Raw genomic sequence first — 72,089 nt, 5'->3', positions numbered from 1 at the left:
ATTGGAAGTTAATTTTGGGCACAACCACTTGAAAGGGATCTTCACAATGGTCATAGGCAATGTCTTACCATAAAATCATACTGGTGGTCCCATGTATTCATCCCTTCCCTTTCCCTCATTGATCGTAAAACTTTCACGAGACCAAATATGAGATTAAACAATAAAGGAATTGTATATCTAAGTGATCTTTTGGATAGCCCTCTACTTATGGTTGGATTGTTGGAATTAAAATTGTTGTAATGTTTGATCTAACTAGGCATGCGATAGTTCTCATGGGGGGGCATCCTTGCAAGCCTTGGGTAGTTATAGGTCACAAACTAGGCATGCGATAGTTCTCATGGGGGGCATCCTTGCAAGCCTTGGGTAATTCTAATTGAGTTCAAAAAAATATGTGAAACCTACCATGTCACATGGTGCATATTTAATTTATAAAAAAATGCATGGTTAATATACATGGTTATATATCTATAAGGGCTCTCCTATTTCTTTCTTTTTCAGAAGATTTTTAACTATTTTTAATCATTTTTTTCTTCACATAAGATGATTTTAATTGTTAACCACATATTATTCTTAAAGATATGTAAATAATTTTCTTTTATTATAAATCATATATTCTTCTAATTAATTTTCTTAAAAGAGAACTTAATTTGAACCTATATTATTATCATTTTATTAAAATTAAAAAAAGGACATCCCCTTATCCAAATATTTAAATGAGTCTATTTTTTACTTTAAGGAGTCTATTTTTAACTTGAAGGAATCTATCTTTTCTCCCAATAAAGGAGTCTATCTTTAAACTTTAAGGAGTATATCCCATCAAGGGCCTCATTTTTCATCAGGCTACGTTATTCCCTCATTTTTCATTAGGTCCTCTTATTCCCCCATTTTTCATGAGTCCCCCTTATTCCCGCATTTTTCATTAGGCCCTCTTATTCCCCCAAATTATGTAAATAAAATTCAAAAACCATGTTTCCCCCTCTTTTCCTCTCGATTTTTTTTGGGCTCAATTACACTTAGTCGGCTGGCCCTTTGCTCTTTAGCCATCCACCACCCACATGCTCTTGGCCTTCTAGTCCTTGTGCTTTCTCACCTATATGCCTTGACCTCTTCACACTTTGAGCCACCCGATCTCCACCTCAACAGCCCGCCTATCTCAAGATCTTACACCCCTTTGCCTTCATCTCTGCCACATCATCGAAAAACCCCATCCTAGCTATCTAGAACCCTCACACACCCCTTGTGTGCCTTGGCTTCTTCATCATGGGTTGTCACCTACACCACCAGACCACCCTCTCGAGCTCCTTCTTTATCTCCCGACAACCCTCAACTGCCCCTATCTTTCTAGGCATCCCCTTCTATGTAGGGCAGCCAACTTGGGCCCCCTAAGGGTCTTACCCTTTGGCTTCCAAGCCTAGTGTGCCCACACAAGTTCAGGGTTCCTAATAGCCCAACAATGTTAGAATCTATCAGCAAGACAGACCTCTAAATAAGTCACCTTAAGTTTATTTCAAATGGGTAATTAAAAACACCTTAGCGATCATTTTCAAAATTCAAACTTTAAATGTATGCTTTAAAATTTAAAAGCCTAGCCATCATTTAAAGATAGCTTAGTGTGAGTTTTAAAAGATTGCAAGTGTTTTACATAAGAATAGAGCTATCTTTATTTTTTTAATTAAATAGTTATTTAATCAAATATTGAGTACACTAGATTTTTATCAACTAATCTTATAATCAAGTATTGAGAACTCTAGATTTTCATCTCTATAATCACTTTAAATATTAATTTATTCCTAAACAAAACCCAAACACTAATCTCAAAATTATAAGTTAATGGCACAACCCCTTCAGCATTTATTTTTGTTGTCCTCTCTCTCTCTCTCTCTCTCTCTCTCTCTCTCTCTCTCTCTCTCTCTCTCTCTCTCTCTCTCTCTTTCATGGAGGCCAACCTAATTTTCCCTCAAAAAACCATTAATGTAAAGCTTCCTTTAAACAATGTGAAGGTTTCTTTGAGCAAGGATTTTCTTATTCGTAAAGCATCACTCTTAGAGTTCAAGCCTATCATTAAGGTTATCATTTTCACATAAGGCAAGGAGACATGTGTTAGCCTTGCAATTAGAGACCTTTATATACTTGATGGCTCATTCTCTCCTACATACAAGGTATCTATCTCTTCATTATGTCATACATCGATTGGTAGCTCTATTCATGTGAATCTAGAAAATCATGTATAGTGTGTCATGTATAGCGTGATGGTAGCCCACTATAGAAAACCAAAGTAGTTGATCATGCATTGCCTTTGTGTATAAAGTTCCCAAATGTAGGAATGTTTCCTCCTTTAAAAAACTAAAAGTGGATTCCTTGTTGAATATGAACTTTAACAAAGCTAGTGCAATACATTGTGCTTCAGGTGTAGTAGCTTACTAAGATGGTGGGTGATATAATATTGGAGTTTCCAACCACAATGGGTTCCGGGTTAGGAATGGATCATAAGTTTTATGATTCTATGTGGACCTACATCAAATGTGAGCTTTGTTAGAGTGTGTCGGATTAGCAATTATATTGGCCAACTTTCTTAGATTGTGCAAGATTAGTAATTGTATTGGCCAAATTTCCTAGAGCATGTAGGATTAGCTATTATATTGTCCAAATAAAGTGTATACATATAACATACCCTTTGTTATACTGGCCAAAGGGAGTGTATATAGATAAAACACCCTTGGTATGTAAAAAATGGCTCACACAATCATAATATTTTCAAGGGAAGCATGAAAAAGACTTGTGTAGTGAGTCTACCAACCCTGAATGATGGAAAGTTATTTACCACCACTATTGAAAAAATCTAGCTACTTATTACAAGGCATCTCTTTGGGTGTTATGTATATTATGGCATGCCTAGTGATGAGACACTAACATGCTTAATGATATATATTGAAAGTCATTCACATGGTGTGCAAGCTGGAACATCAAAGAAATTGTTTAGGACAGAGCAATGGTAGAAAGAGTGGTTAAAGTTGAGAGGAGTGCCAATCTAAGGAAGGTGCAAATGTGTGGAGCAAAAGAGTTGGTGTTAACCTCATTGGTGCAAGATGGAGATTATGGACATGATGTTGGAGATAAATAATTTACCTATCAAAAGAACTTGGTCTTGTCTTTAAGAACTAGTAGTGAGTGTAAATAGCATTTGCCACTATATGTGTAATTCTAACAAATGACCCTTTGTAGGTTTCATAGATCAATAGTGCAAGCACCCCAAGGTCCTCCTATTTGTCCATTTCATTTAGGTATGATGGCTTTTATGTTTTAAAGAGGGATTGTACCTACAAGTTCTTCCATGGAAGCTTATTTTTAGGTCATGGAAATGAAGCTAAACGTTTTTTTTGTTTTCAAGACACCCACTAAAAGAACCAACCTTGATGATCGCATCAAGATAAGATGAGACATTCAAGTAGTAATGGTGTTTTAAGGAGATATGTGATACAATCTAATAAGGTACATCATAAAATGGGTAACAATGGCATGAAAGATGTATGATCCAAGGTAAGATACCATATAAGAATCATTTCTACTAGGTAGCACTTGGAGTTTGGTAATGTCATTATTGGTGTGGTAGCATGCAAGAGCTTCTTAGTATTGTAAGTTGCAAGATGTAAAAAGATGACAAAACCTACTAAGACTATTTTGGGAATGCCTAAATAATTCCAAATGGTTTTTCATTGGTAAATTTATTTGATTTCATGGTAGATGAGACCCCAGCAAATTGGAATGCCATCATAGGGGCATACAATGAAGGGTGCAAGGTGAATAGATGTCAATGCTCTTGCCTATTCCATTGGGCATAAAGCTTAAATTTACACACCACAAAGTATGCTTTTTAAGGCTTTCCAAGGCACACACAAGAAAATTTAAGAGAAGTTCTGAATTAAATCAACAAAAAAGGATGCACTTACACAAGGTTAGCTTATCAATGTTGGCAAAAATGTGAGAAATTCAAACATGCCCTCTATGGATGCTTAGCTAAGCTAGTCAGAAGTACTCATGTGCATTGGGGTAATATTATGGTTTTCATATGTCTATCAACCATGGTCTTCATAGTTTTTATAAAAAAAATACTAACTACTCTTGTATTGTTACACATGTGTAGAAGAGTAGTGTACCCTGAATTGGTCTAGATTGCACATTGAACTCTAAAGTATTATAATGTTGCCCATAAATGAAGTTTAACATTATTCTTCTATGGGATGAGGTACTCTCTAATCTGGGTGTTCATCGCGGGTCGATGGAATACCTACGGGAGGTGCTCAAGAGCTTTTCTCTCAACCAAGTCCTCAAGAAAAGAATAAAGAATTACATATGTATTAATTTCGAGCAAGCCATCGTATATGACCCCAAGTCATTGATAGGTGTTTTGGCAACTTCTTTATACTTATGGTCCTTCAGGTTCACCTTAATGGTATTTCCCTTTTTGATGGAGGTAAATGACATCATAACCTAAGATTTTGGCTTGCATGCCAAGTTATAATTAATCTGTCTTTACTTTCCTTGCTTCGTTCTTCATCGAGAATGATTTAAAGTTGCGGTTTGGGGATAATTTATGTTTCTACATATCTCGGATCATCAATTGGTCTTAATCTCGGAGTTGTTCATTCCTCCCTATGAGCTTGTGAAGTTCTTTCAACTTTCTCTCAAAGTTGTGGGGTTCTCTCTGTTAGGACCGTCGCGATCATTTAATCCTTTCTCTTTATCCAAGGTTATTTGAATTATTGAATCTAGAACATCCACGATCTCAACATAACTTGGATGGTCTTTTGGGTCATTTTCCTTTGTCTCTTTACCACCACTAGGACTTTTTGAGGTCCCTAGTTGATTTATTACTTTTGTTAGCTCTGGGAGCTTTTCCCTTGCTATGATCCTTGCCTTGTAGCACTCTTGAAAGTGCCCTAGTCATAATCCTTGCTGGAACTTTATGTCCTTTCAAAGAAGACTGGCATATAACACTGACTTTGCCAAAGCTCATTGGTGGTGGCTGCAACATGAGCAATAGAGGCCTTTGGAGCTGTAGGCTTATGTGGGCACTTATTTAAGTGATCAATGCCACACATGATACACCATCTATTCAAAGGTGGTGGGTTTGCTATTTTACCGCTTCAAGGATTTGCCTTCATGGGGCATTTCTTCCACCCTATGGGGTCCTTAACATTTGAAAAAAGCAAGAGGATCTCTTCTCAAGGCATTAATTTCGCATTGCGTGTAAGATATTATCGATGCTATTTGTATTAGTGTACTCAACTGTTGTGTATCCCACATCATTGGTCTTGGTTATCCCGAATGGTATTCTCTTGTAGGTGGTTCCCCCTAGGACCGAATCTAGATAATCAATATAGAATTTTGATGTGCTAGGGGATTCCTGTGGAACGTGTTTAGTCTTAACTAGCCTCGTCACTGTTGTTCCTGGCACGTCAGCCTGTGGTGGGTGGTAACACCATGGTAGATCTGATGTTCAAGATGGGTTTCTCACCACCAGTGTTAGGTTCATTGTTACGTGTGGCCGAGGTGTAGGTGGGGCTAGTAAAGCTAATGGCTAAGAAGCTACTAGTAAATCAGGCACTCCTATCATTCTTGCCATTCATTGTGTGTCATAGTTGTTTGATGATTCGTGATTTCCATATCTCTTGCAATACCCACACCACTAGTTCCCTCTAGCTCTCAAGACTGGGCACTCATGCACCATGTGGTTACTTCTGCAAACTGTACCACCAAGTCATTTCCCATCTTGGAGATAAATGCAGATGACGTGTCTCCCTAGGAGTAGCTTTCCACACTTCTTCTAGCCCTTTGATCTCCCTGCCTTAGCAATGTCCTCTATGCTTTTAGGCTCTCACATTCTTCTAATGTCTTGGCTTTTAACACTGGATTCTATTTTGACCAATGAGTCTGGTCTTTTGTTTTCCATAGAAGGGATGCATGTAAAGTTATCATTGAAATCTATCACATCTAGGCAACACTCCACTAACATCATATGCCTTCTGGCATACAATGCATCATGCAACTATTTGCTTCTCAAACCCTTTAAGAATAATGAGATTATCTTGGGTTGGCTTGGTTTTTCCTCAGCAGGGCATCTGTTGTTAAAGTTGTTAAGGCAGTTGATACAATCTCTCATCGACTCATGTTCAAGCTACTTAAATTGATATAACTGTGTAACTAAGTTGTGCTTGACACCCATTTTCAAGAATCCCGTGTGGTAAATGCTAGCTCGAGATCCTCTATGGTCCCTTTTTGCGAATCTTTCAGCATTTGAAACCACAAGAAAGCATTTCCCTCTAAAGTCAATCCGGAGTCATCGATCTTAGTTATGGGATTGGTTACTCTCTCAACCATTTAAATTTATCTAAATGCAGCTAGGTGGTTATATGGATCCCCCAATCCATCAATCTTTGACACTAGCTTAGATATATATGATGCTCTAATCCTTGAATGGCTATGATCGTATTCATCTCTCATTCCTCTAGCGATTTGACCACCATAGGAATGACATCTAGCAATCTTCTTGTTTCATCAGGAATACGAGCTCATGCTCTAGGTTTTGTAGGCTCGACCATTGGTTCTAGGGCCGTCGGGGCTACGTATTTTAGTTTAACTCTGGGAGGTACTATGCGTAGGAAGGTCGCATGTGCCCTAGGTTGGTACTCCAACTTATGCTTCTAGTAAAGGTTCTAGAGCACATTGGCCATATGTCTCATTGGGTATTGCACTATCAATACTAGTAGGCTTGTATTCTTCCATCATAACTATATGGTCTTTCAATTTCCCATGCTTCTTGAGCTCATACTCTGTGTTCTAAGGGAGTGGCTACCCTTTCTCTCTCAAGATGGCCTCTCTTTGGATGACATTGTTTTCCCTCACCCTTTCTTCCCTGATTGGGCCCAATGGTGAAGGAATCTAAAAGTTGGCATCCTGCCTGTGGCTATAGAATGAGAATTCTTGCTCCTCCGCTACTGGACTGCCTCTTCTTGAAGTGATTTCCTCTTGAAAGGTTCTTCCTTCTCTTCCTCATGTCGTCATTTCACTCTGGTAGGCTATGGGTGGTGTGACAACCCACCCCTTGCCTAGGCCTCTTTGTATTCCTTGCCTTCTCGAGGTATATGTGTTACCTTCTTCGTTGACATATATCATTTGATCCATGGTTGGCTTGTAACACCAAGGCTGCTTCAGGGAATCAAAAATATCCTTGTATGTCCCTAGGAGTATTAGTGATCATGTAGAGGTTGCATGAGGCATACTCATATGGAGTAATTCCCTCATTATTGACTCTAAGACTCTTTACAAAGAATTTTTTAATTACATTAGGGAGCTAAGACGTCATTGGATTTGTTTAATCTCTGGTAGCTTCTTGGAATCTCTTGGGCCTTTGTGTCTCATTGGCCATGGCTAAAGGTCTAACCTTCTCGATGTCCCTTATTGGGATATACATTGTCTTGTCATAGTTCAGATAGAACTCTTGGTTCCTACTAGCTGCCCGTCGATGCCAATCTCATGGGTCGTTTGAGAGGTTTGGCTCAATTTCCAAGAGTATAATGTTTGCATCAATGAAGATGGGAACTTGGTTAGTTGTATGTAAGTTGTTAGTGTTGTAAAACATATACTTCATGTGTTACTGGCCTTGCCTCTAACTTCTTCGCTCATAGCCCTTCTCTCACCCATTGGTCTTCTGGTTGAAGGCCTTTTTAGCTCCTTTCGACTCTCCAATAAATTCTTTGCACTATCCTTCTCCCATTGGTCTTCCAACTTGGGGCCTTTTCAGCTCCTTCCCCGGCCATTTCTATGTTTGGATGATGAATTAGGCTATTGCCCCCACAATCGTGATCTAGTATACTCCATTGTAAAGGATTCTTGGTCTACTTCTGAACTGGAATAATCCGGAGTTATTAGGGTGGTTAGAAACCAACACAAGGTTTAGGGCATGCAACCAATGCACATCATAGACAACAAATTGAAGAGATTTGTAAAAAAACCTACAAAGTACTCATGAAAGGACTCGTTGTATGTGTGACGAGCCTACACTCTCCATCCAAGCCCGTGCGACTACCTTCTGCTCTACTGGGGTGACAGTACTTGTTATACTTGGCCTAGATCATCCGCCACTCCTCATCGAGCCAAGTAGGTTTAAACCCCCCCGCCCCCCCTCCCCCGGTGGGCGGTTTACAACATCCCGTACCTCGGATCCACGTGATGCCATAGTTTTAACCATGACATCATCGATCCATTGATTTGACACTACATCACCTACTACAAGAGTGTACTCGTTCTTGATTTGCTCAATGATGAAGTTTTTTTATTGTCTTTATCCAAGGCATCCCACTTCTTCATCACTTCATGTGCAAATTAAATCTTTAAAAGCTGGCGAGGAGATGCGCCCTTACGTCATCCATGACCACAGCTCCGTTGCACACATAATATACTTTTTATGCGAATGATGTGTAAGGAGTGTAAGGACTCCTAGGCGTGCGTGGTGTATTAGCTGAGGAGATAGGTGTAGCAGCTGAGGAGATGGGTGGGCATTGACGTGTAGGAGACACTGTATATGTGCCACTACTCCCAAAACAACCATACCCACCACTGCTACGTCTACGCGTAGTCGGGCGACCACTAGGGGTGTGTGTCTGTGTAAGCAAGGTAGTAGTGGATGGATTGGAGGGCCTAGCCCCCTCCCAAAGTACTGGTGTGCCGTGGCTCTCTGCTCGAGGGTAGCCTATGAGATGAACTAATAGAATTGCTTTGGGCTAAGAGCCTATGTTGTAGGCATGAGAGAAGGTTTGGTGAAGGTGTACCACGTTGTGTCTAAGGGGTTGTAACCTTTCAAGGTACTAGCCATGATTCTACATATATGCGTAAAGTTTTTCAAAATGTGTATATCATACTTGCTTTACATATGCCAAGCCTACGTCAAAGCAAAGCCACACCCTTGCTTTGCTGTGGCCTAGGCTTGGCTATGCCTTGCCATGGCCATGCATCGCCATAGCCAAGCCTAAGCTACAAAGCATTCGTGACTTAGGCTTGGCTATGGAGATGCATGGCCATGGCAAGGCATAGCCACGGCCATGCATCACCATAGCCAAAGGCCATGCCCTTGCTTTGCTGTGGCCCAGGCTTGGCTATGCCTCGTGTCACGTCCCTGTGAATTTGTGCAACATAAGTGTGAGCATGGTGGTCAGTGAGCAAGACATGTTTTTTTAATGTTCACAATAGGGGACAAAAGTTTTAAAAAACTAATAAAACCCCATGTGTGGAGGGGACAAGGTGACAAAGGTTTAAAGCCTTTAAAATTAAGAAAAACCTTTTGAAGTGAATCGTGGCCTTTTTAGGGGAGCCCACACTATTATTGGAGGTGGTTTTTTGGAGAGTCGGGCTGGATGCTACAGGGCTGGTAGGAGACAAAGGCACATGTGTTTTTATTATTTCTCTCACTCTCTAGCGACAAGCGGGCTATAGAAAAAGCAAACTGTACTGCTCACGGGCTGGATAGAGAGGCAGTCAACAATAGGTTGGCAGGCAAGAGCTGGACAGGAGACTTCTCTCTCTCTCTCTCTCTCTCTCTCTCTCTCTCTCTCTCTCTCTCTCTCTCTCTCTCTCTCTCTCTCTCTCTCTCTCCTATATTCTCTCTCTCCTATATTCTCTCTCTCTCTCTCTCTCTTCGTGAGTTGGACTACAAGGAGGCAAGGTGTGGGAACTGGCAATGTTGACCCTAGTATGGGCATGAATGCAGGGGGTAGAAATCTTCTTGTGAAGCCACTTCCTTACAATAATCTAACGCCTATGGGTAAGGCGAAGGATTATAAGGAAGGGGGAGCTACGGTGAAATTTGACACATTCAGTGGGGCCAAATACAGGCTCAAGGCTCTTACCTTTTTACAGCAGTTTGATGCTGCTATTTTTCTGGTGGAAATTGCATGGAGTCCTCGAAAGAGACAAAAGCTTCGACTTTTCTCAAGGGCAATGCATTGCAGTGGTGGTTCACTCTTCTTTTACAGGGCATAGCACCTTCTACTTGGGTACAGTTTAAATAGGTGTTCTCTTCTGTGTGGCTCACATCTACATTTGAGGTGGATGTAATGATAGCATGGCATAAGTTGGATGCATCGAAGTGTGAAAATTTGGAAGACTATAACAAGAAGTTTTGGGAAGCTCTACTCCCAGTTACTTCTTATCGTGCAGTGCCACTATCTGATCAGGTTGAGAAGTATTGTTGTGGGTTGCCCAAGGAAGTGCGTGACTATTGCATTAAGACTCGAGTAACAAATATGTCGCAGATGATGGAAAATGCCATGACGAAAAATGTGTTACTCGTCCTCGCTGGGGTTTAACCTAGATTTAAGGGCAGCAAAAGCAATAACAAGAAAACTAAGAAGTAGGGGCATGCATCTCGGGATGTAACAATGCCTGCCTGTAGAGAAGCAGCGTAAGATATTACCAATGCCCAAGGGAACTCTTGAGGAGAAGCAGGCTTTGTTGGATGCCAAGAAATGTTTTTTCTGTACCAAAGAGGGACATATGTCTTTCAATTGTCCCAAGCGTAAGTCCAACCAAGGACTCTGACACTAAAGGGCAGCCCAAGTCTAAAAAAACAAAGCCTTCTGTAGGGTTAGTTCCTGATCTTGTTGGGGAACAACCAGGTGGTGTGAGGAGATTGAGCTATGTAGAGCATGGGGCAAAATTAGAGATTAGAATGCTTTGATTTTCTTTAACACAGGTGCTAGAGCCAACTTTATCTCACCAGATTTGGCTAGCAGATTTGGGATTCGAGCAGAGTAGATGGGGCCTTTGTATGAGGCCAATATGGCTTGTCCTGGGTATGCAGAACCCGTTACCCCTATTATTGGGAAGCTGAGGCTTCATGTGCAGGGTTATGTGGACATTCAATATCATGCCACTTGATGGGTGTGATGTTTTGTTGGTTATGCCATGGTGCCATAGAGTACATGCGGTGGTGGATACATACAATAGGAAGATTAGGTTGACTCATAGAGGGAAAGAGCACATTTTGGATGGAAAACTTAAAGGGAAATTTGTTCCTATTGTATCAGCTTCGGCCATTTCATCAGTAATGAAAAGGCATCTTTCCATGTACTTGGTTTTTGTTAAGGATGCAAAAGATGATGAATCTTAATCTAATTTGTCTATGTTAGATAAAGACAGGACTGATTTCCTACATGAGTACCAAGATTGCTTTTCCAAGTCATTGCCAGGAGAACTTCCTCCGGAGAGGCCAGAAGATCATGCTATTAATCTTATTCCATGGAGTACTCTACCAAATAGACCGTCGTACCATGTTAGTGTAGCCCAACAAGAGGAAATTATGAGCCAAGTACAAGAGTTGTTGAAAAAGGGGTTGATTAAACCAAGCTCATCACCCTTTTGCTCCACGTGTGCTCTTAATGCAAAAGAAGGATGGTTCTTGGCACATGTGTATAGATTACAGGGCACTAAACAAGAACACCATCAAGAATCAATTCCATATTTTGAGGATTGATGACATATTGGACCGCTTCCAGGGCTCCATAGTCTTTAGTCGGATAGACTTGAAAAGCGGGTATCATCAGATACGCATTAGACCCGAGGATGTGCATAAGACATCATTTTAGACCACCTTTGGGCTATATGAGTTCTTGGTCATGCCCTTTAGCTTGACAAATGCTCCCGCCACCTTTAAGGACAGGATTTTATGGCCTCAGAGTGTTTGTAGGCACATTCTTTGATGACATGATTGTGCATTCATGCTCAGAGAAGGAGCATAGGGAGCATTTGGCCACAGTGTTTGAAGAACTCTGGAAGCATAGGTTGGTTATAAATAGCAAGAAGAGTGAGTTCTTCTTGGAACAAATACACTTCTTGGGGCACATCATGTCTAAAGATGGAGTCCGTATGGATCCTTTGAAAGTAGAAGCAGTTCTCAATTGGCTAGATTTGAGGACCGTGCATGATGTACGCAGATTTTTGGGATTGTGTTCCTATTACAGGCGGTACATACGGTATTTTACTGAGATTACTTCGCCCCTTCATGCTTTGACAAAGAAGGGAACTCCGTTTTGATAGGTTGATCGAGAAATTGTAGCCTTTAAGAAGCTTAAAGAAAAGCTTACTTTGGATCCTGTATTGGTACTACCGGATCTCTAGAAGGCTTTTGTTGTCCAGTGTGATGTATGTGGGAACATCATTGGGGTAGTTCTCATGTAGGAAGGACATGTGATAGCCTATGAGAGTCGTATATTATAGAATTCCAAGAAGCATTTATAAGCCTATGACAAATAGATGTTGGTTGTAATTCATGCTCTTTCTACATGGAAACACTATTTGCTTAGGGTTGATTTCACTGTGCAGATAGATCATCAGACCTTGCGTCATTTCCTAATGTAAACTAAGCTTTCTGAGAAGCATATGAGATGGGCCAACTTTTTTTCTATGTTTCTCTTCCAGATCGTACATGTGGAAGGCAAAAAGAATGTTATGGCAGATGCTTTGTCACGCAAGCCACAGGTCTCAGCAGTTTCACTTGCTTATCATCATAAGCTTGATGAGATGAAAGAGCAATATGCCCAGGATAAGGATTTTGGCAGGGTCTATGATCAGATGTCTGAGGGTCAGTGGCATGATCATTATACTCTCAGGGATGGCTTCTTGTTGATACATGGTAGACTGTGTTACTAGGCAGTTATTACGGCTCAAGGTTATGATTGAAAGTCATGCTCCACCGTATGCAGGTCATAGGGGCATTGAGGCAACGGTAAAGGCAGTTGAGGCTTTCTTTTACTGGCCGACCTTGAGAAGGAATGTTGATGCTTTTGTTAGGCAATGCATCATATGTCAGAAGGTGGTTTGACCGTCAGAAGTCACCAGGGTTACTTCAGCCTTTACCTATTCCAAATAGACCATGGGAGAGCATTGCCATGGATTTTATATTTGATCTTCCGAGGACACAAATGGGGAATGATGGCATTGAGACTATCATATGCAAGTTTAGTAAGCAAGCTCATTTCATTCCCGTGCGTAAGAAGATCACATGGTGAAGTTGTTCATGGGGCGAACATCTTCAAGTATCATGGCATTCCTTTGTCTATCATTAGTGACCATGATCAATGGATGACGAGTTTATTTTGGAGAGGGTTGTTTGACAACATGGGTACAACTCTCAAGTTTTCATCATCGTTTCATCCACAGACAGATGGGCAGTCGAAAGAGGCTAATTCCACAGGGTTAGATCTTCTCAAGTGCTATGTGTCAGAGCACAAGCAACAATGGGACAAGTATCCTCCTTTGGTGGAGTTCGCTTAGAACAACACCATCCATACCTCAACGGGCAAGGCACCTTTTAAAATTGTGGAAGGAGGGAAGAAGGTACCACCCATTTTGCACACAAAGGATAAGATCTTTCAGGCTGACCAGTATGTGGAGAACATGGATGAAGCTTATAGGAGAGTTAAGTTGGCACTCCAAAGAACTCAACAAAAGCAAAAGAAGGCAACATACCGTCACAGGTTGCATTGGGTGATTGGGCTCTTTTGCAATTTGAGAAACCTAGGCTCAAGAAGATGACGGGTAAAGAGTGCTTATTCCCTAAATTGAGCATGTGCTACTATGGACCTTTTCAGTTATTGGAAAAGATCAGTGAGGTGGCCTATCGTTTTTGAAGCTACCAGATCACTGGAGGATTCACAATGCATTTCATGTGAGTCGACTTAGACCTTTTCGAGAGGATGTGCGTGAGGATGTATCAGATGATGAGGCTCAATCGAAAGTTGAAGAACTTGATGAGGTTCTTATTCCCGAGTAGATACTGGCATATAAGGAAAGAAAGGTATGAGGTAAAGTTTCCCGTCGCTATCTTGTGAAGTTCAAGAACTATTCACTGATGGATGCGAAGTGGATGGAGGAGGTTGACTCACACTTATGCTCACACTTACGGCTCATTCAGGTTCAGCAGAGCATAGGTCTGGAGCATTGCCTGATGCTCAAGAGGGGGGTTAGCACCTCCACTCCCTTGATACAGACAGGCTCGGATGTCATCTAGAGGTCACTTGGTGCAGCTTTTGTCTCATCCAAAGGTATTGGATAGCTGATAGTACATTTGCTTATGGGACTTCTATGATATATGTGTACTAGTCACATTGGATGTTGTGGTTATGTATGGTTCACAGTGGTATACAACTTGGACTATTACTACACCATTGGCTTGCAGCAATGAATGTTGCTACATACGCATGGCTCAGAGAGATTGGGACGTTGATCTTGCCATATTGTAATTTTCACTTTTAGTTGGATCACATGGCTGATATCTTACTATATTGGGTAGCCTTCGTTTATCAGTGTGGTTCCGCTTTGGATGTCTTGCTGTATCACGAGAATGCAATCAAGGACGCTTGCCATTTTTCAAGAGCGGGGGTATGTCATGACCTTGTGAATTTGTGCAGCATAAGTGTGAGCATGGTGGTCGGTGAGCGAGACATATTTTTTTTAATGTTCACATTAGGGGACAAAAGTTTTAAAAAAACTAATAAAACCCCATGTGTGGAGGGGACAAAGGTTTAAAGCCTTTAAAATTAAGAAAAACCTTTTGAAGGGGGAGTCCACGCTATTATTGGAGGTGGTTTTTTGGAGAGTTGGGCTAGATGCTGCACGTGGAGGAGGGGCTGGCGGGAGACAAAGGCGCATGTGTTTTTATTCTCTCTCTCTCTCTCTCTCTCTCTCTCTCTCTCTCTCTCTCTCTCTCTCTCTCTCTCTCTCTCTCTCTCTCTCTCTCTCTCGCGAGACAGGCGGGCTGTAGAAAAAGCAAACTGTATTGTTCACGGGCTAGACAGAGAGGCAGTTGACAACAGGTTGGCAGTTGGACATGCAACTTCTCTCTCTCTCTCTCTCTCTCTCTCTCTCCAATTGGCTAGCTGCATAAGAGCACAAGGCGGGCATTCTGCAGGCGAAAATTCTCTCTCTCTTTGTGAGAAGGCCGGCGGCCAGGACTGTAGGATAGCATGTCTCTCTCTCTCTCCCATCTTCTCTCTCTCTTTTCGTGAGTTGTTGGATTGCAAGGGCAATGCTCGAAGCTACACTTAGGTTGCAGGTGGAGGTGTGGGCTAAAGCCTCTCTCTCTCTCTCTCTCTCTCTCTCTCTCTCTCTCTCTCTCACACACACACACACACACACACACACACAGGTCACATGCATGTCGAGCCTAAGGAGTACATCGCTTCTCTTTCTTCCAATTAGAGGGCTTTTCGGGGGTTCTTCTCTCGGTTCCTTGTGAGAGGAGGAATTTGCAGCCCAAGAGGGCAGAAACAGGAGCAACAATTGAATGTTTTAGGAAGGGTTCATGGACTGTTTCATGGCTGTGTTTTTGGCTACGTGCATGGGCAAATTGATCGTGTGTTTAGAGGGCCTCATGGATGTATTATCTTGGTTGATTAGAGGTGAATAATAGTGTGGTGTTTTGGGGCACAAGGTTGTGTGAAATCTCTATGTTAAGAGGTCCAGAGAGGACTGGTAGTTTGGACATACATATGTATAAGCCATGAATGGCCATGATGTATTCAGTTAAAACCTTCTATTAAATTTGAATAAAGAAATACCGAAAGGGGCGCCAAGCTTTGGGGCCAACAGGTGTCGCTGTTCTTTTTGTGTAGGAGCACTCTAGCTCCCTTTTATCTATCGTATTTGCTGGATTACAATTGTGTTTGGGTGTTTGCTAGTCTACCGCACTTTGGTTTCTACTAGAGGCTAGTTTCACCTCACCACGGCCATGCATTGCCTCTTATTAGGATTGGCTATGGCGACGCATGACCGTGGCAAGCCAAGCCTGGGCCGCAACAAAGCAAGGGTGCGGCCTTGGCTATGGCAATACATGGTCGTTAAGGCATAGCCAAGTCTAGCCATGCATCCAGTACCTAGATTCCTATCTACCCACCACCTCCCCATCTTGGGGTTTTCTTGTATGCAAGGACAAAAAAATAAAAAACAACATAAGTAGCAAGTGTTTACAGTCTATACCTGAAAGTGAAGGGGATTGTGTAAAGAACTTGACCTGCAAATACACACAACACAAGCAAACCAACAAGAACAAATCAGACCATAATAGAGCTGGGGAAGGCAAAGGAAACAAAGGCAATGCACGTTGACACCATTTCTTTGAGTAGTTAGAGAAGGAGAAGAAGAAATAAACATACAAAATAAAACAAACACACACACACACACACACACACAGCACGCACAAATTAGTAAATCCATGGCAACAAGGACGAAAGCATGAAAAAAAGCCAAGGGTGAGGAGTCTTCACGTGTTTCTCCAACCAAAATTCTCAACAAAAGAGCAATAATAGTCGCGCATCAATGTTCTGTAATGTTTACAGGCATCGGTATAAGGGTTGGTATATGTATTTCCGACAACTATACTGGCGCCTATACTGATGCTTATATCGGCACCCGCAATTTTTCACAAACTTTGAATTTGAATCTTTGCCTTTTGGTTTGTTGCGGCCGGAATTTCAAATTTCATTGACTTATAAATTTGGTCTTCCCCATATATAAGAGACCCCCATTAGCCCAAAATAAAAACATCCAAACAAATGTGTGCACAATGCAAAACTTTATTAACGAACCGGACATGGAGCCAGAAAATGTTAGCAATGTGGTGGAGATGGCAAACGTTGACAACGTGGCACCCCAATACACTGGCGACATGGAGACACCAAATGACGACGTGGCGCCACCATATAGTGTTGATGTGGTGATGTGGCGCTACCTAACACTAGTAATGTGGAGCCACCAAACACTAGCATGGTATACATTGAGGCGTCTGTCAATCTTGAAGAGAGATGCATGTGCCCATGCATACGTTGTAAGTATTAAGTCACTCAAAATGAAGAATTTGTAATAACCATGTAAGCACGTATGATATATATTCGGTGGAATGTCTACAAAATCTACGTTTTCACTCTCACGAGAAGATCCTAATAATATTGATGATCATGTCGAGCACATAGAAATCCAGCCTGATAGAACACTACCAAATACAATTTTCAGGACAAGAAACCAAAAAAACCAAAATATACAGGACAGTACCCCTCGAGAACCCATCCAATGACATCAAGGACATGTTAGAGGAGCTACGATAGATGAGATGTTGGATGCATTTATAGAATCGCTTGATGATTGACCAAAGAGTCATGGTGAGGAGAATGATACCACAACACATGAAGAAGAGGAATTTCTTAACCTCGCACATCTACCACTTTATCCTCGAGCTTGGATATCCAAATTACGCACTTGCTTGTCTATATTGAACTTACAGTCAATGTTTGGGTGGTCTGATGCAAGTATGACAGAGCTATTCAAGTATGTATGACATGAGGAATGCCTGTCTACGTTGAACTTACAATCAATGTTTGGGTGGTTTGATGTAAGCATGACAGAGCTATTCAAGTATGTATGACACGAATAATGCATGTCCATGTTGAACTTACAATCAATGTTTGGGTGGTCTGATGCAAGCATGATAGAGCTATTCAAGTATGTATGACATGATTATGATGTAATTTTCTTGTGCGTGTAATGTACACAATGTTGATTAAGCATACCTATTGCATCGTGGGAGGTTATTAAAGGACAAAATCTTGCCAGAGGAAATGAGCTCTCGTGTGGAAGCCAAAAGATTGTTAAGTGCGATTGGCATGGAAAATTGTATCCATGCTTGTTCCAACGATTGTATCCTATATCGACACAGATACACACATCTGACACAATGTCCAAGTTGTGGGGCGCTCAGATATATAGGCAAGATGTTCAAGGACAAAAGTTTCCTACAAAAGTTCTCAGACACTTCCCTATCATACCTTGGATAAAACATATGTTTAGGTGCAAATCTATAGCAAGTTTAATGACATGACATCGGTTTAATAGATCCATGGACAATGTCATGTGTATCCCAGTTGATTCGCTCCCATATGGAGACACATTGAGGAGAAGTGGCCTATTTTCAAGGAAGAGCCTCGTAACATTCCTCTAGGGCTAGCAATGGATTGTGTGAATCCATTTGGTCTACATATAGTTCATCATAGAGCACATGGCCTGTTTGCCTTGTAAATTATAACCTTCCACCATGGTTGGCAATAAAGAAGGGACACCTCTTACTATCATTGATAGTTCTTGGGAAGTACAAAGTAAAGAACATGGATTTATACTTGGCCCCATTGGTAGAGGAGCTTCAAACACTTTGGGAGGGCATTCAAGTTCACGATATGTCCAAGTGCTATGGGTAAAGAGTTACAGCTATGCAAGGTATACTATGCATGATTGGCCACGCTACAAGGAATGCTCGAGTAATTTTTAATACATACTTCAACAATTTCCTTCGCATTGTAACTTAATTAATTAAATTCGTGAGGTTTTGCACACATACAATTCCGTGTGGTTACTCTAATCACCTTTTTAGTCGATTTGAAGGCTTTACTACATCTGGATACAACGCATGCTCCTTATGTGGACCTCGTTTGGCTACTCGTTACTCTACATCACTTCGAAAGACAGTGTACCAAGGTCATGTGCAATATCTCCCTGAGAATCATGATTTGCGAGAGGGAAATCTAGGCAGACCACCTCCGTGTTTAAAGACAAGTGACTGGAAGAAAGCATGGAGGGATAACGGAAATTTTGCACCCTTAGGGATGAAGAGACTCTCCATTTTTCATAGACTTCCTTTTATTAGAGTGATCTTCTGATAAACCATCTACTAGATCCAATGCACATCTTTAAGAATGTAGCTAAGGTGCTTTGGAAAACCATAAGTGGGGACAAAGAAAGCAAGGGACAATCTAGCGGTCATGTCATATGGAAGAATTGTGGCCACAACCACAACCCGATGGGAAGGTGGTCCTACCTAAAGAACCTTGGGTCTAAAATAAATTGGAGGAAAAACAAGTAAAGAGGACCATTGCAGAGTTTTGCACCCCAACCGGATGTATGCATAGCCTAAAGGGTGCATTCGCAAAAGATGACAAGCTTAGTGGCTTAAAGTCCCATGATTCGCACAAATTTCTTCAATTTGTGCTTCCAATTGCAATAAAGGGATGCCTCACCGAAGAAATAAGGGTTACTATATACAAGATTAGTACATTGGTGTGTTGGATCTCCACCAAGGAAACAAGGTGAGATACCTTAGAGTTGGCACGGCTAAACTCTTTGGAAGCCATGTACATGGTAGAAAAGTTTCTACCAACAAGCATATTGGCCATTCAAATGCACCTCTTAGTTCATGTCGTTGATGAGGTTGTAGTTGCAGGGACCGTCCATAGTCGGTGGATGTTTTTTCTAGAGAGATTCATGAAAACCTTGAAGGGATTTGTGCGGTAGTGAGCTCGGCCAGAGGGTAGTATGGCTGAAGGATGGCTTTTACAAGAATCTATTGTTTACATAACATAATTTCTTAGTACATCTGACCCAGAGATGCCTCGGCTATGGAACCATGAAGAAGATGTTACAGTAGTTGGGGAAGAGCCACAAGGAATTGGGCTCGTAAGGGCGATGGACAATACCTTACAAGATAAGATCAATAAATTTTGCATCTTGAACTCAAATGCTTTGCATCTTGAACTCAAATGCCACAAGGAATTGGGCTCGTAAGGGCGATGGACAATACCTTACAAGATAAGATCAATAAATTTTGCATCTTGAACTCAAATGCCATGGTTGAATGGATTGAAAGACATCGAGAGGTCAAGGCATAACGTATCGTAGCCCGACAAAATTTTAGAGAGAGTCGAACAACAAGAACCCTACCATACCCTCCGGAGCTTGCACAACTACTTGCCTTTTCTTTTGAGTAGATGGCTTGATGCAACAATAGCACAAGCAAAGTATAATGGTGAGACTATCATTGAGGAGGAGCTTGCAAAAGGTTGTGATTGGCATGTAAGTAATCATTCTCCTTGACTACTACTACCTCATTATAATAAAAAGAGTTTATTTATCATGCATCACCTTGCATGATTCTTGTTGTGCTTGCAATATTGTAAATATAGTACACTTTGGTCACACGGGCGTCATTTCTGAGTGGAACAAATAGATCGTAAAAGAACAACTTTTGATAGCGGCGTCAAAGCTAACTTCATGTAAGAAAGCCGGTCAAGTACAAGTGACTTGAATGCAGAAGTTGGCATGCTTGATTATTATGGAACTATTCAAAACATCATAAAAGTTGCTTTTAGATAGTTTGACATGTTTATTTTTGATGTAAAGTGGTTCAAGGTCATTAACAAATGGACCAAATGCAACTGTAAGGAATGACAAGAGTGGGTTTGTCCAAGTTGACTCCACAAAGTTTTGGACTAGAGGGATACATTTGTCTTGCCAGAACATTGTGAGCAAGTCATCTTTAAAGCAGATCCAAAGGATCCAAGGTAGGTGTTTGTAGTCCAAGTTGCTCCTCGTATAGCAAATAAATTTTTGAAGGCAAGCAACTAGAAGAAGAACCACAGAGTCATAATGATGCACTTGACGTTATTGAAAATCAAGAGCCTAATAATAGAGTTGATGTTGAAATCCAAGAGCCAGTTGCCTTGAGTATGTTAGTTACAGAACCTACGCGGCCCGAGGGACACATTCAAGAGCATACGGAAGAAAGGTCATCGAGTTCTGATGGAGAGCCAAGTACATCCGGTGAGACAAGGAGCACATAGATGACCTTGATCCTACAAAAGAGCAAGCCATTGACCAATTGGTTCAACACTCTTTTGGTGACATTGAAGAGGATAGAGAGGCGTTTCTTGAAATTGACCTTTTTGGGACTATGGATCTAGCTGAGGATGATAGAATAAACGATGATCTATGACTTTGTAACTTTGATTATGAGGAGTGAACTTTGAATTTGTAAATTTGAGCAGTGATTTTTTCTTGAAGTCTTCTAGACAAATTTAAAAATTTATATTTTTTCAATACCGGCGTATATACCGGTGCTTATACCAGCGCGCCTGTCAAATGACATTTTCCCTTTGATTTACCACACCACTTATACTGGCACCACCGCCATTGGTTACCGATCATTTCCTTGTAGTGTTATATACATATATTCTTTTTATACCCCCTCCCCCCCCAACACACACACACATACACTTATCTCTTAATCTCTCTCTCTCTCTCTCTCTCTCTCTCTCTCTCTAATATGTATATATATATATATTAGAGAGAGAGAGAGAGAGAGAGAGAGAGAGAGAGAGAGAGAGAGAGAGAGAGAGAGAGAGAGAGGTTACTTCGAGGTATACCTGTGGTGGTTAACAAAAGAGCGTGTGTGTGTTTGTTTAGATATATATGCATATAAAAATTAAGGTTAACAAATAAGTGTGCGCGTGTGTGTGTTAACAAATAAGTGTGTGTGTGCGTGTGTATATATATAAATGCAACATTTGAAAAAATTACAAAATAACATACCTAAGATACTTAAAAGCATATTAAACACCACATATTTAGGATGAAAAATTGCTAAAACAATAAGCGACTAATCTTAATAATTGTCTTGAGCACCTTGTAGCTCGCCTAGCTCGAATCTGGAATAAACACCAAGAAAGGTAAATTGAACAACTCTTTTTTCACTCCTACCCAACACAATTTGCAACTAAAAACAAAATGTGTGTGTGTGAGAGAGAGAGAGAGAGAGAGAGAGAGAGAGAGAGAGAGAGAGAGAGAGAGAGATACACATGCATATACATACACATACATACATAAGTATGCATGCATGCATATACATACATACATACATAAATATAAATAAATAAATATATATATACACATACATAAATTCATTTCATACACATATATATACACAAATTCTTTAAACTTTTTATTATAGTTGTTCTGCATGTCTCTCTCTCTCTCTCTCTCTCCCCCTATTTATTTTTCCTATTTTTAAACAAAAGAAACCCCTTTTTTAAGTTAATACTAATTCTTCTTCTTCTTCTTCTTCTCTCTCTCTCTCTCTCTCTCTCTTAATATGACTTTCTTTCTTTCTTTCTCTTTGTGTGGCTATTTTTTATTTTTACCATTTAACAAAACACATTTTTAAAAACCTATTTGTGCTCTCTCTCTCTCTCTCATTCATTTAGAACAAAATGTTCCTTTTCATTCTTTTTATTTTAAAGGCAAAAGAAAACTTTTAATTAAAAGACGCTGTTGCCTAATTTTGATTCTAAGAAAAAGGGCATACAATGTCTTGCCCCATATACATATATATATATGTGTGTATGTGTTGCGCCCCATGGGTTTTGCTCGATATATATTCGTAGGTATATAATCTTCTCTGTATTTTAATTCTTTCCCTCAGTTTCAACTCGTTCCTGCAGATGCAGGTTTCTTTCTAAGCGGGACATGTCACTGCCCTTTGTTTGCTCTGCCAAAGCTCACCTACTCGAAAATCTATGCAGGCCAACAAAGATGCTCTCCTGCTTGCCCTTGTGGGTACACTTATCCTGACTCGTTCGAGGAGAGCTGCTTTTACCCCCTTTCTTCGTCTAGAGTCCCGGCTGCTACGTTTTTCTGAAGTAACGGCTTGATGGGCGCTTCATTTAGCTCTCAAAACTTAGTGAGAAATTTTGGGCGATCTCGGAGGTAACGGGGAGAGAGCTGGCGGGCCTTTCAGACCTCTGATGGCGGATGTGCTTCATGGTCCATCATGCTATGCTCCATGTTCGGCCGCCCGATGTGAAAAGGACAAGGTTGCTCGCATCGCGCCATCGCCTGTTGCAAGGCCAACTGACTGGAAAGCATGCTAAGCGTGCTGCGGGTGCTACGGGTGCACCTGCCCTCTGATATTCCCATTGTGGGCTGTGAGCTCACGCCTTATGTCCTTTTGCGTCGACCAGATGGCTCCATCACCCCAGAGGACATCCCAGAAACTGCCCCCGTAGATGGGTTTTACCTTAAGCACAGATGGTGAGTCTCTTTTCTATAGCATTTCCCTTTATTTAAATTGTCATTAGTCCTTAAAACACCATGATTTAATAGTAGCTAGCTGAGCTACTTATCAAATCCCTGATTGCTTAGCCAATTTAGTAGGGGCACAGGGCAGCTCTGTTTAGAGCACCCATCCCGTAGGGTTTTTTAAAAGCAGAAAACTGGTTTCTATATCCCTAGAGGTCCCTTGCCCTGAAAGGGTCTTGGTCTTCTTGGTAGCGAGGGCTATCTTACTCTGACACGGTCTGCTAATCTGGTCCCACAACTTATGGGGCACAGGTATTCGCTGTCATTGAGTATGGGTCCAGCAGATGGGCTATCATTCTGTTATCAACGTCAGTGTGGGAAAGTGGGTGTCTTAAGGATTCACTGTAGGCTTGGATTTGAGGGCTTTTCTCATCTAGATACCAAACAAGGCAAGTAGTCATTTCTGAAGAAGTATCAGTTGAGATGCCTTGATTGCCTTCTATTCTCTGCGCTTGTTCAAAGCTTGTTTCAAGTGCTTCTAAATGTTGTTTGTTGTCAGGTACCGCATTCAAAGTGATAAGAGATTTGCTGTATGCAATGTGCATCCATCAGAACCAGCTACTCTTCAATGCTTAGGCTGCATCAAGGCAAAGACAGTCAGCAAAAGTTACCATTGTTCACCCGAGTGTTTTGCTGATTCATGGAGGCAGCACAGGTCTCTACATGCTCATGCAGCTAATGCTGTCCAGGAGAATGGCCCTGAAGAAGACGAGATGTTTGGAAGTTTTACCGGTGGCAGTACTGTAGGCTCGACGGTGGGAGCAGCAATATTGGGGCTGAGCAATGGGTCTATTCCTGTTCTTGTGTCGGATCGAAGTGGAGGTGGTGAAACGTGGTACGAAGTGGGACGGAGCAGGACATATACTCCCTCCGCAGATGATGTTGGACACATGCTGAAGTTCGAGTGCACTGCAATAGACTCAACCACTGGACAGGTGGTAGCTCCAGCAAGCACTCTATTGACTGCGAGAGTTATTCCTGCTCCTTCACCAACTCCTAGGCGCATGATCCCTCTCAGTTTAATGGATGGATTGTCAGGTTTAGATTCAGAGAGCCATACTCCTGTAGCAGGGACCTTCACTATTCTATCATATAATGTGCTGGCAGACCTTTATGCAACAAGTGAGGTGTACAGCTACTGTCCTCCTTGGGCTCTGTCTTGGACTTACAGACGGCAGAATTTACTTCGTGAGATTGTTGGGTACAGGGCAGACATCTTGTGTCTTCAAGAGGTGGGGGTTTTCAAGCATGTTATTGTTCATATTTTTGTTGCTGGTTCACACCTTTATCAACCATTGCTAGGTGGTGGTTCTTTGCATTTCAGGTGCAGAGCGATCACTTTGATGAGTTTTTTGCACCGGAGCTAGAGAAACATGGATATGTAGCTGTCTACAAAAAGAAAACTACAGAGGTAAGCAACAAGGCAACCATCAAATTTTCATTTGCTGATTAAATGCATGCATGGTTTTCTGGGAATCTGAGTTACAAGACATGTGCATAAGCTTATTTTGTCAATTGTGTGCTGAGTTATGCTGGTTACCCACATGGTCTAGGGCCCATCCTAGCCTTTTATTGATTTTGATGAGTAAGATTGCCTGTTCAAGCTTCAGCCCAATGGGACAGGTGGGAAGGGGTGTGTAGTAGGTGAGCGTATATATATACTCATCAACCTCAGGTTGGATATCACCATTTGTGGAATTTACAGGATTTACTGGCATTTATCAGGATTTTAGACACTCCTCAAAATTTATGGACTTTTAAAGTGTGGGCACTTGAGAATGTGAGGGCAAAAGCACGAAAGGACCATATGTGCGAGAGATCAGAAAAAATCAACACATCATGGAACGGATGAATGAGTGTATGTATGATGGTGAATGAAATCCTATACAAGAGACCCTTTGATGTGAGGTGACTCTAAGTAGTAGACCGTCGAAGAAGCAAAGATGAGGTCGGAGCTGAAGACCAAGGCTTGTGTTGAGGACAACGGTGGCTCTCCGTGAAGATGTCGATGTCCAAGGGATCGGTTACGAGGGTCGCGTCAGGGAAAGCGGTGGCACTGTTAGAATGCGCAGCGGAGTTGATGACCAAATCTGGGAACACGAGCAAACGCAATGCAGAAGAAAACAGCACAAGAGAGAGAGAGATAGAGGTGTGGAACTCTGCTCTATATACACAAAGAAGATCCCGAAGTGATACACAATGGCAAGGGGTGTGGGGGTCCGGACCCAAGGTAATACTCGGCCTGCTCCAGAGGCAGCTGATAGGGACAGAGGCAACTGAGTCGGCCTGCTCCAGAGGCAGCTGACGTGGACAAATCTCCACGACCAGCCCTCATAGACCAGTCACACTCACAACACCCTAAAAGAGAACACACAAGGTGAGAGGCTGAAAATCTTCTTCTTCTTCACACAACACTCAACACACCATATACAAAGATAAGAGTACGTACAATATGAAAAGGTACTCAACCAAATACATACTAGGGTTCTCTATAGTGTGAACCCAACTAAATGAGCTGGCGCTATAACTATGCCAGTCTCTAGAATGGTTGTCACACAGCTTGTCATCCCACTGGCTGCATATCATCCATGATCTCACCAACCATGCCAGTGGTGTAAGTGTGGGGCCTATCTCCCAGGCAGGTCATCAGTGTCCACCGCCTCACTAGATGAGCTCGATATCTCAACACTCTCTCTCATGCTCAACTCCATCTCATGTACACCAAGCGAAGCCCTGAATCTGTGGAGTTTCTCTGTACCCAATGCTATGGTGAAGATGTTAGCGACCTGATCCTGTGTGTTGACATAAACAAGGTCAACGTCTCCTACCAAAACCTTCTCTCTGACAAAATGGTAGTGGACCTCTATATGCTTCGTGCGAGCATGAAAAACTGGGTTTCTGCCCAACTGTATACTGCTAATGTTGTCACAGAAAATGACAACTTGTCTATGCGCTGATAGATTTAAATCTGCAAGTAGCTTTCTCAACCAAGCTACCTCACATGCTACCATAGCAGCACCTCTGTACTGGATAGAGCAACCGTAGGCTGCTTCTTGCTGCTCCAAGTCACAGCAGCACTCCCCAAAGAAAACATGAAGCCACTAGTAGATCTTCTATCTGAGATACTACCAGCCCAATCAGCATTTGTGTACCCATGTACATATATCTCTGTCCCAGTTTCATAAAATAGTCCACAATGCAAAGTAGACCTCACATACCTCAGTATGCGTCTCAATGCATCCAAATGCGGCTTCTGAGGAACCTGCATAAACTAACTCACCAACCCAATAGCATAGCTCAAATCTGGCCTGGTGATTATCATGTAGATCAAGCTTCCTACTATGTGCCTGTACATAGTAGGATCCTCCAAAATCTCTCGTGAATGTGCACTCAACTTGCCATTCTAATCCAATGGCACTGAGATAGGCTTACAGCCTGTCATACCATACTTGGACAATATGTCCAAGCCATACTGTCTCTGCAGTAATCCAATACCATGTGGTGACCTAATCACCTCAATGCCCAAGAAATATCTGAGCTCCCCCAGATCCTTCATCTCAAACTTCTGTCTAAGCAAGATCTTTACATCAAAGATCTCTGCATCATGGTCCCCCGTAATGATCAGGTCATCTACATAGATGACAACAAGCACAACCCCTCTATCAGTGTGTCTCACATACAGCGAGAAATGTGCATTGGCTACATGAAAGCCAATAGTGACAAGATATTTAGAAATCTTGTCAGACCATGCTCTTGGTGCTTGTTTTAAGCCATACAAGGCTTTCTTCAACCTGCAAACATGCTCGGGGTGACTCACATCCTCATAACCAGGTGGCTGCAACATATACACCTCTTCCTGCAAATCCCCATGCAAGAATGCATTCTTTACATCCATCTGATGTAAAGACCATTGCTTTGACGCAGCCACTGCTATCACAACTCTCACTGTTGCCATCTTGGCAACTGGGCTGAAAGTTTCCTCATATCCTTTGGCTACCAATCTAGCCTTGTATCTGCCTATGTTTCCATCACTGTCATGTTTTACTTTGTACACCCACTTGCATCCAATGGCTTTCTTGTCTTCAGGCAATTGCACTAAATCCCAAGTCTCATTTTCATATAGTGCATCCATCTCCTCATCCATAGCTTTCTCCCAACACACATTTCCAACAGTCTCATCAATGCATGTGGGCTCTACAACATGTACAACTTTTGCCATGTATGCATAGTGATGTGCCACATAACCATCATAGGTAAACCTCTGCATAGGATTCTTCACTCTCCCAGATCTTCGCTCGCAGCTTTGCATTCATGGCTTTCATAGCCTTCTTTACACCAGGTGTTCTCATAGCTGGTATCCCAAGATCCTTATCAAGGTTCATCTCTGAGCCACTAGACTCTCCATCAACATGAGAATGCTCTGCAGAAATGTCAGGCATACTAAGGGGCTCAACCACTTTCTCTTTGCCTTTATGTAATGTACTAATCACATTTGCAGGACTGGTATTATGACGCAACCTGCCACTCCATGGTCTATCAACTGAACCACTAGATGAGGACTCTCCTGGTCCACAAAGACTGTGATTGCTGACTTGGCTCTGATACCATGAAAAGATGCAGGGGGGAAGAGAGCTTGAGCTCTTGCAAGCACACACACACACACAACACCTTCTTTACACCAGGTGTTCTCATAGCTGGTATCCCAAGATCCTTATCAAGGCTCATCTCTGAGCCACTAGACTCTCCATCAACATGAGAATGCTCTGCAGAAATGTCAGGCATACTAAGGGGCTCAACCACTTTCTCTTTGCCTTTATGTAATGTACTAATCACATTTGCAGGACTGGTATTATGACGCAACCTGCCACTCCATGGTCTATCAACTGAACCACTAGATGAGGACTCTCCTGGTCCACAAAGACTGTGATTGCTGACTTGGCTCTGATACCATAAAAAGATGCAGGGGGGAAGAGAGCTTGAGCTCTTGCAAGCACACACACAACACCCTAAAAGAGAACACACAAGGTGAGAGGCTGAAAATCTTCTTCTTCTTCACACAACACTCAACACACCATATACAAAGATAAGAGTACACACAATATGAAAAGGTACTCAACCAAATACATACTAGGGTTCTCTATAGTGTGAACCCAACTAAATGAGCTGGCGCTATAACTATGCCAGTCTCTAGAATGGCTGTCACACAGGTTGTCATCCCACTGGCCGCATATCACCTATGATCTCACCAACCATGCCAGTGATGTAAGTGTGGGGCCTATCCCCCAGGCAGGTCATCAGTGTCCACCGCCTCACTAGATGAGCTCGATATCTCAACAAGACCTTGAACATGGCTCTCCAATGAGTAAGAAGTTCCATCCTCTGTGCGGTCCAGATCTGAGTAAGGAGAATCAACATATGGTGACAAAGGCTGGTTCTTCGGAATCATGGGTAGACGATCCATGCTGTGTGCCCTCAAGGTCTTTGCTCACAATCGCTTTGATACCATGTGACGGCAAAAGGACGAAAGGAGCAGATGGGCGAGAGATCAGAGCAAATCAACATAGCATGAAATGGATGAATGAGTGTATGTATGATGGTGAATGAAATCCTGTATAAGAGGTCCTCTGATGGGAGGTGACTCTGAGTGGTAGACCGTCGAAGAAACAAAGACGAGGTCAGAGTTGAAGCACGGTCCGTGATGAAGGCTCACGTCGAGGACAGCGGTGGCTCTTCGTGAAGATGTCGATGTCAAAGGAAGGGGCTTGGTCAACGGTGACGAAGGTTCGCGTTGGGGACAACGGTGGCCCTCCGTGAGGTAGTCGGTGTCAAAGACTCGCGTCGGTGGATGCAGTAGCACTCCGAGGAACCTTAAAACCGGCCTGTGGTATTAACCAACGTGCGGTAGACTAGCAGTCACCCAATCCAATTGTAGTCCAGCCAATAAAACAAATAAATAGGAGCTAGAGTGCTCCAACACATGAAAGAGAACGACACTTGTTGGCCCCAAAGCTTGGCGCTCCTTTCGGTATTTCTTTATTCAATTTCAATGGAAAAGTTTAAATGATTACAACATGGCCATTCATGGCTTGTATGTCTGCAAGTCCAATCTGCCAATCCTCTGGACCTCTTAGCATAGAGGTTACACACAACTTTGTGTCCCAAGAACACCACACTGTTCTCTCCTCTAATTTGCTAAGTCAGTGCATCCGTGAGGCCTTGAATATGCATCTGACTGAACCATGCACATAGCCACAAACTCAGCCATGAAAACAGTCCACAAACTCTTCCAAATCAGTCCACAATCTTGTCCTATTTCCACCCTCTGAACTTTCAAACCCTTCCTCTCACAAAGGGCCAGAGAGAACAACTCCGGAACAGTCACGAGCCAGTGAAAAGAGAGACTCAATACGACACGTCCTGCAGTCCCACCTGCTCCTAAAGAGAGAGAAACTTACAGTCCTTGTGTCGCTTTTCACAAGAGAGAAGAGACGCGAGGAAAAGCCCCGTTCAGTCCTGCCCTCGTCTTGCAGCCGGGAGAGAGAAAACCTGTGAGAGAACCTGCTGTCCAGCCTTGTGTTCCCCTCCGACAGTCCTCGCTTCTCAGCTGACAGTGAGCTTCTTGTCAAAAACAAAGGAGAGAGAGAGAAGAAGAAGATCCTGTAGGTGCCTGAATATTCAGCCACACAGTAGCCAACTTGTCCTCCAAGAGATAAAGAGAGAGAGAGAGAGAAAGGAGGCCTGTCTCTGTTCTGTAGCACAGCACAGTAGTCAGCCCTTTAATCTCCAAAAAGCATGCCCAAGGAGCTATTCAGCTGCGCTTGTAGCTTCTGTAGCATAGCCCGCCTGCAGTCCTTCCAAAGAGCCCAAGTTATCCAGCTGCGTAGACTTGCCTGCACCTGTTTTCTCCAAAAAGCAAGGGTAAGCCTGAAGCGCAGCCTGCCTGTAGCTGTTTTTCCCAGAAAACCAGAACTCAGCGCTGGCTGCCAGCCCACTTTCCCAAAAAGCATGAGAGAGAAAGGCGTGTCCTCCAAAAGTAGAGTAGCCCCCATAAATAGCCTAGGGGCCACTCAAGGTTATAAAACCTCACCAAAGGTTATAAAACCTTTTAAATTTTAATTCCCGTCCCCTTCACACTTGGGGTTGTCCACACATGTTTCCTTTTTGTCTGGCCACCCAAGTATGAACATTTAAATATATAACTTGCTCACCGACCACCATGCTCACACTTATGCTACACCAATTTCACAGGTTCATGACAGCAGTGGAAATGTAGTGGTGCAGGCTCTGGTGATAAGGGTGCTGCCATACCTGAGGGGTGCAGACTCTGGTGATGAGGGTGCTGCAGTACTTGGAGGGGTGCAGGGCTAGATGGCTTCAAGAGGACTGCACAGGAGTCAAACGCAGTAGGTGAAGATGATGAAATGAGGGAGGTTGCCGGGCTGCTGTAGCTGCATGGGGTAGAGCCGACAACAGACAGATGTGGGGGTAGAAAATGTTGCTGTTTGCAGGATGCTGGAGCCGATGATAGCTGCTGCAAAGGGACATTGATCATGATCCAGGCTATTGCAGAGGTAGGCCGGCAGTAGTAGATAGTCGCTGTTGTTTATGTGTTGTCTCTTTCAGATTTATGAAGTGTTGCTTATATATGTGGAAGGGTTGTTGGTTGGCCCAGAGAAGGGGTGAGGCTAAGGTCAGTCCATTCATCTCCCCCCAATGCGGGACACGTCATAGATTAGGCTTTTTGTTATCCTTTTTGGGAAGGCCAAAGGCCACAATTCATGTACCTTTTTGTACTATATAAATATACTAAATACACAGCCATCTCTCTCTCTCTCTCTCTCTCTCTATGCTAATTGTTCTTGCATCAAGAGTTCCTATTCAGCATTTAGGGCTGAAAGATGTTAGCACATTCATCCCTAGATTCTGCTCTTTTATGGTGCCCATTTGGTCCCCTTTTGCATGGCCCTTGCTTGTGGGCTGGCCACCCCTTTTTTACTATTTTTCTAGGATTTTTCCCAGCCTTTCTGGCTTTTACCAGTTGGCCATGTCCATCAGCTCCAATCGGCCTGTTTATTAGCTCTAGTCGGCCAGCATTCCCTTACTATAAATAGTGGGTGCTGGCCTTTCTTGTTTTATTCAGTCTTGTACATATTTTGCTCCCTCACTTATGAGACTATCTGTCTCTTGCTTGGGATTGTTTTGGTTCAGTATATTCAACATAGTTTGCTCCGTATCTCTCTCTCTTGCACTCTCTGTTGAGCACATTCTAGTGCCACTCTGCTTCCGCTCTGTGCACTCTTTCAAAAGAGACTCCCAGAGCTTCTGCATGTAACATGTAGACAAAGCAAGTTCGAGAGGTTGACAAACATCATTGAGATAGTACCTTCAAAGAAGAAGATTGGGTTTATTTGAAGATCATGAACTGTGTAATTCCACTAGTTGGGTGTGGAATGTTTGGTTGGACACAATGCTAATCAATACACTTAATACACTAAGATTTAATGGACAAGAAGCTGTAATTTGCTAAATTGACAAGAGACGCACCATGAGCGAGAAGCAAATAATGTATATTGATCTTGGGACAATCAAGTACATAGCATCACGAGCATTTCTAACTAGATTTCCATATCAATGCATATGAAAACAGTCTTGCAAACAATACGGTTGTCGATGAAGATCTCCAAGGAGTTGCCTTCGCACACTACCCTCTCAAGTGCCCATGTTCCCTTCCATCTACTCTCTATTGTTTCACCAAAACATGGTAGAAACAATATTCAAGGCATCTCGTCCTTCCTCTCAGAAATTATCAGACTTCGCTTCCCAAGGGGGGTACATGCCTTCTGCCAGTGTGGCACCCTAGTATCCTTTATCATCAACTCATCTTCTTTCATGGTCCCCTTTTGGCCTGAGAGGGGGTGTGTGACAACCAGCCCTAAAAGGGTATTTTATTTGATTTTTTGGTATTGCAGCCACTCCAAAGTTGGCTTGACCTTCACATTGTGAATGTCTTAATCGTTGTGAATGTGCTGTCGGCCTACCTTTGCAGCAGCCTAGAGGATCATGATCATGTTTCCTCTGCAGCAGCTATTGTCGGCTCCAGCATCCTGCATAAACAATAGCATTTTCTACCCCACATCTATCTGTTGTCGATTCTACCCCTTGCAGCTGCAGCAGCTCGGCAACCTCCAACATTTCATCATCTTCACCTACTGCATTTTGCTCCTATGCAGTCCAGTCCTCTGCACCCCTCCAGGTATTGCAACACCCTCGTCACCAAAATCTACACCCGTTAAGTACAACACCACCCTTGTCACCAGAGCCTGCACCACTACGTTTCCGCTACCCACCACTACAAACATCTACTACCTCGGAGTGCTACCGCATCCACTGACACGAGCCTTCGACACCGACCATCTCACGGAGTGCCACCGCTGTCCCCAACGTGAGCCTTCGTCACCGACCAAGCCCCTTCCTTTGACACCGACATCTTCACAAAGAGCCACTGTTGTCCTCAATGCGAGCCTTCGTCATCGACCATGCTTTGGCTTCGACCTCGTCTTTGCTTCTTCGACAGTCTACTGTTCAGAGTCACCTCACATCAAAGGGCCTCTTGTACGGGATTTCATTGATCATCATACATGCACTCATTCATCCATTTCATGCTGTGTTGATTTGCTCCGATCTCTTGCACATCTGGTCCTTTCATCCTCTTGCCCTCACATGGTATCAAAGCGATCATGAGCAAAGGGATTGAAGACCTTGAGAGCACACAACATGGATCATCTACCCATGATTCCAGAGGACCAGCCTTTGTCATCAGATGTTGATTCTCCTTACTCAAATCCGGACCACACGGAGGATGGGACTTCTTACTCATTGGAGAGCCCCGTTCAAGGTCTTACATAGGGAGACGACCAACCTATCTACACCTAGTCACCCTCTACACCTTTGGCATCTCGTCCTTCCTTTCAGAAATTATCAGACTTAGGCTTCCAAAGGGGGATACATGCCTTTTGCCAGCGTGGGACCCTGGTATCCTTTGTCATCAACTCATCTACTTTCATGATCCCCTTTTGGCCTGAGAGGAGGGTATTTTATTTGATTTTTTGGTCTTGTTTTTATAGGCCTTGGAACATTAAGTGACCTTGTTGACTGTTGGTCGGCCAGGTCTGTTGGACAATAAACGCTAAAAAGCTGCCGACCACCTGCAGAAAGCTCTCCACACCTGGCTAACCTGATACATATCCTTTGGGATCTGTTCCAATGCCCATCAAAACCCTAATCATGTCAAAATTTGTGTTTATAGGCTGCCCAAATCAGGGATTAGTATCTTCATGTGCATGCACATGACATTTCCTTCTACCAAACTTGATGACGTGATTCCAACCTTTGACCCTGGATTATTGTCATCATGCCCTGTCTCCACATATGGTCTCCCATACTTGTCATCCTTCCCTTCTTTGCAACCTTTTTCTTGAAAACCTTGCCTTGTCTCTGAACCCACTCCGGATTTGATGTAGGGATCTGTGCATTTGTTCCACTTTGTCCCCTTCCCTTCTTGTCCTGTCTCTAAACACAAACATGAATCCTTCTTCTTGAAACTTATCTTGGCACCCTCACCCCTTGGATGAACTTCATCCCTTGGAGTGCTCCATAAAAGCTTCTTGGGCAGCCCCAATTGGCTACCAACTCTCTTGAAACCACCCCCTTGGGTTTGCGTGACACCAACTAGCTTCTGGGGGTCTAGACACGTGCTGAGTTTCTCTCATTGGGCCCTAAATGCTGCATAGGAACTCTTGAAGCAAGAACAATAAGCATAGAGATGGTTGTGTATTCAATATATTCATATAGTACAAAAAGGTACATGACCTATGGCCTTTGGCCTTCCCAAAAAGATAACAAAAAGCCTAATCTATGACTTGCCCCACCTTGGGGGGAGTTGAATGGACTGATCTTAGCCTTGCCTTTTTATAGACCTTGGAACGTTAAGTGACCTGGCTGATTGCTGGTCGGCCAGGTCCTTTGGACAATAAATGCTGAAAACCAGCCGACCACCAATAGAAAGCTCTCCATATCTGGCCGACTTGATACATGTCCTTTGGGATCTGTTCCGGTGTCCGACATGACCCTAATCATGTCAAAATTTGTGTTTATCTGCTGCCCAAATCAGGGGATTAGCATGTCCATGTGCATGCACGCCTTTTATACGTCTTCTTGAACTTGTCGCAATAGCTAGTCCAAATCCTAAACCACCCGATTTGCACCATAGTTTCGTGTGGAAGTTTCGCGAGCTCGGGTCATCTAGAATCCTTGATACTCACATAAAATCGAAATTAGATTAAAAATCCGGATAGAATCTCCCCTCTTGATGCAGAAAATTGGGGATTAAGCATGTCCACATTGTTAGAATCGTGCATCTCAGTGTTTTGGGGCTTTACTATTTATCTGGGATTTTACTGGATTTTCTCCTATTTATTTGTCCAGGGCCAGTTGGCCAGCCCTAGAGGCAGTCAGCCAGTTCTCTCTTGCACTATATAAGGAGTTACCCATTATTCACTCATTCATCCACTTCCCTTGCACATAGTTCAACATTCAGTTGCTGGCCATTGCCATTGGATATTCATGCAAACTTAGAACTAGTCACACCACTTACACACCCAATATACGCTCCGCCATGAGGCGAGCATTTTGCTGTTATAAAAGGTGATCTTGTCCAACTCTCTCGATCTCCTTTGTACTCTCTCATATGTTTACTGTTTATGCTTCCGCCTGTGCTTTCTCCATCATGGTATCATACGCTTAGGTCCAGGCTGATCCAAACTTTGCAAATCTGCTGCGTTTTGCTTCCATCACTTCTCCAGCTGCAGATCAGTCCCATACAGTGGCTGCGTTTCAGTACCTTGTTGCGTTTCTGGTCCAACCCTCTTCTGGTTGCTGTCGGCCAGCCCTACAGGCTGTGTTTTGCTCTTCAGAGGCAAACCGGCCTGGTTTTCTGGCTGCGTTTTCTTCTACAGAGGCAAGCGTTGGAGTTTTGGCTGCAAATTCTGCTCCAGCATCAGATTTGGTGAGTTCTCTTGCATGTGGAGTTACCAGACAAGTGGCTGTACATTTCCTTCTTCCTCCACGAGTCCCTGCCCTGCTGGTAGGAGGTTCTCAGTGGTTTCTTGGCCTGTTTTGCTGCTGTCCAGCCTCCTCCTCTCTCAAGGCTGATTGTTCCCGTGCCTCGCTTCGTTGGAAAGCACTTGAGAGAAGTGTTTGAGAGCTGAGATTTCTTCTTTGTTCTTGTGGATATGGCTCCCCCCCTGTACGAACAAGGATGACAAATTGAAAGGACCCAACTACGCTCATTGGAAGCTTCAAATGCGGGTCTGGTTCATCCACAAGGGTTTGTGAGACATTGTTCAGGGCACTGTAAGGAAGCCCGAGTGTCCTCAAAACTCTAAGCGGTGGACTCAAGATCAGGAGGATGAATTTGTTGTGGAATTACAAGACTGGGAGAATCGGGACTCCAAGGCGCATTCTGTGCTTGTGCGGACCATCACCGAGGAGGTCTCACTGGTAGTGCAAACTCTCACCAGTGCTCATTAAGTATGGTCAAAATTGGAGGATCTCTTTGCATGAGATTCATCGATGACGGCAATTACCTTGCAGGGGCAGCTCTACGGCTTGTTATTTCCTGAAGGCAATTCAATGCAGACTTTTCTCATGAAGGCCAAGGTTATCCATGAACAGTTAGTTACTGGCTATGGGTGTTGCTTTGTCCTCTTCTCAGCTGGTTGCTCTTATCCTCACCAAGCTTCCTCCGGACTATGATGTGATTTCTCGATCTTTGCGGTGCTAGGTCACATCCACTTAGTTGGATTTTGATGATCTTAGCTCCCTACTTTTGGAGGAGGAGTCCATTCTCATCTCACAGGGTAAGTTGAAGGTGTTAGTTAACAACACTTTCCTTAGTTCAAAAGAAAGGTCGGAGTCGTTGCTTCTCTTGTTGGAAAAGAGGACATCTGTCCAAGGATTGTTTGTCCAAGAAGAAGGACAAGACCAAGGGCAAGGCTTCATCTCAGAGAAAAGGCAAAGACATGACACAAGATAGTGATACAGATTCTAGTACCACTTCTAGGGCTCGCAGGGTGCTTCCGGCTCAGGAGACTTTAGATGGTGTGCTTCTCTAGTACACATGCAGTTTCCCCCCATGTGCTTCTAGCCAAAAGAGGCTTGTGGGCAGGAGGGGGGCCTATTACAGGTCCACCTACTGGTACATGGGGATCGTGATTCGGAGTTCCAAGCATTAGACATCTGGCAGGACATGGTTATCTTTGGTACAACAGAGATTATGAACTGGATCTGTTCCAAGTTCATTGTTTGAGGCTTTGGGACGTGATGTGTTCCGTCCACTGTTGGGTATTATGGGCGTAGTATGTCCAGCAGCTCATCATCTATTTTTGGAGTTCACTGCACACTTGTGTAGGAATCATAGTAACATAAAAACCCGTTTTGCTCTCTCGAAACGGCACGAAACGTTTTTTGCACGAAACGTTTCGAAACAAAACGAAACCTGCCCATCGAAACGGTGTTTCGCCCAAATGTAAAGTGAGGTCAAAAAAACGGGCGGGAGGTTTTTTTTTGCAAATGCGATTTTTGCCGTCGTTTTCGTCCTTGTTTGCTGCCCATTTGCCACGTCACGCATCTGACGCTTCTTCTCGGTTGCAACGTGTTGCTCCGCCTCTTCTCCTCGTCCACTCCTCCTTTTCGCTCCTTCACGTCTTCTCCTCCACGCCTCCTCTTCCTCTTCCCTTTTCCTCTCTCTTCTCCTCCACGATCCACCTCTCCTCTTCCCTCCTCCTCTTTCGCTCCTTTTCTTGTCTTCCAACTTTCTCTCCTTTTCTTCTCACCTCCCTCTTCCCTTCCAACTTGTTTCTTTCCTCCTCTCTTTCTCTCCTTTTCTTGCCCAAATTTTGAAAATACCAAAAAACCTGCTCCCAAAATCATGAATTTCATACCCACTAGTCCCAAAAAAATGCATCTTCATATTTCTGTTGGCTATGTTATAAATTTGGTATGTGGGCTTCTTGTACACTCGGCATCCACAAACAAGTCTAGCCATTGTTCACATCAAAAGACTCTTTCACATGAGTCTTGTATACATAAGCTTTCTCCCATGATTAGGGCTGCCACAACCATCCATTGCCTCTCACCCTATGAACAGCATCACACCCTGACACATCCAATGCTCCTGCATCACAACAAAGACTCCAAACTATTTTCCAAAAGAGAACTCGCATCACAGCAGAGCATACCATATAGTCGACACACTTGTACCAACCCTCTCTGCCTTCCATGGGTACTATCCATCTCAGTCATGGATTCCCGAACCCCTGTCCAATCAGCAGCAAGGTTGTACCAAACATGTGTATGGCATTCCTGCACCTTTTGCCTGCATGTGACCTATCTCCTGGAGAACCATAAACATGTTTCCTCGAGAAACCTACGACCTATTTCCACATGAAACCCTTAGGCGTGTTTCCCTTTGAAACCTTTGTTTTGTTTCCATACAGAACCATTCACAGCACCATTCAACAACAGTGCCAACAACGGCATACATCTAGTTACCTGTTCCCTCGTGAAACATCTCGAAACATAGAGATGCCCATAATTGTAGGTCCCTCTGTTCCTTTCCAGCAGGAAGAAAACAATCTGCTCCATGAGCATGCAGCCATGCGAGCTTGCATCACTTCCATGCCAAGAAACACATTCAAGTGACCTGTACTTGCAGCCGGAAACCCAAGCACAAAGCTGAATTTGCTGCCAACCAAAAACAGCCCATAAACAATCTCAAAACAGCCTCGGAATTGCTCATGTTCGTAGCCACATGCACTGCCACGAAACAGTCCATAAACCCTTTCCAAAACAGTCCTGAACCAAAGCAAAGAAAAGCTGAAAGTTCCATCCGTTGAACGCCATCGACATGATGTCTGTGTTCATGTGTTCGGAACCACCAAACACCAAGTTGATGCCCCACAGGTATGTAGGGGAGAGAGAGAGACCCACACGGCTGTGCACTTCCTGCAGCCGCCTACAGCCCTGCGCCTCCTTCCAAGAGAGGGAGAGAGAGTGAGAGGAGGAGTGAGCGCAGTCCAGCCCCCAGCTTTTCCACGAGAGTGAGGGAGAGCAACGACCAGCCTTCCGACAAGCAAAAGCTCTTGTAGGCTGTGCGTGTACTGCAGCCAGCTCTTCCCAAAGAGAGAGAGCACACGCTTCAGGCTCCAGCCTTGCCCGCCTTGCTTTTCACCAAGAGAGGAGTATGCAGCCCTGTGCGCCTGCAGTCCAAACCCTCCGTGTGCCAAGCGAAAGAGAGAGAGAGAGCATGTGCCGCAGCTCCAGCCCGCCTCCTGCTGTTCAGCCCTCCACTTTTGCACCAATAGAGAAGTGCCCCTCTGCAGCCTGCCAGCCCCTCTTTTTAAAAAAGCACACGCGTGGCCCCCCCATAATAGCTTATGGGCCACGATCCCTTTAAAGCTAAGGGTGTTCTTTTATTTATAAGGCTTTTAACCCTTTTTCCCCTCCAACCCTTTGTCCCCTTGGGTTATATGAAGGGACTTTAATCACTTGGCCCCAAACTAGTGCCATTCACATTGTCCACCATGTCCCTGTGCACACTTGCATACTGTCCAAAGAAAAACACAGGGTCGTGACAAGACCTGTACCTTTCTTGGGCTGAGAGCTTGATCCCTTTTTGAAAACCTGCAACCCCTTGTTCCTCTGCTCATCCGTGTACCGTGGTGGCTGGGCTGGGCTGAGCGTCTGGGGGTATCATACCCAATGATGCCTACCTGGGGGGCTCTATACCGCATATCAGGATACCTGATGTTGAAGAACCTCTTGGTTGCGTTTCCTGTCGGGACCAAAAACAGCCACTTTTGTACTGTGCGTTTTCCAATTATGTACCAATGCAGCACCTCTTGGACTTCTGCGAGGCTCTGATACCAATGTTACATGTGAAAGAACTACCTGTACTATGAACTGTGGAAAAACACAGAGATGAACAGAGAGAAGAGAGAGAAATGTTGCTGTAACAGTGTTATGTGTATATATGTATCAATAAGTATATAAGATCTCAGCTCATGGCATTCACTACAAAGAGGAAGAGGAAAGGGGCCAGGGGCAGCCCTGGTGCACTGACCGGGAATCAGGAAAGTGCTTTCCCCTTGCGCCTTGAATGAGAACCTGGTCGTGTGAAAAAGAGAGGAACGTTGAGACTCCTCAAATCCCGGCTGGAAAGAAGCCAATCCAAAGCAAGGTGCCCTCGAGGAAGGCCGAGTCCACCCTGTCGTAGGCCTTCTAAATTCTCAGAGTCAAAGAGAAGGGCCGCTAGGTCCTCGTGCGGAGGCTAAAGGCGTGTGCCAATCTTGGTGAACGGCCGAGCCAATGTCAAGGAAAAGTCGCTTTTACCCTGCCCCTCTCCCCCTTTTCTTTTTACCCCCCGAGGCCAGTGAATCTCTCATGCTACACGGGGGTGGCAACTCTTTCAACTGAAGCCAGGATCTGGCAGATTGTGCCTGGCTTGACCTGAGAAGCCCTCGAGAGAGATGATCGGGCGTAGACAGATCTCTGGGCCCTGGATCTGGGATTCTTGCTGATTGCTGGAAGTCCTGCTGCCACAGATTGCTTAGATGCAGAAGGACAGGTGCATGGTTTGAGAGCAGCGCGCTATCTTGTTTTGGTGCCTTTTCATCCCCTCATGGTCTGTGTGAGCCTGATTCCCACTCACATATGGTGCAACCAAACGTGGAAAGTTATCTTTGTGGTTTACTATTTACACGTTGAAGTGTGTTCCCTCACTCCATCCTGTAGTATGCCGACTTGCTGGGATGGTTATTGATGGATTAGGTTTTCTGTTTTCCTTAATGCATTTTATCTGATCTTTTTTGCTAGAGGGATTAGCTTTTACTTCGCATACATGATACAACGGATTCATCAATGGATGGTTTCTGAGTGAAGCCGTGAATTTGCATGCAGGTTTACACAGGCACTGCCTATGCTAATGATGGATGCGCCACCTTTTTCCGCCGGGATTGTTTCTCATTAGTGAAGAAATATGAGGTATTTTGACAAATTTTTTTCCGGGTACTGTTGAGCAACCTCAAGATTAAAAAAAATCTTTGTCTGACACAGAGTTTGGTGACAAGCAGGTAGAGTTCAGTAAAGCTGCACAATCATTGACAGAAACTGCTATTCCTCCAGCCCAGAAGAAGACAGCTTTAAGTCGCCTTCTGAAGGTAATGGATCTTCCAGACAAAGCAACTGCGATTGCCTTTTGTTGGAATCTGATCTCTAAATGGATGTGTACATTCTAGGACAATGTGGCCCTAATTGTAGTTCTTGAAGCTCGTGATTCAAGTCATGGTGCCGAGGGATCTTCTGCGCTTGGAAAGAGGCAACTACTTTGCGTGGTAGGATTAATTATATCATTCTTTTTTTGTGCACTTGATGACAGGCAGCTATTTTGTTATTCTATCTTACCCAGGGTTCTAGAAAGTCAATAAATGAGCATAGACATATATTCTCACCAAGTTACTTGAGTCATGAGCTGAACTCAATCGCTTGCAAATGACATAAACACAATGTGTAGTGTTGACGGCTCTATTGACCTCCTTGTAGCAGCTTTATCAGGTACAAGTGAGCATGAGTCAGCTTTGATCTCTCACTATACTATCCAGCCTATTCCTATGTGCATTCCAGTTCCATAGTTGAGGGCATGTTTTCTCTCCAGTAGGCTTGACATCTATGTGCAAGTGGTTGTCAAAGCATCTCGTAATGAAATTGTACTGCAGCAAGACTGCATGCAACTGATCTGTACAGCACTTTGAAACGTTCTTTTGCCTGTACTTGAATTACATTCAAGTACATTCAGTTTTGAATTACATTCAAAACTGATCTGTGCAGCAAAACTGTATGCAACTGATCTGTACAGCACTTAGAAACGTTCTTTTGCCTGTACTTGACGTACCCAACCCTGAGATCATTGACTTCAGACAATTATGCATGCTTAATCTTGACAAATCCATGGGTACTTGAGATGTGAATTCATGAGAACTAAGGTTGTCTGCTTCTCAAGATTTCTTTAATATTTATGTACGGTGTGTGTGTATATATATATATATATATATATATATATTAAAGAAGCAAGACTTTTGGAACTCTTACAGTTCACATACTGTACAGTGTACTTTATATTCTTAACTACTATAATGTGGGTTAAGCTTCTCACAAAGGCATCGGATTAGATCCCGCCAAGGTAGTGGAAATCCTAAATTGGGAGATCCCAGAAACTACGTAGCTTTGAAAACATTATTTTAATTGCACGTGCAGCTTTGAAACACGTGGTTTTGAAGGCTTGGTGGCACTAGTAGGCTTGTAAATTGCTTCGAAGGGCTACCCCATCATGGTCTACCCTGGCAACGAGATGGACCAGCACATAGCTTTGAAAGCTTGGTGGCGTTGGTGGGGGTTACCCCATCACGGTGTGCCCTTGTGACCATAGGGACCAGCTGCTCATTCCCTTTGTCCAAATGGGTTTCCAACTGGTGTACTTGCAGGTACAGTAGGGTTTCAGCAGGTACAGTAGAGTTTCCAGCTGGTATTGCAGGTACAGTAGGGTTTCAGCAGGTACTGTCGGTGCAGAAGGGTTTCCAGCAGGTGTACTTGTAGTTCAGCTGATGGTATGGGTGGTACAACACCTCTGAGAGTGGCGTCAGTGGGGACAAGATGTCGGGAAGCGCCACCAACCAGTCGATACAGCCCATTCAATAGTAGGGATAGTAAGTACAATGGTAGATACAAAAGCGGTGCAGTCGGCAGCAAGAGCAAGGCTGCCAGGCGAGTTATCTTTTTGGAGTGATGCGCTGCCTTTTTTTCCAACCTGAGAGAGGGCAAGTGAGTTGTGGGAGAGGTTGGTGGAAGGGGTCCAACCCCCCTTCAACATGTGGCAGTGCCCACCTTTAATGAAGCAGGCACCTTTATAAAATCCCCCCCCCCCCCCCCCCTCTCATTATTGGGCTGGCCACACCTTGGCCCCTGGACCCCGGTTGGGCGGTGCTCGGCTTTAATGAAGTGTGAACAGTAAAGGTTATAAAACCTTTACAAGAATAAACAAAGGTTTAAGTGAATATTTACCACCTGTTCACATGCTACAAACCATGTCAAAATATAGGGCACTCGCACGGTTCACAAGCGGGTGTCCCCTGCCCGTGAACTGGTCACGTCATAGCAGGTAGGTAGTCACACAAAAACAAGTCACGGGAAATCAGCTTCGAGCAAGTAGAGTTGCGTGCACGTGCATTATGCAATGGATCTCCGGAGGTTTGACAGAAACTCAGTACGAAGGCCTTTGTGTGAATAGATGCTCTTATGTGTGTTGGGGTAAAGGCATTATGCCCACCCTTATAGTGTGTACAAGCCCATAAGTTATAGTACATAGTACACTTAGTACTTTTAATGTACTAAGTGCACTATGTGTACTAGTGCAATATACATGTGTGATAGGGGAGTCACACACTCTCACTTGGTGAGTTGACTTATCCCCACAACTCTCTCTCTCTCTCTCCCTTGTTCTCTCTGTGTATGTCTCCCACATGAATCTCTAACCCTAAAACTCTCCCATTCAACTGGTATCAGAGCTCGGAAGACTTTCTTCTCATAGAAAGAAGCTTCTCTCTCTTCGACGATTTACAGCATAGAACAGTGGAGCCTGACGGGCGGCAGGGACAAGTGCTTGGGTCGCTTCACACACCTCCAGTGCAGGGCAGTAGCGCTCGCAGCAAGTCGTAGGCAGTGTAAGCAGCAAGGCGCTGGTGGCCACAAAGCGTAACAAAGAAGCGAGGTTGGAATTCACCACTCGTGCGCTTGCAGCTTTCAAGCGTTGGTCGGCTGGCTACTAGGCGAGCGGCGCTCAGGAGCGAGCGAAAACAGGCGAACACGCTTGCAGTCGTGCGCGTGTGTGTGCTTACAGTTTTGACTCCAACGCGGCCAGCACAAAAGTCATTGCCACGCGTCAGCGCCTAGAGGGAGTTGCAGGCAGCAACGCAATTGGGCGTTAGATGGCTGGCTGCTGGGCGTAGAGGAGTTCCTGTCACCCACGAGCATTCAACTGCTGCCCTCCATCGTCGCCGACCAACTCGCCTCAGCTTCTCTTGTACCCAGCGTAGATATGGCGTGCGCCTGCCCCTTGTCCTATGGCAAAAACAGTCTCGCCTCCATAGTAGTACCGGCCTGGTAACATCGCTTCTTCATTGCTCGACGGGCAGCGCAAATCGACACTAAGAACAGCAGCAGCATCATCACCCCATTTCTGCAACAGCATCAACTGAAATTCAGCCTGCAAATCAGAGAAAAAAAATCAGAAAATTACCTGAGGTATTTGCTTCAATTTTTTGGAATTTGCATGTCCAATTTGCAATTGAGCAGGTACAATCATCAATTGAGCAGGTCAGGTGCCGAATTGCTCAATTTTTGAGCAAAATTGGCAAAATTGGGTGACATTGGTCACAATCAGGATCAATTTGCAGGAAATTGGATGTCGAAATTTGGGGCTTTTGATGTAATTGTGCAATTAAGCATTCATACATGCTGTATGATGTGAGAAATCGCACATTCGGGCAAAATTGCAGCAAATTGCAGTGCAAATCAAGGGGCTTTTGTGCCGATTGGGTTGTTTTGCATGCAGACACTTGCATTTGATGCGTTGGGCAACGTGTTGATGCCTGTCAAGCACTCAATGTGCCTGTAAATCAAGGGGCTTTCATGTATTGGATGTATATGTGGCCAGGGGGAAGCATCGCGAAGACTCTGGATGCCTTCATGTGCGTCAATGTACCATGTACGATTAGCAATTGATCTTAAATCAAGGGGCTTTTCAAGATTTTATGCTTGTTGAGCTTGACAAAGCAGCAGGCAAGACATTTATGCCTTGAATCCTCAGAAATCAGCTTGCAGTCAAGGGGCTTTTGCTCAATTTCTGTTCGGAACTGTTGTATGCAGTGTTCGGGACTGTAAAAGTCTGATTTTCACTCATTTGGACAGCCAGGAGAGCATTTATTGCTACTGTACCTGTTGGTACAGATTTGGTACAGCTTTGTACAAGTTTTGGCATGGCTGCACATTGATTTGAGTGAGTAAAAACCTCAATTTCAGCTGCTGTACTTGCCGGTACAGGTTTGGTACATCATTGGTGAGCACTTAGTACTGCTGTACAGTACTTTGGAAGGGGAACATAGCACATTTAAGGTGCTGTCTTAAATCTGCAGCAACCAGATTTTGGTGATTTCATCACATACAGTGGGAGAAAAGTTGCATTTTTGCTTCCGCAGTGGGAGATAAAGCTTGGGAGAACAACTGTGAGCACTTTGTGTGCTTTTGGTGCAGTGTTTGCACATTTTGCAGGGAGTCAGGCATTGACAGGTTGCATATTGCTATGGCAACCACAGGTGAGAGCTCTTCATTGCTTCACATCAAGAAGCTTGAAGGCTCACATAACTATGACATTTGGCAAACCCAGTGCTATAATGTGTTGCTCCAGAAGAAGCAGCACAAGCCTATCAAAGAAAGGGGTGTAAAGCCCGCTTCTCTTACTGCTGAAGAGTGGGAAGATATGGATGAGCTGGCAAGATCTACTATCATGTTGTCTGTGTCAGACTCTTTACTTTTCAGCATTCGTGAAGAGAAGACAGCTTGGGGAATGTGGCAAAGATTGCAGGACTTGTATGCCTAGCAAAGTGCCTCAAGCAAAGTGTATTGGTTGAAGAAACTCATAGGTCTTCAGATGAAGGAAGGGGCGTCTATGGCAGCCCATCTAAATGAGTTTAATGGTATTGTCAGCCAAGTTATAAATCAAAAGTTGGCAATGGATGATGAGTTCAAAGCCACCTTTCTCTTATGCACTTTGCCAGAGAGTTGGGACACATTCAGGACAGCCACTAGCAATTCGAATGCTATGCTGTCATATGCAGATGTTGAGGGTGCTCTCCTTCAAGAGGAGATGAACAGGAAAAACAACTCTGTTGGAAAGTCCAATGCAATGAATGCACGTGGGAGATCCCAGCAAAGGGGTAAAAGCCAAGAACGGGGAAGGAGCAAGTCCCGCTCCAAAAAGGACTTGGAATGCCATTATTGTGGCAAGAAGGGACACATCAAAAAGCAATGCTACAAATGGAAAAATGATCAAAAGGAAAAGGGAAAAGGCAAAGACAAAGACAAAGATGAAGCCAAAGATGTAAAGCCAAAGGGCAAAAGTGGAGTCAAGATTGAAGAAATCAATGTGTCACATGCAGGTGACAGTGAGGATGAGGTCCTATTTACGTCTTCACTTGATGTCCATTCACTTCTTACAGGTGGTCATGGTATGCACTCATGGATCATTGATTCAGGTGCCTCATTTCATGTCACAGGTTGCAGAGACTTGTTTGTCAGGTATACTGCTGGCAATGAAGGAGTAGTTTATTTGGGTGATAACCATGCATGCAAGATTCTTGGCAGAGGTGATGTGAGGCTTGTGTTTTCAGATGGCTCACAGCTTATGCTCCATGATGTCAGGCATGTGCCTGAGATCAAGAAGAATCTGCTTTCTACTGGACAGCTTAATGATGCTGATCATGTTACCACATTTGGTCGTGGAAAGTGGAAAATTAGTAAGGGCTCACTGGTTGTTGCCAGAGGCTCTAAGGTGGACACTCTTTACCTCATGCATGCAGGTGTTTGTCACCATGCTAATGTAAATGAAAGTGGAAAATTAGTAAGGGCTCACTGGTTGTTGCCAGAGGCTCTAAGGTGGACACTCTTTACCTCATGCATGCAGGTGTTTGTCACCATGCTAATGTAAATGCAACCGAACTGCCGGAAATCTCTATGTGGCATAGCCGGTTGGGACACATGAGTGTCAAGGGAATGGAGCAATTGTCTCGTTTGGGTTACTTGCCTTCTCGAAAGTTTTCAAGTTTTCAGTTTTGTGAGCATTGTATATATGGTAGGCAACTACAGTGCCCCCACAAGAAAGCTCTTGGACAGAAAGATGCTCAGTTAGAGCTTGTGCATACAGATGTATGTGAGATGCCTCAGCTTTCTTTGGGAGGGGCAAAATACTTTGTGTCTTTTATTGATGATGCCACACGCAAGGTGTAGGTCTATCCTCTTCGTTTGAAGAGTGATACATTCTCAGTGTTTGAGAAGTTTGTTTCTCTTGTTGAGAATCAAACTGGCAGAACACTGAAGGCTTTGCGTTCCGACAATGGTGGAGAGTATATGTCCAAACAGTTTTAGGACTTTTGTGATGCTAAAGGCATCAAGAGGGAGCTCTCTACTCCTTATGATTCTCCACAAAACGGGACAGCAGAGAGGATGAACAGGACCATACAGGAGAAGGTTCGTTCTATGTTGTCACATGCTGCATTACCTCATGGTTTTTGGGCTGAAGCTGTTATGACAGTCGTTCATCTTATAAACAGGTCACCTAACACGAGGCTTGGTGGGAAAGTGCCAGAGGAAGTATGGACAGGGAAGCCTCCGTCCTACAAGCACTTGAGAGTGTTTGGTTGCGTTGCTTATGTGCACATACGCAGGGAAATGCGCACCAAACTTGATCCTAAGTCTCACAAATGCATATTCCTAGGATATGGTGATAGAGGTGAAATGGGGTATAGACTTTGGGATCCCGTGAATAGAAAGATTATACGCAGCAATGATGTCATTTTTGATGAAACATGCATGTATAAGGAGCCTGCAAGGCAACAGGAGCCTGGCAGAGTCATCTTTGATGATGATGGACATCATGGACAACAACCAAGGGCTGTAAATCAGCCATTACAGCAGCAAAACCAGCCCTTAAATGGTGCTGAAAATGGTCCAAATGGATAGCCAGAGATGGCAGAAAATATCCCTATGGATATGCCACAGTTAGAGGAGATACCGGGCATGATGGTCATTGGGTACGGAGGTCCACAAGACCCTCGAGAGCCCCTGACAGGTTTATTCCAGGGGTTGACTACTTGATGCTCACTGACTGTGGGGAGCCCTCATGTTATAAGGAGGCTTTATAGAGGGCAGACAAGGCTTTTTGGGAGCGTGCCATGAAGTCAGAGATGGATTCTTTGCACAAAAATGGAACATGGAAGTTGGTGCATTTGCCTGCAGGCAAGAAGGTTTTGCCATGCAAGTGGGTTTACAGGCTCAAAGTTGCACCTGATGCAAAGCCAAGATACAAAGCCAGGTTAGTGGCTAAGGGCTTCAAGTTGGAATATGGTGTGGACTTTGAGGAGATCTTCTCTCCAGTGGTCAAAATGACCACACTTAGAGCTGTGTTAGCTTTGGTTGCTCATGATGATCTGGACTTGATTCAGATGGATGTGAAGACTGCTTTTCTTCACGGTGATCTCCATGAGGAGATATATATGCAACAGCCAGAGGGTTATGCAGTAAGTGGAAAGGAGAAGCTTGTATGCAAGCTGAAAAAGAGTCTTTATGGGCTCAAACAGGCACCAAGGGAATGGTATCATAAATTTGATACATTCATGAAATCCCAGAAATTCAGGAGAAGTGACATAGATCACTGCTTATACACCAAGAAAGCTTTGGATGGCAGTCTCTTGATCCTCATCTTGTATGTTGATGATATGTTGATTGCCGGGAAATCTCGTAAAGAGATGGATGCCTTGAAGAAGAGGCTGCATCAAACCTTTGATATGAAGGATTTGGGTGATGCAAATCACATCTTGGGTTCAATATGGATGGGGGGAAGAAGACTAGTACTCCTTTGCCTCCATATGTGAAACTCAGTGCTATGGACAGCCCACAGTCAGATAGAGACAGGGCTGATATGGCCAAGATTTTGTATGCTTCAGCTTGTGGCAGTCTCATGTATGCCATGGTTGCTACTAGGCCGGACATTGCATTTGCAGTGGGAGTGGTTTCTAGATACATGGCCAAACCTGGCAAGAAGCATTGGGAAGCAGTGAAAGGTGTCATGAGATACCTGAAGGGCACACAGGATATGTGCATTTGTTTTGGCAAATAGGATGCATTAGTGCATGGTTACACGGATTCGGATTATGCCGGTCATCCAGATAACCGGAAGTCTACTACCGGTTATGTGTTTACATTCACAGGAGGTGCTGTGTCATGGATATCCAGGATGCAAAAGTGCACAGCCTTATCTACTACAGAGGCCGAGTATATTGCAGCCACAGAGGCTTGCAAGGAGGCATTATGGCTATCTCGGTTAGCGGTTGATTTGGGTTATACAGGGGATATTCCATTGTTGCATTGTGACAGTCAGAGTGTCATCCAGTTGGCAAAGAACCCTGTCTTTCATGCAAAGACGAAGCATGTGGATGTGAAGTATCACTTCATCAGAGAGGTGATAGAGAACAAGCAAATTCAGCTTGTTAAGATTCACACGGATGACAACCCGGCTGATCTGTTGACAAAGAGTTTGCCTCCGGAGCGGTTTGCTCATTGCAGACACTTGATGGGCATTGGATGAGGCCAGTTTCAGCCTTGATATGGCCTTGTATATTATCATGTACATGCTGATTTTTTCTTTTCCTTTACTTAAGGGCACTTTGCCTTTAAGTGGGAGGTTGTTGGGGTAAAGGCATTATGCCCACCCTTATAGTGTGTACAAGCCCATAAGTTATAGTACATAGTACACTTAGTACTTTTAATGTACTAAGTGCACTATGTGTACTAGTGCAATATACATGTGTGATAGGGGAGTCACACACACTCACTTGGTGGGTTGACTTATCCCCACAACTCTCTCTCTCTCTCTCTCCCTTGTTCTCTCTGTGTATGTCTCCCACATGAATCTCTAACCCTAAAACTCTCCCATTCAATGTGTGTGTGTGTGGAGTGCATGTGTGAGAGCATATCTTGATACAGAGTTCTACACCCACTATTGGGCTAGTGGGGATGTTGTAGTATCTAGTCCATACTATGCATAATGGAGTTGATAGTTATATAGTCTTGTGGGTTGACTACTATGAGTATATAACATGCACGTTCCTAAAAGGTGAATTTGGGCATGTTCCTAGATTCATCTAGGTATATATATCTCCCGTTCTTGAAACCTGTAAATAGCAGGTCTTCTCGAGCACGGAACTGGCTCTATGGAAAAGCCTAAATTGGGATCCTTGATAGTGGGTTCCATGTCTTGGCCGCACTATGGCCCATGGGTGACACAAGGCCTGGCCTCTTGTATGTGACACGAGTCTTGGCCTGAGTATGGGTGACATGAAGCTCCTTGTCCTTCCGTAACTTGGCACGAAATAGGGGAAGGCCACTTGGGCAGCCAAATGGTGACCCAGGCCCCTCCCCCCCTTGCCCCAGGTGTATTTTCTGGAGACCGTCACCTTGCTGTGATCTCTAGGTTCCCAGGTTTCCATGGACCCACCAGAGTCCCCAACGAGCCCGGCCTTGCAGCCTCCCCCCCCCCCACGAAACAAAATCTGCCTCGCTCGAGCATACTCGCCGACCGTGCCCGACTTGGAGAGGAGTAAATAGGCTAGTTCGGTGTCACGACCCTGGGTTTTTCTCTGGACAGTATGCAGGTGTGCACGGGGACATGGTGGACAGTGTGAATGGCATCAGATTTGAGTTAAAAAGGGAGCCCATGTGTGGACAACCCCAAGTGTGAAGGGGGAAAAGAGACTTTAATTTAAAAAGGTTTTATAACCTTGGGTGGTCAAAAATTAAAGTTATAAAGGTTTTAAACCTTAGGAGGCCACTAGGCAATTTTTAGAGACTACTCCACTTTTGGAGGCCCACGTCTCTCTCTTCTCACTCTCTCTAGCTTTTTGGGAAGCGTGCTAGTTCTCATGCGTGGAAGAGAGGAGAAGTCGACTGCATATGGGGTTGCTGGTTTTTGGCTGCACAGAAGAGCCAGTGCAGATCTGTACGACTGCTGCGGGTGCAGTGTACGGCTGCTGCAGGTACAAGTCGATTGCTGGAGAAGGTGTGGCTGCTGTGAGTTGAAGATCAGGCCGTACAGCCATGTCGTACAGCACTGTATGGACAGCAGGTACAGTGTACGGTGGCTGCAGGTACAGGCGGCGTTGGTTCAGGTGGCTGCTGCTCTGTTGTTAGCTGGTACAGTCGGGTACATGCAGGCGGACAGGGTAGTAGGTACAGGCGGGCCAGTTCAGTTCAGTTTTGTACTGTTGGCAGGTAGCGTATCACCAGGGTTCCGGCGGCGCATAAAAAGCTAGGCCAAGTGTGTACTTTTTGGAGGACGCCGTGTTTTTGCAGAAGACAGGGGGCTGGTTTCTCTGGACATAAAGGCGGACAGGGGCTGGTTTTTCATGAACATAGACATCATGTCGATGGCGTTCAACTGATGGAACTTTCAGCTTCTCTTTGCTTTGGGTTCGGGACTGTTTTGAGATCAGTTTGAGGACTGTTTATGGGCTGTTTTTGTTTGGCTGCAAATTCAGCTATGTACTTGGGTTTCTGGCTGCAAGTACAGGTCACTTGGTTATGTTTCTTGGCATGGGAGTGATGCAAGCTCGCATGGCTGCGTGCTCATGGAGCAGATTGTTTTCTTCCTGCTAGAAAGGAACAAAGGGACCTACAGTTATGGGCATCTCTATGTTGCCAGATGTTTCATGAGGGAACAGGTAACTAGATGTATGCTGTAGTTGGCATTGTTGTTGAATGGTGCCATGAAGGGTTCTGTATGGAAACAGGACAGAAGTTTCAAAGGGAAACAGGCCTAAGGTTTCATGTGGAAACAGGTCGTAGGTTTCTCGAGGAAACATGTTTTTGGGTTTCTCCAGGAGATAGGTCACATGCAGGCAGAAGGTACAGGAATGGACACATGTTTGGTACAGCCTTGCTACTGATTGGACAAGGGACAGGGAATCCATGACAGAGATGGATAGTACCCCTTGAAGGTAGAGAGGGTTGGTACAGGTGTGTCAGCTGTATGGTATGTTGTGCTGTGATACGAGTTCTCTTTTGAGAGAGTTTGGGAGTCTGTGTTGTGATGCAGAAGCACTGGATGTGTCAGGGTGTGATGCTGTTCATAGTGTGAGAGGCTATGGATGGTTGTGGCAGCCCTGATCATAGGAGAAAGCTTCTGTATGCAGACTCAATGTGAGAGAGTCTTTTGATGTGAACAATGGCTGGACTTGTTTGTGGATGCCGAGTAGACAAGAAGCCATGATGCAGGTTCTTTGAGGCTTCGGGGGTTCTACTGTGACGGCTGAGTTTCCAGCCTTATTGTAATCAAAGCTCTTATAATCAATTAAAGAAATACCGCAAGGGGCGCCACTGCGTTTTGGGGCCAATCGGTGTCCGTGTACTGTTTGCAGGAGCACTCTAGCTCCCCCTGTTTGTTTTCCTTTTCTAGGTCCTCAATGGCGTTGAAGTGTTTTATGTGCGAGTGTTTGTTTCACCGCCTGTCAGATTTTCTGAAGGCCGGTTTCAAGGCGTCGCTGCCGGGGACAATCTCCAACTTTCCTAAGGGGGCGAGCTCGTGGTTGTCTCATGAGAGTCACATCAAAAGTTTCAACATGTGGAAAGTGAAAAGGAAGTGCAGGAAGCAGTGCAGGATTGTGTGTCTTTGCCTATATGAGGTGAAGAGCAAGAGTTGAAGATGAAGCGCAGGAGAAAAGACACCAAGGACAAGAAGTAGTCGGCCAGGAACAAGAAGCAGTTGAAGTGTTATGGTGCAAAACATGGGTTGAAGGCTATGGCTTTCGACCGTTTGTCACCGGTTGTATCTTCATAGAGGCTTCATGGGTTCGGAAGACAGTGGTGATCTACTATGCTTCATCGAGGACAAGAAGTAGTCGGCCAGGAACAAGAAGCAGTTGAAGTGTTATGGTGCAAAACATGGGTTGAAGGCTATGGCTTTCGACCGTTTGTCACCGGTTGTATCTTCATAGAGGCTTCATGGGTTCGGAAGACAGTGGTGATCTACTATGCTTCATCGAGGACTTGTGCTTACCACTTGGGTGGAGTGCAAGCAGGTTTTGGGTGCCTGAGGATGTATCAGATGAGGCTCAGATGGAAGTGGAGGAACTTGACGAGGTTCTTATTCCTGAGCATATACTGGCACATAAGGAAAGAAAGGTACAGGGTAAGGTTTCCCGTCGCTATCCTGTGAAGTTCAAGAGCTGTTCACTGATGGATACGAAGTGGATGGAGGAGGTTCACTGATGGATGCGAAGTGGATGGAGGAGGGTGACTTAGCAGATTCACCTCAGGAGTTGCAGCTTTATCTTGATGCCTATGAGTTGGAGTCGACTCTTGTTACGGCTCATTCAGGTTCAGCAGAGCATAGGTCTGGAGCATTGCCTGATGCTCAAGAGGGGGGTAGCACCTCCGCTCCCTTGTTTCAGACAGGCTCAGTTGTCATCTAGGAGTCGCTTGGTGACATCTTTGTATTCACCCGAAGGTACTGAGGCTGACAGTACATTTGCTTATGGGACTTCTATGATCTTGTGTACTAGTCACATGAGATGGTAAAGTTGGGTATGGTTCACAGTCGGCCGCACCTTGAACTATAACTACAACTATGGATAACTCTATGGAGGGCATAAGTCTTGCGAGCAGTCCTAGAGTTGGTTTGGTTCATGGAAATATGGATCGAACTCTATTTGTGCATGTATGCATACACTTTTTGAGGTAGAGGTATTTTTGTATTCTGGTGCCATTGGATCCTGGTACCATTGAGAATACATTGGGAAATACTCTGCATTGTGTTGAGTGCTGCATGTATATTGGTATGATACATCAAGTGCTTTATTATGTTCATGGATGCACCACTGGGTGTGACTCCTGCGGGATGGCCATGAAACATATGTGGGAAAGTACTTAGTGGATGTAGTGTTTAGATGGATTGAGTGCTTGCATATGCTCATGTTGTACCATCAGTCGTGGGTCCTGCGGGATGCCCATGGGCGTAAGGCTTGCGAGCAGCCCTTAGACTGTTACTTTGGAGTAGGTAGAGCATTTTGAGGAGCATATTGTTTGTGAATGCATATGTGTGTCATGCATATGTGTACCATATGTAGAATGATGCATGATTTTGTTTTTGGCTAACACAGTTAACGTGTTTCCATTTGGTTTTAGACTTTTGCTGTAGGTTCTGAAGGAACAAGCAAGAGGTGTTTGTCACTTTGGTGTGACAGTGTGGCCTATTGTGCAGGATGATTGTATTATCACCTAGATGTATTGGAGGGCCATTGTTTTTGTCGTATGGGGTGTCTTTGCTCATAAGATGCTTTACTGTGCCATTGAGTGCAATCGAGGACGCTTGCCATTTTTCAAGAGAAGGGTATGTCACGACCCTGGGTTTTTCTCTGGACAGTATGCAGGTGTGCACGGGGACATGGTGGACAGTGTGAATGGCATCAGATTTGAGTTAAAAAGGGAGCCCATGTGTGGACAACCCCAAGTGTGAAGGGAGCAAAGAGACTTTAATTTAAAAAGGTTTTATAACCTTGGGTGGGCAAAAATTAAAGTTATAAAGGTTTTAAACCTTAGGAGGCCACTAGGCAATTTTTAGAGACTACTCCACTTTTGGAGGCCCACGTCTCTCTCTTCTCACTCTCTCTAGCTTTTTGGGAAGCGTGCTAGTTCTCATGCGTGGAAGAGAGGAGAAGTCGACTGCATATGGGGCTGCTGGTTTTTGGCTGCGCACAGAAGAGCCAGTGCAGATCTGTACGACTGCTGCAGGTACAGTGTACGGCTGCTGCAGGTACAAGTCGACTGCTGGAGAAGGTGTGGCTGCTGTGAGTTGTTGAAGAGGCCGTACAGCACTGTACAGACAGCAGGTACAGTGAACGGCGGCTGCAGGTACAGGCAGCGCTGGTTCAGGTGGCTGCTGCTCTGTTGTTAGCTGGTACAGTCGGGTACATGCAGGCGGACTAGGGTAGTTCTGTCCAGCAGGTACAGGCAGGCCAGTTCAGTTCAGTTCAGTTTTGTACTGTTTCAGGTAGCGCATCACCAGGGTTCCGGCGGCGCATAAAAAGCTAGGCCAAGTGTGTACTTTTTGGAGGACGTCGTGTTTTTGCAGAAGACAGGGGGCTGGTTTCTCTGGACATAAAGGCAGACAGGGGCTGGTTTTTCATGAACATAGACATCATGTCGATGGCGTTCAACTAATGGAACTTTCAGCTTCTCTTTGCTTTGGGTTCGGGACTGTTTTGAGATCAGTTTGAGGACTGTTTATGGGCTGTTTTTGTTTGGCTGCAAATTCAGCTATGTACTTGGGTTTCTGGCTGCAAGTACAGGTCACTTGGTTATGTTTCTTGGCATGGGAGTGATGCAAGCTCGCATGGTTGCGTGCTCATGGAGCAGATTGTTTTCTTCCTGCTAGAAAGGAACAGAGGGACCTACAGTTATGGGCATCTCTATGTTGCCAGATGTTTCATGAGGGAACAGGTAACTAGATGTATGCTGTAGTTGGCATTGTTGTTGAATGGTGCCATGAAGGGTTCTGTATGGAAACAGGACAGAAGTTTCAAAGGGAAACAGGCCTAAGGGTTTGATGTGGAAACAGGTCGTAGGTTTCTCGAGGAAACATGTTTTTGGGCTTATCCAGGAGATAGGTCACATGCAGGCAGAAGGTACAGGAATGGACACATGTTTGGTACAGCCTTGCTACTGATTGGACAAGGGACAGGGAATCCATGACAGAGATGGATAGTACCCCTTGAAGGTAGAGAGGGTTGGTACAGGTGTGTCAACTGTATGGTATGCTGTGCTGTGATACGAGTTCTCTTTTGAGAGAGTTTGGGAGTCTGTGTTGTGATGCAGAAGCATTGGATGTGTCAGGGTGTGATGCTGTTCATAGTGTGAGAGGCTATGGATGGTTGTGGCAGCCCTGATCATAGGAGAAAGCTTCTGTATGCAGACTCAATGTGAGAGAGTCTTTTGATGTGAACAATGGCTGGACTTGTTTGTGGATGCCGAGTAGACAAGAAGCCATGATGCAGGTTCTTTGAGGCTTCGGGGGTTCTACTGTGACGGCTGAGTTTCCAGCCTTATTGTAATCAAAGCTCTTATAATCAATTAAAGAAATACCGCAAGGGGCGCCACTACGTTTTGGGGCCAATCGGTGTCCGTGTACTGTTTGTAGGAGCACTCTAGCTCCCCCTGTTTGTTTTCCTTTTCTAGGTCCTCAATGGCGTTGAAGTGTTTTATGTGCGAGTGTTTGTTTCACCGCCTGTCAGATTTTCTGAAGGCCGGTTTCATTCGGTTCGTTGCTTGATCTACTGTGTCTTAGATCCTGTAGCGATGATCGTTACTGCTTCCGCGGTGTTGTGTGCTCTCCCTCCAGAGTCACGACCCCCTCCTCCCTGGGCCTCGAGTTCTGGGGTAGCTTGTAGACTGCAACTTCTTCTGATGCCTCCCCATTGAGGGAGCGGGTATCTTTGAGGAGACGGTTGTGTGAAAATGGCATTTTTCCCAGCCCTAGAAAGGGGATTTTATTGGATTTGTTTGGTTATTTTTGGTTTTTTAGGTCTTGTGTTGCTGGCCGACACATGGCTTCATGAGTCATCATTCACCACATCATATACCACCATTTGTTGCTACTGCCGGCACCTGCTTTACATCAGCATATCATCATCGTTGTCAGGTCAGCTCCAATGTTTTATTCTATTGCAGATCTTACCTTGGGACAACAGCCCACTCTTGGCTACAACATCTCGTTGGGGCCCACTCTTTGCTACAATATAGCACATCAGCGTTTTATCATCAGTTATATCTTGGGACAGCAACCCACTCTCTGCTATAGCACATCTGCGTTTTTCTTCTACAGTTCTCCTCGGGACATTAGCCCTCTCTACTCACCATCTCACATCATCAGGACGACAGCCCTCTGCTTATCTTCATCGACACCACTCGGGACGGTGGCCCTCTCTGCTCCTCTCCACCACTCGTGACTCAGGTATTGCAGCACCCTTGTCAGGTATTGCAACACCCTTGTCACGAGAGCCTACACCACTTGGTACAGCAGCCCTCTCTACCAGTCAGGTATTGCAACACCCTCGTCACGAGAGCCTACACCACTCGGTACAGCAGCCCTCTCTTCTCTTCATCACCCCTCAGGTACCACAGCACCCTTGTCACTAGAGTCCACATCACTTTACCTTCGGCTGCCCACTACCGCCTCGGAGTGCCTCTTCATCCACCGATGCGAGCCTCGACACCGACTGCCTCTCAGAGTGCCTTTGCCTCACATCGATGTGAGCCTTCGTCACCGACCGTGCTTCAGCTCCGACATCGTCTTTGCTTCTGCATCGGTCTTTTTCATAGAGTCTCCTCACATCAGAGGGCCTCTTGTACATGTTTTCACTCACCATCATATATACACTCACTCACCCATTTCATGCTGTGTTGCATTGCTCTGATCTCTCATACATTTGGTCCTTTTGTCCTTTTGTCCTCACAACGATGGTCCCCATCTATATCTGCATGGTCTTGCATCACTTCATGTCCTCTTTCTGAGAGAGTGGCACGATGATATTCTCCTTCCCTCTGCGTGTAGCGCCAAGGATGGAATGGAGCACGGAGTTTGTGTCTGCTGCCATCCACGACGGGCATGCAATAGAGCTTTCACATCATTTGCATGATTTGCGTATCAACGTTGTGCTCACTCACTTTTGGCCATTGGCACAAATGGAGGTGGGTGTCTCTGGCCACAAGGACTCGGGAGGGGAGCTGGTGTCCTCCATTCTGGAGGTGCTTCTCTTTGTATTTCTCCATGTTTCGGTGGCAATACCTCTCCAGTCCTCCTACAGATACCTTTATTGTGATAGATAGAGCTGAGAGTATGCATATTCTAGGGCCTGAACAGAGTGACTCCACATGGAGGGTAGGATTCGTGCCCACCTAGCAAGATTTCGCCCTGAGACAGATAGTGATTACTCTCCATCCAAACCCACGCCCAAGACTCTTCGAGTGGAGGGCAATTCTGCCTTTCACATATGTGGATTGCCTCATGGAACATTCAATGTTTGGGAGGATCGTAATGTTTACAGAGGTATGGGATCCTTAGAGAGGAGCTTCATAGAGCCGTAGTGGGTGATCGTCAGGATTGGAGAGGATAGAGTGGGCTTCCTGAACCTCTACGTGCCGAACACCGTAGCAGTAGACGGAGCGACTTTTTGGAGCATGGTTCGTCAGTCCCTCCCATAGGCCGATTTTTGGTGCATGGGGGGTGATTTCAACATGTTAGAGATGGTGGAGGACAGACTTGGACGTGGCATGGTCATGGTTTTAGGCACGGAGTACTCGTCCTAGGAGGGATTGGTTCTGGCTTTGAGGGGACAGGACCCTTGGCATCTACCGGAGTTTGGGTGCAACTCCGGGGGTTTGCACTTATCGCGATTCGACGGAAGGAGTGCAAGCCCCAACCTTTTCAGATTAGATGGTTTTATGTGGATGAGTGGGCTTGTGGAAGAGGTGGCATGACTGGTATTTTGACAGACACTACCTTCTCCAATCATGCACCGTCATTCTCTTCCTGGAGGACCCATGGAGGCACGACAAACATTTGAGCACCGGGATCCGAGACTACCTCATTCTGGATTTTGAGATTTGCAATAGTATTAGAAAGTTTGGAGTTCAGCTGCAAGAGCTTTAGACGCAAGCCTTGGAGAGATCAGTAGGTTGTTATAGGAGGCCGCATAGCTCTAGTTGGCTGCAGCGTGTACAGTGCTTAGCTCTATTGAGGTGCGGAGGGTGGAGTACATACTACAGATACAATGCTAAAGGCTCCTTTTGGACCAAGGTGTGCGACAGGGTTAACGGAGATTTCTTTGAGATTTTAGACCCACATAGGTGGAGGGATGGTATCCGCAGGTTGTGAGGCTAGGATGGATCCATAGTTGTAGTCCCCTCTCCCATTGCCACATATTTCTTCCGGTGCTAGATGCGTGTGAGCAGATTTGGCAGCACACAAGAGAGGTGGTCCCCCCCACTCTTTGGACTTTCCTGTTGACACCCTTTACTTCAAAAGAGCTTGCAAAGGCTCTGATGGGAAAATGCCCGGGAGAAGATGGGCTTCCAGTTTCCTTATTTCTTCGGCATTGGGATCTCATGGAAGGTGGCTTCACAGCTGCCTTCAATGAGATTATGACCACGAGCTCCATGTTGGAGAGGCTTTTAGAGGGATTGATTAATTTGATTCCCAGTGATGGTGGTGATAGATTGGAGATCCAGCAGTAGTGGAGGCCCCTCACCATTCTAGGGATTGCAAATCTTAGCCAAAGCCATTAGCCGGCGACTGTAGCCTTTTCTCCTTGATTTGATTCATGGCATACAAACGGGTTTCGTCGAGGATTAGAGCATTCTAGACAACATCTTCACTTTTTGGGAGGTGACCCCTTCGGCCAAGTTGAGGTAGTAGGATCTTATAGTTCTCCTTCTGGATTTTGAGAAAGCCTATGATAGGGTGGATTGGGGCTTTTTGGAGGAGACGATGTGCTGGATGGGATTTCCCAAGGAGTGGGTCCGATTAGCATACTTATCCAAAGATGAGGGGAATCTCGAGAGATCCGTCGAGGCGATAGAGATCTTCTGTCGTGCATCCGGAGCACAAATCAACTAGCACATGATCTTTTCGAAGCCTGCATACTTTTCTTTCATGACTAGGCATCTCAAAACCAATGGGCTGATGTACATGGACCACTTCTTGCAAATCCCCATTGAGAAAAGATGATTTAATGTCCAACTGATGCACTTTTCATCCATGATGGGCAGCCTATGCAACAATACATCTAACTGTGGCCATATGAGAAGTAGGTGTGAAAGTCTCATCATAATCAGTGCCCTTTTTTTGGGCATACCCTTTGGCCAGAAGCTTGGCCTTGTACCTGTCAATGGTACCATCAAACTTCTTGCCAGGAGGCAAGTCTACCAAGTCCCGTGTGTTGTTTTTGTGAATATAATGCATGGCTTGCACCTGGCTCATCCGCATCACAAAGAGTACTCATGCAAGCAACATCTACATGTTCTCTTGCATTATTGGAACCAGCCCGTGTCTTGCTACCAAGTGGAGGTGAATGTTTGCTCTCCTACAAGGTATGGAGCAGCCAACGAGGGACAACTCTAGCCTCTTCACTCTCTTCTCACCACGTCAACCTGTGTTGGCGACCGCCCCTATCTCTGTCATCACCCACCAGTTCAGCATAGTTACTAAGGTACCAGATTGGACGGGAGCTTCCTGATGAGGGAGTTGAGCTCATGGTTGCAGATGACTCTTTGGGAGGCAGGATTGCGTATCTTGTGGTTTACGCAGCATGCGAAGGATCATGGACTCTTTTACACAAGAGGGGGATTGATTGATGGAGTCCGACTCCACGGTTGGAGTGACTCAGTTTGGGGAGGAGAACCGGACACGAGGAGGTCTACTTCAGGCCCAGGAGCAGTTTTTCGGAGTAGTAAGAGGCAGTCATCTTTTGCCTTGTTGACGACAGAGGCAGAGTACCGGGCTGCTTGTGATGCTGCTTGTGAGGTGGTGAGGTTGCAGAGGCTGCATTGCAGGATTGGGCTTCCACTGGTGGAACCCATGGTCATCCAGAGGCACTTTGTTCGTGAACAGATCGTTGCTGATGACATCTTGCTAGAGTTCTGTTCGACGGAGGACAGTACGGTGGACCTCTTCACGAAGTCGCTAGCTTAGGATTTGCTTAGGCGGCACCCGAGCTCCCTGTGGTTGGTTTCACAGCCAGGAGCTGAGAGGGGGTGTTAGAAGTCATCTCCTGTCTTAATCAGACACCAGGGCCTTTGTTGTGGGTGTGCCCGCCCTGTATAGGTGTTTTATCATTTTTCCTCACTCGTATTTTTTTCCCCATTTTTCCGTGGTGTGGATGGATGCTAGATGTTGGCAGGAGCCTCTGGTGGCTGGCCGACTGTCCATTCAGCAGTCGTGTGGCTGGCCGACTGCCTATTCAGCAAGCATGGAGATTTTCTACTGGCCGACTTGCTTCATGCAGTCGTGGAGGGCCTACTTGCTCTTGTCAACCCAAGTTTGGTTATCATTTCCGCTGCATATTCTGACACCCCCTCCCCCGCCCTTTTCCATGTATATGAGGTAGCCTTCTTCTCCTAGAGCGCCAGCCTGGGGAGAAGAGAATCCTTTCCCTTTTTTCAGTTTTCTTGATTCTTGCTCCCCTCTATGGAGCTGAGTTTGTACTTAGCCATCATGGCTGTTTTGTTCCGTAACCATAGTAACATGAAATGTTTCGTCCGTTTCACGGTTTCATCGTTACGAAGGTTTCGTTTCGTTTGTTTTGGACGAAACGAAAAGGTTTCGAAATGACACTTATTATATACACATACCAAATTTATAACATAGCCAACAAGTTGGAAGGGAAGAGAAAGGGAAGGAGGTGAGAAGAAAAGGAGAGAACGCTGGAAGACAAGAAAAGGAGAGAAAGAGGAGGGAAGAGGAGGGGTGGACCGTGGAGGAGAAGAGAGAAAGAGGAAGAGGAGGCGTGGAGGAGAAGAAGTGGAGGAGCGAAAAGGAGGAGTGGACGAGGAGAAGAGTCAGAGCAACAGGTGCGGCCGAGAAGAAGTGTCAGATGGGTGAAGTGGCAGCAAACAAAGATGGAAACGACGGCAAAAATCGCATTTGCAAAAGAAAACCTCCCGCCCGTTTTTTTGACCTCACTTTACATTTGGGCAAAACACCGTTTCGATGGGCAGGTTTCGTTTTGTTTCGAAACGTTTCGTGCCGTTTCGAGAGGGCAAAACGGGTTTTTATGTTACTATGTCCGTAACTAATAGAAGGATCTTTTTCCCAGAAAATAAGAAAGTACTCACTTTTGATTATTTTTAAGTCTATTCTTGAATGAAAAAGCACAAATATTGAGAAACCCCCAGTGAAATATATAAATAAAGCCAAATGTACTGTTTCAGTTTCCGGCTTATTCTGTGTACAATTACCCGAATGCAGGCCAATACTCACATACATGCGAACCCTGAATTGAAGGATGTCAAGTTATGGCAGGTAAGTATGGTTCCATGTGTAAAATGAGTCAATTGTACGGTGTGTGGCTTTGCAGTTATCATCACCTTTCTGGTTGTGTTCAGGTCCAAACCCTTCTCAAGGGACTGGAAAAAATAGCTGCAAGTGCCGATATACCCATGCTAGTGTGTGGCGACTTCAACTCTGTTCCTGGCAGGTTGTGAACTAGTTCTTGGCAAGAAGTTTCCCAAAGGAATTCCTGGAAAATTCATTAGTTTTGAATTTTTTGTGGGGTTGATGAACAGTGCACCCCATGATCTTTTAGCATCTGGGAGAGTAGAAGCATCACATCCAGACCTGGCTAGTGATCCACTTGGTATTTTGCGCCCTACAAGCAGGCTATGTCATCAATTACCACTAGTAAGGCCCAAAACTACTACCACCAACACATGCAGGCGCGCACAGGAGGCACATGCAGATGTTCCTTTTGTTTACCTTTTCTGGTTTCTGTGGAGACATGCATGTGCATGCTTATGGACTCTTTGTGAAACTTATGCACCGTGCATGCCTTGTTTTATGCAGAAGAGTGCCTACTCTGCCTTTACCAGATTAGAGCGGCAGCGTCGATGCATGGATCCTGCTTGCAAGGAACCATTGTTTACCAATTGCACTCGTGACTTTTCAGGCACCTTAGATTACATCTTTTACACTGGTAATGCCACCAAATGCAATACACTTTTTTCTCTTTCTTGTGTCTCTTGACTAAATCATGCTGAACACGTGTGTTTCTTTTACAGCCGATTCATTAGCAGTGGAGTCATTGTTGGAGTTGCTTGACGAAGAGAGTCTGCGAAGGGATACAGCACTCCCATCGCCAGAGTGGTCTTCGGATCATATTGCATTGCTTGCACAATTCCGCTGCAAGCCAAGGTCACTCCGCTAGCGTAGATTCTTTCCATTGGGTTGGCTCATTCACCTCCTTCAGCCTGAGAGATGCTCATTCCACTTGCAAAGGCTTCTATGACAGGGTTTTCTCACACCTTTTGAGAGTCCATGGTTGTGGTGGTGTGACATTTTTGATCTTCTCCCGTGCTAAGGCGATCCTGGTGTCCATGGGCGAGATTGCTGTATGTACCATGAATCATGTGTTCTCCTCCTCTGAATGGTGGCATGCTTCAGGCGATTTAGACAAGCTGGGAAATTATTTGATCAATTGTAAATTGGATAGTTTTAGGTGTCACAGGGGCACCACAGGTGAAAAGGCTGTGGTGATTTGCCAGACTGCTTTACCAATAAAGTTGGAAAACTGTTTGTATGACATGTCACCCTTTATACAAGAGATGCTTTTGAAAAAGGTGTTGAAAATTTTTCATAGAAAACCTCAGCCTAGATGGTTTCTTTCTGAAAGCTTCAATGAGGCAATGTGCACATATTGCACGCTCCTGTTTAATGGAACATCTTTTGAATTCGGTTAATGGCATCAGAGATGTGGACAGAAATGGTTCGTCGTCATGTGTAAACATGCGATATATCAACTTCTTGCTTGTTATTCCATGCTGGTGCTTTTGGTTATTGCCACTTGGTTCGAGTTGGGTTGGACTTTGCTAAACTACAGAAGGTCGACACTAGGTGAACCTTGTTAGTAGAGATAACCTTTTTGCAAATTTAGGATGATTACAAATGGAGCGATGGTAGGTTTGGAACCTTGGAAAAGGCATTTATTGGCTAAATTAGCCAAGGTTTGGTATTATTGGCATTGATGGAGCAAAGTAGTTTTGGAATGTTGGAAAAGGCTTGTATTGGCTAAAGTTGGGTATTATTGGCATTATCGAGTCATCAAAAGGAAACAGCTGGACTGTGTCTTGGCCTATATAAGGCATATGTGTCAAATAAAAGTTTTGACTAGTTTAATTAGGATGCTGAGCCCCTCATTAAATGAGAGCTTTCTTAATAAGGGACCTGCATTTGTTGGGGGGGGGGGGGGTGTGAGAATGTTGTTCTAGGGACATTTAAAGAACTCTGGATTCCCTATATTACAATGTTATCAGATTTAGAGCTTTCTTAATAAGGGACCTGCATTTGTTGGGGGGGGGGGGGGTGAGAGAATGTTGTTCTAGGGACATTTAAAGAACTCTGGATTCCCTATATTACAATGTTATCAGATTGCAATGCAGAGTGCATATGAGCAATAACATTACTTGTCCCAAAGGAAACTATCATGGTCTCGTGAGACATAAAAAGCAAAGCCCATCAATCACTACAAGTGAAATTAACAAAATGAATTTGAGAAGTGATGCCATTCCTTTTCATGGTAAACATGGAGCATATGTAGAAATGGCATGGATTGAAAATCACCAGATTCTATGGATGAATGCTTGTAGCCTGGAAATAGTTACAAATATCAGTTTCAGGTAGACGCTTCTCTTATCTTGCTGTGAGCCTCTCATCCATGTAAAGGCTTTTTAATCTGAAATCATCAGAGGATAATTAATGTGCTTGGGACCACAGTCAAAATGAAATTTACCCAAATCAATGAAACATATATAAGACAATAAGGATTTTTCATTTTTATCCCTAGACCAAACAAGCTCCTCAACTTCTAGTTTGTAGATGGCATTGTACCTTATTTAGTAGGCACCAAGGGTAACTTAAGGAAATTTGCACTTGCCATTGACCTCCTTAACTTCAAGTTTGTAGATGACATTGCACCTTATTAAGGAGGCACCAAGGGTAACTTTTGGAAGCTTACTCTTGCCATTGGGTTTTTTGTTTGGCTTTGGGTGCAATAAACAAGAGCAAGCTATGTCGTTTTAAGCAAGCTTGGAAACTAGGTTGGGATATAGTGAAAGCACACAAATGAGATACCCATGTTTGGCTAGATGGATATCAAGCCAAGCATGGGATATCACCGTTGCTATGCAAAGCAGGGGTTACTGCTTATTATGAGGCCAAGGTTGCTCAAGTACTTGACTAATTGCTTCTTAAGGAGGGATCCCACCTAGATAGGGGCGATTGCATTATGTATGATAGGTGTGACACTTAGTCCCACACACACTCCAAGAGTTAACTTGGAGTCATTAGCCAACACCTTAGAATGTGAAAAAGTTCAACAAGGTCAATGCCGGTTGTTATTGAGTACATAATTCATAGGACCAATCCTCCCTAACAATGGTTCTCCTTCATAGACATAATTTGACTTTATCTTGAAAGAATACATTCAAATAGCTAGGAATACACCCAAGCTCTTAATCATCGCAAGTATGTGCAAAAATACACTCACCATATAGAGAAAGATGGCATCCCATAGCTCTATACCAAGGATCACAACATCCCAAATGTATCTTCAACCCATAAATGGCATCAATTCTACCTCCAATTTTCCTTATAGCCAACATAGTGCCAATAGTTGATATGGTAGGGGACCTGGATGGTGATATTTATGAGAAGCAATAGTAGGGTAACAATGAGGAGGACAAAAGAGATAACTGCATTAAGTTGCACAATATGCATCTAAAAAGCTAATGCAATACTTTGTATGTGGAGATAATTTGCAGTCTTTTTGAGGGCCTAGACAAATATAAAATGGATTCAATTTCAATCCTTGTGCAAGGATAGTGGTAACTCCTTAAGGTGAGAGGCCCTATATTCAAGGAGATGAGCCTTGACTCAGCCCATCAAGAGCCCCTATAAGTGGTAGGAGAATATCCAAAGAAGGATGACACCACCAATCCCACCAAGTGTGATTTCTAAGAACTACAACTCACATGTTGCCAGCTAATACATATTCGTCATGGGAAGGTATAGAGATTAGAATCAATTTGTAGTTTTGGAGATTATTGAAACAATATATGGACATAGACATATATTCCTCAAAGGTGCGTGTAGTAGGGGTGATGACATGCTTTTAAGAGCTAGAAGTAAATGTTTTCCAAGGAAAACAAAAGCATGGGAGGATGACCACTCCACCATTGTAACTCTTGTAGTGGAATACAAGGAGTTTCAATGCATCTAAGCTATCCTAGAGTAAATGTGCTCATAACGGAGTTTCTATGCATCTAAGCTATCCTTGTAGTGGTATACAAGGAGTTTCTATGCATCTAAGCTATCCTAGATGGTGGGTCTAAAGTAAATGTGATCATAAAACAATTATGATCATAAAACAATTATATGGGAAAACACCTCTAGAGAGCACGAGCTTTCTTCTTGTCTAACCTAGCAAGGATTAACCAAGAGTTGAACCCCTAGGTTTAATAAGGGATATGTCGGTGTAGATAGTAGGGCTTTGGTTCACAATCCCCATGTGTTGGTGTAGATAGTAGGGATTTGGTTCATAATCCCCATTGTTTTTGTTCCTTATTCTAAGCTCCCATTGACCTTTGATGCATTCTTAGGCTGTGGATGGAATGCTAGTTTATGACTAGGGTAGGAGCCAAGTGCAACTTTGGAATAGAGAAAGATCAAATAAAATTGATGCACACACATGGGTCACTTAACATGTGACATATCCTCAATCACCACCAAGAGGATACCTTGTAGCTCATAGGAAGAGAAGGATGATATTCAAAGTTATGAGCACATTGTTAGATGCCTGAGCTACAAGGATAAATAGTCCAAGCATCTATGGTCACAAAGTAGAAGAGGTGGAATACATGTCTCTATAGAAATGTCTTTTAATCTTCATCTTAAAATCACTCTAAACTCATATGGGAGAAAGTACTCTTGATTCAATCACCCATCAAGAATTAATCTGAGTGCTTAGGTGGATCTACTTGTATAGGCATGTAGTCTTAACTTAAGGATAAAACCAACTTAGGTAACTCATGGGCAGTTTGGGTGGACGTGATGATATGAACTACATTTCACACTCATCATGTCGGATATTGAGATAAACTTGAGATCCAAGGAGAATGTTCCACAAGAACCAACAAGGATGCAATTTTGCCAAGACCTTCCAACAAATCGAAAAGAATAACAATGCTACCGAAGAAGAAAGTGAATGTGGATAAGATCTATTAAAAGTGGGAGACCAAATGGAAAAATGGGCATAACATTTATCCTTTATGTCACAAATTTGAATGAGATCTAGTGCAAATGGTAGGTGCTTTCAACGTGCATAACCTCTTCTTTGAACTCGAAGAAAGATTGCACGAGGAACTCCATGGGACCTCTTTTGATGGGGTTAATCAAAGGATCAACCCCATGTATATTCCACTCCAGCAAGCACATGTGTTGGAAAGCGTATGAAACCAAAAAGAAGATCAATCCATACAATACATAGGCTCAAGGTCATGTTGATGGGGTTAATCAAAGGATCAACCCCATGTATATTCCACTCAGCAAGCACATGTGTTGGAAAGCGTATGAAACCTTTCAAGGAATGCATCCATACAATACATAGGCTCAAGGTCATGTTGATGGGGTTAATCAAAGGATCAACCCCATGTATATTCCACTCAGCAAGCACATGTGTTGGAAAACGTATGAAACCAAAAAGAAGATCAATCTACCGCCTTGCTCCTCAACTTTCTAGAATTTGAATCACCATCATGATCCCAATAGAGGATTGGATGTGTGGGCAGATCACCCAATTTATCACTTCCTACTATCAAGAGCTCCCCAACATTGTAATCTAAACATCACAATCGAGGCATCATCAATTTCTTAGATACCATGAAAATATGCCTCTAGAATTTCAAAGAGAAGAAGGCCGGCATCGCATGTGGAAGGCCTTACCTTAAACCTCAACATAGGGCCCACTCTCTGGTTGTAAGATATATGGGCTGTTCACATGCGTTCGATTATTGGAAGCCTACAGGATATGAGCGTTCAAAAAGATGTTCTCCTCTGAGTACATTTGTGTTCACCCGCAACAATGGCAAGCCACTCCAATGCTTGAAGGTGGTGCAACAATTTTACATGTAAGGACGATGAAAGTTGAAGATGCTACCCACTGATAATAAAGACTGTTCCTCATAGCTTTCAAGGATGGAAGCAAGACTAGACATGTAGGGGGGGAGGGGGGGTTGTTCACACTTTCCATAAATTAGAAATCCCCATCTCTAGCATAATAGAATTGCACATTATATATGGCCATGTGCCCCATTGATGTAATAAGTGCCCAACCATAAGGATTGTATATATGAGTAGAGATAGGCGACTATGGGCACCCACTTAAGTTGGGTGGCCGAGAAAATCCCCTTGTATATATACAATTGAATGGGGAGAATCAATCATTTCTCTTGTGCAAAGCTTGCTTGAGGAGAGCCAATCATTTCTCTTATGCAAAGCTTTCTTCTTCTCTTGAGCTCTTACCCTCTTGCTTGCTTGTGGTATGCATGCTTGTGTGATTTATTGTAGTGTGTTGAGCATGCATGCTAGATAGCTTGAGTGAGAGAGTGATTGAGCTAGAGTGGGTGGAGAGTGGTTCAAGGTTTCTAGCTTAAATATTTCCATTGGAAGGGTTTACAGAGAGGATTGAGAGTAAAGAAAGGGTTGCCACACATGATTAAAAGTAGAGAAAGGGTTCAAACAAGAGGGATTGACATAACTCTTGACCTCTTTTGCCTCTCCTACCGGGACTTCCGTGATCCAAGATAAGTGGTTTACTGCCATCCTATGATTCCTTACAAGAGGGAAAGAAAGTTCTTTGACATAAACAACTGTATAATAAGTGTGAAGGCTTTGTAAAGTTTAATTTCCACATCAACTCTTATCTCGAGGAAGGTAGTTTCTTTGTCATAACTGCAAGAATAATGCTGTAAAAAATTATCCTTGGAAGAGGATGTATCACCAAATAGGACTGCATCCCATTAAACTTGAGAATAAGACGACGAATGTACTTCTCACAAAAGGGGAGTCATGAAACATCTCCTCTAAGATTTAGAAATTTCTCACTTTATTACAAATAGGTCCTATCAAGCTTGTAAGTATAATCATCCCGAAAGCTCCAAGCCTCATCAAAATAACCCTTCCCAATATTATCAAGAGATAAGTTGTAGAAGCTAAAAGCTAAACCTATGGATTTGAGACCCAAGCTAAAAGCAAGGAGGAATCATAGAAGAAACCAAATAATTTCCAAGGATACTCCAATCCTTGCTACTACCTCCACTTCACAAAGAATCCCCAAGGGAAAAATCCAACAAGTGTGGGTACCAAAAGCCTCAATGTTTCCAGAAACAATACCCTCTACTTCTCCAAAAGACAAGGTTAACATGCCAAAGCAAGTACATATCCCAAAAGAATGTTCCAAGTTTATAAACGAACGACAACAAGTGACAAGTAGATATGGATCTCAAAGACAGGGAGAAACCACAAACCGAAGGGTGATCCAACCAAACAAGGTTGGGTGGCGACCACATAAATATCCTTAAATTCCTAAGGATACTACCAAGGACATAGATGAATTTGGGTATACCAAAATAAAGCCAGCTCAAGGGTGTGGCCAACTGAGGATAAGAACAGAAGGGCATCAAAAGTCATCATTGTGCTAAAAAAGGATATACAAATAGGCCGCAGTAAAGTAGCTATGGGTTCCTAAAAAGATCGATTAAGCAAGGCTAAGGTAGAGGAGCCATGGAACAAGGGAAGAAGGGAACAACTACAGAAGCAAATCTAAGAACTCCCATTGACCTCTAGCTTAAAGAAGGCTCCTTTGGAACATATCCCCCCTACTTCCACACTGATGGTAGGAGAAAAAGAGCTTAGTGAGAAGAAAACCTCATTCTTGGGAAGCCTCAAGACCCACCACGAGTCTTCATTTCTTACATGTGCTAAAGCCTTATTATTGCTGAAGAGGTTGTTGTCAACTACACACCAAAATCAAGGGATATAATAAGCCATTGCTCCACCTAATAGCAATCAAGGGATGGAATAAGCAGTTGCTCAACTAATAGCAACATGAAGACGAAAAGAAAGACATGTGTCTAACCCATCACAATCTCAAGTAGCCAGAAGTCAAAACATGCCAAGGGCATACGAGTCGAGAGTCAAGTTATGGAAGGCCAAAATGAGCCCAAGTGTAAATCCTAAGCACACCTTATCATGTCCTCGACAACGTTTTAAAAGTCAAGTTACTTGTGCAAGAGGGGCAAGCATAAAATTCGTCTTGTCACTTATGTGTGGGATGCGGTAAGTGTTCAGTCCAAGTCTGAGAGTCCAAGTCTGAGTTGGAGCGACGGAGATGTGTCCCACTCACACACTATTCATAGTAAAACTTTTGAATGAAACCTCAACTCTAAGCACCTCTCAGGTACATCTCTAGATGGGGGCACTAGTGAAATGATCAAAGGGAAACCTTTCTTTAAGTTCCACAAGTAAGGAGGCCAAGACCCTAAGGGCTCCTAGAAGATGCAAAGAAAGATGCTAAAGAAGGGTACAAGGAGCTACCCTCTGGCATGGTGAGATGAAAGAACCACCAAAGGATGTAGAGTCATCCAAGAGGGCACATAAAAACAAGGCAAGGCGACCCAAAACACTGACTTCCATGATCTCAATAATGATTAGTTGAACAAGCCACCACATGCCCAAAAGCCCCTAGAGAAGGTGAGGTTTTGCCAATGCTAGATGAGAGAACCATACCACAATGGGCACGGGTCCCCTTCCAATCACATTCAACCTGCCAAACCTCTTCTTTGAAGTTGAACAAAGGCCACTTGAGGAGCTTCCATGGGATCTCTCTCACACCAACCATCCACAATTATGATATATCTAGAAGCTAACAGAGTCCCTACCTTGCAAAGAGCCCATCCATACTATTTACAAGCTCAAGGTCTCGTTGATCTAGCTCTACCTAAAACATCCTTTCAAAGAATGGCTACATCAGACTCCTATTGAAGAAAGAGGCGGATAGATGAGGCCCACTGATAATCAAGCTTTCAAGAATGTGGAATTAAAGAATCAACCTATGTGCGGCTTCGTTAATTGAAGAACCCAAATTGTTGGGCCGCCATAATCTATGCTGCACCAGTCAACTCGAGAGTTCATCCCATGTATATCCACTATGCATGTGCATGTGTTGGAAGGAGTATGAATCCAAAAAGAAGCACAACCTAATGCTCCTCAACTTTCTAAAACATCTTCCTTTGGCATGATCTCAACAACTGAAGATTGGATATGTAGGCTGATTACTCAATTTATCAGCTCCTATCAAGAGTCTGTGACATTGTAATCCAAGCTTCCATCAAGTTCTTGGACACCATTCCAATCTATCTCCAAGATTTTAGAGAACAGAGGCTTGTATGCAGTAGTGTGATGAATCTCATGTGTAGGGCCTCACCTTCGTTAACCTCAACATGAGGCCCACTCTCTGACACATCTATTAGATGTTCATGCGCATCCAATTCCTTGAAGATATAGGATGCGAGCCTTTGCAGAGATGTTCTTCTCCGAGTTCATCATTTTTGGCTTTAATTTTGTGTTTACCCACAACAATGGTAAGCCACTCCAACGTTTGAAGGTGGTGCAACACTTTCACATGCATAGATCATCGTGAAGATAAAGCTAAAGATGCTACCACCGGTGATATCATGGGAGTGAGATTTTTCAGAATATTTTATCATGGGAGTGAATCCAATTAATTATGTGTGATGCATGCATGGTTCATGTGTAAAGCATGGTAGTGAATGATTTCTATTTGTTAGAATTATTTTTGTGAGTGATTCCAAAGTAATTGTGATCTAACATTGTGGTGCATGCATGGTTCATGTGTAAAGCATGGTAGTGAGAATGATTTCTATTTGTTAGAATTATTTTTGTGAGTGATTCCAAAGTAATTGTGATCTAACATTGTGGACTATATTGAGTATAGATTATGATTTCGGAACAACCAAGGTGGACATCGGACGAGATTATCTAGCTGAGCACGTATGTGCTAAATATTTGATTTTGTATGGTTTAGCCCATTGTATATATGTTGGGCAAGGTTTATTTTTTGATGAGATGCTTTAAAAGCATTGGACTATAGTTCAATTTTGTAAAAGCCCAACTTTGGAAAAGCTATGCTATTTATGGCTCCAAGGGCTAAATTTATGAATATGATTTAAATACCGCGTGTGGGAGTGTAACCACACGTCGGGGGAGAGATTGCACCCAATCTTGTGTTTTTTGATTTTCATGCTCTTGATTTATACTATGATGTTATGGTTTATTTTTTATTATTATTTAATTTGTGGAATAATCTAATCTCCATGTACCATGGTCCTGTAAACAGTGGTATCAGAGCACGACAAATTCAAGTATTGAATTTGGGTCATGGTGGAGACTTGAAGAAAAATCAAGAAATTGATTTTTACTAAAAGGCTATTGGCTTGGAGTAAATTTTTGAAGGCTTTTCTTCTATTGTTAAACACGGGAAAAAGGAAGCCTGCAGCATAAGGAGTACATGTACTTGAGGGATATATTACCCTTTGGTTTGAGAAGGCGAAAAGCGAAAGACCTTTGGGAAAAAGAAGACATGGTTATGTGAATTTTGTACACCCTTGTATGTGATTGAAGATGATCAACGGCAAGGAAAGAAGGTGGAAAACCACAAGTGGATTTGCAGAAACTACCCTCTTCATCAAAAAGTGATTTTCAAGGATTCTCAACCTCTTCGTGATTGGTCTGTATGCGGATGAAACCAACATGATGAGAAGGAGGCTTTGGTGCAATTTTTGGATTGCTAAGCCATTGGAAACATTTGATTTCTGTAATGGATGGCTATGGTGGGCTCAAGAGTGAATTACAAGCATGAAATTAATCTATTTTTTTTCTTTTGAAGAATCAAAAAGCCAAAATTTTATTTTATTCCTTCTCTCCCTTCTCTTCAATTCAAAGCGACGGCGACTCCTCCCTCCCTCCGATTCGCGCTGTGCGCTATTTGTGGAAATATGCGCAAGATTGCAGGTCGTCGGCTGCTTATAACAAAACTTAGTAAGCTTTCACTTAAAAATCTTTAAAAATATTTTTCCTTCTCTCTACTCCTTCTAATCCAAACAGCAGGCAACAAACTTCAAAGTTTTTTTTTAAAAATCTCTCTCCGGGGGATTGCGCATTGCGCGCCTAGCTAGTTGCTGTGCGCTGCGCCGTCCAAGCTATGGGGGTTGGAGAAGGTTTTTGTTAAGCTTTCATAACAAAGCTT

At 43.9% G+C, this 72,089-nt stretch overlaps 1 protein-coding gene across 1 annotated transcript; it reads left to right on the top strand.

The window, feature by feature from the left end:
- Positions 1–22,282: 22,282 nt before the first annotated feature.
- On the top strand, positions 22,283–62,327 carry LOC147642349 (carbon catabolite repressor protein 4 homolog 1-like). The gene is made up of 11 exons (XM_086805572.1): positions 22,283–22,956; positions 23,504–24,236; positions 24,329–24,415; positions 40,021–40,104; positions 40,194–40,280; positions 40,359–40,454; positions 60,962–61,015; positions 61,099–61,190; positions 61,279–61,393; positions 61,556–61,685; positions 61,771–62,327. Exons 1-11 carry the CDS (start codon positions 22,790–22,792, stop codon positions 61,914–61,916), a joined length of 1,791 nt encoding a protein of 596 aa, XP_086661698.1. The 5' UTR covers positions 22,283–22,789; the 3' UTR covers positions 61,917–62,327.
- The last annotated feature ends 9,762 nt before the right edge of the window (positions 62,328–72,089 follow it).

Source organism: Cibotium barometz, chromosome 1, assembly GCF_041138505.1.
Source record: "Cibotium barometz isolate CiBa-2024 chromosome 1, ASM4113850v1, whole genome shotgun sequence".
NCBI lineage: Eukaryota > Viridiplantae > Streptophyta > Polypodiopsida > Cyatheales > Cibotiaceae > Cibotium > Cibotium barometz.
Note: the sequence above shows the minus strand (reverse complement) of the source record. Positions and strands in the feature narration are given on the sequence as shown.

Excerpts from the sequence above, each read along its gene's own strand:
- LOC147642349 (XM_086805572.1), top strand. The coding sequence starts at position 22,790 with ATGCTAAGCGTGCTGCGGGTGCTACGGGTGCACCTGCCCTCTGATATT. Across the intron at positions 40,455-60,961 it reads AGAGGCAACTACTTTGCGTG|GCCAATACTCACATACATGC; the intron begins GTAGGATTAATT and ends ACCCGAATGCAG. Across the intron at positions 61,191-61,278 it reads TTCAACTCTGTTCCTGGCAG|TGCACCCCATGATCTTTTAG; the intron begins GTTGTGAACTAG and ends GTTGATGAACAG.